Source organism: Pleurodeles waltl, chromosome 7 (assembly GCF_031143425.1).
Source record: "Pleurodeles waltl isolate 20211129_DDA chromosome 7, aPleWal1.hap1.20221129, whole genome shotgun sequence".
NCBI lineage: Eukaryota > Metazoa > Chordata > Amphibia > Caudata > Salamandridae > Pleurodeles > Pleurodeles waltl.
In genome coordinates this window covers 489229106-489301194 of record NC_090446.1, presented here as the reverse complement: position 1 = coordinate 489301194, position 72089 = coordinate 489229106, and the positions used below count along the sequence as shown (strand labels likewise).

The 72089-nt window shown below is 43.2% G+C and overlaps 1 protein-coding gene across 1 annotated transcript; it reads right to left on the bottom strand.

The window, feature by feature from the left end:
* Positions 1–20040: 20040 nt before the first annotated feature.
* On the bottom strand, positions 20041–51381 carry SPN (sialophorin). Its single transcript, XM_069244135.1, has 2 exons — positions 51218–51381; positions 20041–27439 (listed from the first exon to the last, which is right to left on the bottom strand). The coding sequence occupies exon 2, from the start codon at positions 26944–26946 to the stop codon at positions 25429–25431; it is 1518 nt and encodes a 505-aa protein (XP_069100236.1). The 5' UTR covers positions 26947–27439; positions 51218–51381; the 3' UTR covers positions 20041–25428.
* Between the last annotated feature and the right edge of the window lie 20708 nt (positions 51382–72089).

Genomic DNA, 72089 nt, shown 5'->3' with positions numbered 1-72089 from the left:
TACCGAAAACTATGTCCTAATGTGTAAGACAGATAGGGAACAATTTTCAACCCAAAATAGAAGTTTTGGAAATATCTAATTGTGATACCAATTAAAAATCTGATTGCTTAACAATACATTTTAATTCAAGTTTACTCATTTTTGTCACTAAATTTACATGAACGATCAAATACAAAATAACGTATTTACAAATTCTTTATTATTAATATTAAGTTGTTTTCACTATTTTGACACTTGTTGATAATTTACTTTACCACTAGAGACACTATTATTCATTATATCAATAATTGCTTTACAATCTACACATTCAAATTTCCTGCTTTAAAACAAACCCAAAATGGCCGTCATTTGCAGTAAAATGTAGTGACTCTACTGGAGCATTCTCGAACGCACGCTCTAGTGGCATAACATTGAACTAAGTAATGTGCACATCGGCCGCTAGATGGAGATGACCATCACTGCTGTACATTGCACTTACGTAGTTTGCATCTAATTTGTTTACAAGCAGACAGAAAATAAGCTTTTAAGAAACAAACTGTTATGTGAATCTGAGTCTATGGTTTATGTACTTTAAGTTGTTAATGAGTACATTACATGAATACACTATTTTCTCTCTAGAGTCTTTAATGTAAAGTTTTCTTTCCTTTGAGTTGATTATTTTTGTTCTGTCTTTTGAAAACAATTTAAGAAAGCTTGATTGTCATTTTCTTTCAAGATCAAATCAATATTATTTTAATCCATTGTTGTGTGGACCCTAAAAGCAGTGGGGTCCATAGGCCGAGTCCTACTTTGCCTATTTGGTAATCTGGCACTGTACCTAGCTTTTAGCACTGCTCTGCACCTGGGTCTTTCCTACCAGTGTGGTATCTCGAGATAACCAACAAGCACTATCTCTGCCTCAGTACACACTGGACACAGATGTAGCCTCCAGCCATGCCCTATGAGTAGTACACTTGACCACAATGCCGACTGGCCAAAGCCTTTGACTGTGCCCAGTAGGTATTTGACCCAAGACATGGTCTTTGGCTATGCATTGCACGTCATCTTCACTCGGCCTTCAATTTGAGCATACAAACATACCGACTGTGCATAGTAATCAGGCAGCAGTTTTACTGTTCTCATCTATTTATAAGTTCATAAGGGAATTTTATTGGGAAAGACAACTTCTGGGTGCATGGGTGCTGAGGAAAGGACATGGCCCTGTGTACAGTGCATATTGGTACCAGTACAGTGCCTATTGGTCCAGATTAGGGTCAAGGCTGGGCTGATGGCTGGACTCATAGATTAGAGGGGACTTTCATACCATTTCTATTTAAGTTCACTCAGAATGGGAAATGTATGCAAGTATGTGAAAAGTCCATTTACTGCGTCACAAAATCCTTAGTTGAATATAGCCATTTTCTCTTGCGGAAAAGGGATGCTCCACCACTGTGAATCAAATGAGCCCTCACCGGTGATTGTATGCAGAGCCAGATTTTGGGCGGTGCGAGCGGTGCGACTGCATCGGGCGCTGAACTCCGGGGAGCGCTGTGTTTAGCAATAACATCCAAAAATTGCGATTTAAAAGCACCTGCCACAACGTTCTTTGTGCATTTAGCCTTCAAGAAACAATTACAATGTCAAGATACCTCTTGTGATTACTGTTCCTGCTGGAGAGAGAGATGTGAGTTTTGCCTAGTGGCAGTTGTGACTCAACATAAAGTAGCATAGAGGGTTAATATGCCTGCTGCAAAAAACAGAACTGTAGGGCATATTGAAGGAAAGTGGCTCTGCACACAGTGCAGCGCCACTTTTATTGCACCCCTTAGCGCCCCTCTAACGCCACCATGTGTGCATCATATTTAAAATACAGTGCACCATGGCGGTAGTTAGGGCATTAGCGTCAGGATTTTTTACGCTAGTCTGGCGCTTTGCAGAATTAGCGTAAAAAATGTTGACGCTAATCTTGCAAAGCACCCAGAGGCCCATTGTAACCAATGGAAGCCTTCTTTTAATGCCTGCTCTAAGCAGGTGTTAAAAGTGCCGGAAAAAAATGACGCAAAGAAATCTGACAGAATTCTTTGTGTAATTTGTTTGGCCCCCTTTGCATACATTATGTCTGGTGCAGGCATAATGTAGTGCAAAGAGTTACTAAGTGGCGCAATGCATGCATTGTGCCTCTTTGTAAATATGGTGTAGTGTTTTTGGCCTTCCAAAGCCACAATAGTGTAAAAAAATGACACTAATGTGGCGTTAGAATGGCACTAGTGGCTCTTAAATATGCCCCTGTGGGAGTGCTTAAATTGTGCTTGATGTTTCTGGTACGGAGCCCCGGCACTTTTTTTTTTAGGGCCGGCGGTTATTTTTCTGCCTCAAGCATTTACTGCGAGAAAAAAACACATATGGGAAAGACGAAGGAAGAGAAAAACAAAAAAGCGTCACAATGGGAAAAAGCAGAAATCCGCATGAGTGAGCTGAAAGGGCTGGGAGTGCCTGTAAATGGATTGAAGAGGCCCAAGATGGCTTCAGGGTTACGCTGCCTCTGTATTCTGTGTTCACACATTTAGTTGCAGCAGCCGCATGTTTAAAAGGAGGGATTTGGGCACCGGCACCTTCTTATTTACAAAGTAAGCACTGCCCTATGGGGCATATTTGAAAAAAGTGGTGCTGCACACAGTGCTGCACCACTTTCTTGCACCACTTAGCACCCCCCTTAACGCCACAATGTGTGTGTCATATTTAACATACAGCGCACCATGGCGGTAGTTAGGGAATTAGCATCAGAATTTTTTATGCTAGTCTGGCGCGTTGCAGGATTAGCATAAAAAATGTTGGCGCTAATCCTGCAAAGCACCCAGAGGCTCACTGTAACCAATGGAAGCCTCCTTTTAAAGCCTGCTCTGAGCAGATATTAAAAATGCTGGAAAGAAATTACGCAAAGAAATCTGTCAGATTTCTTTGTGACATTTTTTTGGCCCCCTAACGGGTGGGATGCCCCCTTTGCACACATTATGCCTGGCGCAGGCATAATGTAGCGCAAAGGGTTACAAAGTGGCACAATGCATGCATTACGCCTCTTTGCAAATATGGTGCAGCGTTTTTGGCCTTCTAACACCACATTAGTGTAACAAAATGACACTAATATGGCATTAGAATGGCACTAGGGGCTCTTAAATATGCCCCTATGGCAGTGCTTAATTTGTGTTTGTTGTTTCCAGTGCGGAGCACCAGCACTTATGTTTGAGAGCCGGGGCTTATTTTTCTGCCTCAAGCATTTACTGCGAGAAAAAGACACATATGGGAAAGACGGAGGAAGAGAAAAACAAAAATGCGTCACAATGGGAAAAAGCAGAAATCCGCAAGAGTGAACTGAAGAGGCAGGGAGCGCCTGCAAAGGGATTGAAGAGGCCTGAGATGGCTTCAGGAGTACGCTGCCTTTGTATTCTGTATTCACACATTTAATTGCAGCAGCCGCATGTTTAAGAGGAGGGCTGTGGGCACTGGCACCTTTTTATTTACAAATTAAGCACTGCCATATGGGGCATATTCAAAAAAAGTGGCGCTGCACACAGTGCTGCACCACTTTTTTTGTGCCCATTAACACCCATCCTTATGCCACCATGTGTGAGTCATATTTAAAAAATGGCTCACCATGGCGATAGTTAGGGGACTAGCGTCAGAATCTTTTATGCTAGTCAGTCGCTTTGCAGGATTAGCATAAAAAATGTTGACGCCAATCCTGCAAAGCATCCAGAGGCCCATTGTTACCAATGGAAGCCTCCATTAATGCCTGCTCGGAGCAGGTGTTAAAAGTGCCAAAAAAAACGATGCAAAGAAATCTGACAGAATGTTTTTGGCCCCCTTTGCATACATTATGCCTTTTTAAATATGGCACGGCATGTTTGGCCTTCCAACACCACATTAGCTTTAATAAAGTGACGCTAATGTAGAGTTAGAATAGCGCTAGGGGCTCTTGAATATGCCCCTATATTTTATGTGGCCAACTGAGTGGATCAGTAGAGCCAGCCTTTACAAGTGCTTTAAAAAACACACACGTATGTGAAAGGGGAGCGATGGAGAGATGAGGGGCACATTTGCCAGGTGGTAGTGAGTGAAACCGAGGAGGAGGTCATGGGGTGGGGGGCGCCACAATAAACTGTCGCACAGGGCGCCACCAGACCTAAAGCCGGCCCTGATTGTTTGCACCTCCTTTGCCCTGTGCCACGGTAACATTTTTCTCATATAATGGGCTCACGCATCGCTGCAGTTCACTGACATTATGCTACAGCAGGTATTGGCGAATGTACAGTGTCGCTCTTACACCACACAGGTTCCGCATCCATTGAAGAGTTTGCGTCTGTCACACAATAGTCCAAAGAATCTTACTTGAGGAAAACAGGGGACTTCCACATTTTGTGCAGATTGATCAAAAATCTGAAAAAAAGAGAGAGAGAGAGAGAGATAGAGAGAGAGAGAGAGAGAGAGAGAGAGAGAGAGAGAGAGAGAGAGAGAGAGCGCTGCATAAGGTCTAAAAGAGAGAGAGAGCGAGAGCGAGCGCGCTATATCGCTCCTCGGTTTTTGGATTGCCCTTTTCTATGAATAATGTGGAATCGCTCCGGCTCTTAGGCGCATCAGTAATTACTAGTTTGATACCCGTCTTTCCAAGAATCTCGTATGATTTCTTCTGCGTGCATTTCAAAACCATCAGCCTCAGAGCAGGTTCTTACATTCTGAGCACATCCTAATAAAGAAGGCTCTGTTGCAATACCCAGGGTTATCCACTAGAGGCATGTAAGGTGATTGTTAGTGTACTTTAAATTGCAGTAATGGCGATATTATAAAATAAAGCTTGTTTACGTGAAGTGCAATATACTACACGTGTTTTATTAAGCATTATCCTGTTGGCCTTCCCTTATAACGAGGAAACATCTGGATACTTGCTCCGCGGAATCACCTTCCCCGTTTAATCTCCTGGCACCAGATACCATGGCATAAATAATGCAGGGGTAAAAACAATGCCCATTACAGTGTAACACCACTCACTTGTTTAAAAGTTGTTTTTTTGGTCGGAGATTAACATGTTGTAGCTGTGACAGCCCTCTGACATTTGCTTTAAAATGCCCATGTCTTGTAACAGATTTACGTCTCATGCACTAAGTACTTACAGGGAACAATACCTTGAATAATATTCTATAAAGGTATAAGGTGGCACAAGGTTGAGTGTCGCTATTTTTTTATCATTTCCCAAGGTATATTCTGAATTTTGGGTAGAAAATCCACAGTGTCTCAGAGGTAAAATGACAGACAATTAAAAAAAGGAATGAAGGGCAATCTTAATGCATCTTTCGTTTCTTACCAGTTGTTTACCTATTTTCTAGTAAACCTTAAGTGTGAAGTATATAGTGTGAGGCACAGGTCACTCGCAATCAAACAACATATGTCATCATCATTGAATAGTTCTTCTTAGACACGTTCTTGTTGTTTAATATCAAATTCACATTGATATGTCATTCGATTTTTTTGTGAGAACTTTCTAACAAACCATGACTGAAAGCTGCTCTTTAACCTATTTTTATATGCAAGAGTGTACTACATTACAACGTGTGCACCCTGTTTAGGAGGCTCTTTCTAAATGTTCATATTATTCATATGCATTTATCGTATTACTTCTTTTTAGTAGTTGTCAATATTCATTGTTACTCCTCCTTTGTAATCATCCTTGAATTGCTTGAAATGTCTGATCACAATATCATTTTATACATCAATCGCATTACCAGCAGAGAGACTATGGTAAATATGTGATTTCTTTTTTAGGTGGCTAACCTGGATCTTACCTGCAGCATCCCTAGTACCACTACTGTGTATATGCATATGTTTTAATTCTTAAAGAATGCAGTTAAATGTTTTCTATCCCGGTTATTTTTCATAATTCCGGGTTCTCACAAACGTCCTGAATTTTACGTTTCAATCTCATTGTAAGAACTCCCTGCAGGGAAAGGTAACAGCACTTGCTTCTCATATATAAGAATATGCACTTCTTCGTGGTTTGCTGTGACTGTTCAAAGCTTCTTGTTCCAGTTGATTCACAAGTGTTGGCCTGCTGCAGTCAATCGGATCACTTTCTGATGGCCCCTGGGTCTCCTTTACTTGGTGAGAAAAAGGCTGCATTCAAGATGTCTGTTTTATCGTCTAAAATCAAAATCTATATTCATATAACTCGATCTTATTTTACTGAGCTCCTCCAGTATTTATTGTCAAGGTACATAAAAGTAGAGTTAGGAATAATAAATCTTTTATGATATTGTGGTGGTCAATATTTAGGCTAAGACACTTTGGTAGGGTGATATTTAAAAACAATTTAATAGTAGGATACCTCCATAAGAAAGCCTTAAGACAGTATTAAACCAGTAAAAATGTGAGGGATTTACAAACGAATTTGTCGTGGCCTAGGACCATCAGAAAATTGTCCTTCCTATCTTAAAGTCGTCTGAAGATTGTTTTTTACGTTTTATGATTATCCTAAGTCACGGCAGAAGGTCAGGTCCGTGGACACTTAGAACAGAAAGCAGAAGTACAGAAAGTACTACAGCTTCATGGAATTACAGAGAAGGATAAGCTCAAATAAAATTATAAATAAAACAATATTTCACTCTGAAGACACAAATAATTATAGGTAGAGGTAATTGAGTGACAGGGTTGTAACAAGACTGTAAGAGGAAGTTGGAGAATGAGAAAGAAATAAAGTGGCAGAGAGAGAGCTAGTAAGAGGGAGAAAAGGAGAGAACGAGAACTATAGTGAGAAAGGGAGCACTAGTGAGAAATAGTGGGAAAGCGACATCTAGAGAGAGAAAAAGAGAGAGGAAAAAAGAAGTGTAGCCACAGAGAGGAGCATTGCAATTGCTATGGAGAGATGCGCTACACACCTGGAAACACATGCAAATTTAGGGACAGCTACAAGCAGCCTGAGCAATATCGACTGACAGAAGTGCAGACAGGAAGAAAGACAGGCATGGCAGAAGAGAAAGTAGCAACTGGTGTAACAAAGAAAATAGTGTGACAGGCACAATAAGGCAGAAGTATGTTCTGCGGAGGAGCGGAAGTTTCTAAACAAATTATTGATATACCACTAAGCTCATCAAGGACAAAAGTGTAAAACAGATCTTCAATAAGAATGAAGCACAGCTGTGAAAAAAGCAGTACAGCTAATTATAAACATACAAAACTAGGATGCTTATGAAAATGGTTGCAAAACGTAGGGGAATGCTGTACACAGTAAAAATAAAACAAGCATTGGCAAACCCAATAGGTCTCGCCTGTAGGACCTATTAGCTTTTCCAATGCCTTTTCGCGAAGCAGTACAATATCAGCAAAAAGCTGTTTTTCTGATGCTTTTTGGCATGGCCAAAAAGAAATAAAAACACAATGACACAGCCGCTACTGGCCGCCACGTCTTTTTGTAGATGCTTGCATGATGACAGTTGAGCACAAGTGCTTCAAAGTGCAAGCAAGTACATTCTTAGAGATGCAGGTGCCTTTTTTATTTATGAACTTGACATGGATCAGTATATGAAGAAAAAAATGGAACTGAAGAAGAACAAATGTTCTTATTTAAGGCAAAGGGACCAGCAGCAATTTGCTGCCTAACCCTCTAAAAAATATATTTAATAAAAAGGATTGCATGTGGTTGGCGTGCTAATAGAGCAAATAAGCAAGCGGGGGAATAAAACTAAAATAAAGCTTGGTGGAGAGAAAGAGGTCAAAAGCAACACATTAAGAAGAGTGAAAAATGGAGGGGCAAACAGAGGGCAGCGAGAAGCACAAACAGGAGAGAGCCACGCGGAGCACAGGGGGTGTGAGAAACACACAAGACAGAACGAGCAGCACACAAGGGAGAGAGCAACACATGGGCTAGCAGCCCAACATGTCTGTGAATACTTTATAATAAAGTACGCTTTTTATTTTTAATGTCGCCTGTTTTCCGTAAAGGAAACTGGTCCCTTTTAAAAAAAATAAGTTTTTCGTTTTTTTTGTTTTAGAGTTGGCCGCGGTCCCATGGACCACTGCCTACTCTTTAGTCAACTTTTTTTTTACATTCACAAATCAGAAGCGGTGTCATCTTCTCTTTTTGAAATGTATTACCACTCCTTTAAGGTGTCTGTAAAATATCAATGTTTTGCGACTGGATTTTGGTTGCAAGACATTGCTACTACTGATTTGTTATTTAGAAGGGACGCTTACAACAGGTCTCTGCGAGATACTGAATTGGTATCCATCCACAATCCCATTTTAGAAGTAGGAAAAGCTTTTCTGACTCCTAAAAAATCTTTAGTACATAAGGACAAGAATTCTACTGGTCGTAACACCAAATTGGAGCGTTTTCTGTCATAAAAATGCTTAATACTCCAAGCCCAAGATGTGCCAAGAAGGTATAGCAGATGATAATATTATTATTATTAATAATAATAATAATAATAATAATAATAAGTTTGGTGATCCCAAGTTCTTCAAGAAAGTGAAGTTGAAAATACTTTATGACGCTGCTAAGGTATGGTTTGAGGTTCGCAGAGCAGTCAAATTGCAATTTTATAGTCCTAGTGCTCCAGTTTGGGATTCCCCAGGTACCCCTGAATGTTTAACAGATGTATTGACTCGCCCTCTTAAGAGAGCAGGAATTAAAGTTTGGGGGGACCTGATTAGGGGAGGAGCTTTGTTATCTTGGAATGAGCTCTTGGAAATAACAGAGGGATCCCTTTCAAGATTAAAGTATCTCCAATTGAGAAATTGGTCAAGTGAAGTTACAAATATGTTCGGCTCTGCGAATACACTAGAGGACACTCTGATAAGGAATCATGTACCCCTACAGAAAGTTTCTAAATGGTACTGGGAGATCTTGGAGGCTTCAGATGGTGATTTTGGATTACCGAGGGCCCTTTGAGGGGGGGGAGTTTCCCTCAAGGCAGGATCAGGTGCAAGATTGGTCTGAGTTTTCTATGCAAGGGGTGTTTAAAGTAATAAAACCTGTGTCATTGAGAAGGAATCATCTCTATACATTGCATAGGGCCTTTTTTTCTCCGAAGAGACTTTCTAAGATTAGGAAAGGAGAAGAAGTAGCCTGTGTATAATGTGGTTTGCCAGGTGCTTCGGATGTACATATGTTTTTGGATTGTCCAGGCCTGTTAAATTTTTGGCGAAAGCTATGTACATCTCTTTCATGTATTACTGGACAAAATATTTATCTGACTTTACCTTTGCTTATTTTTTTTCAATTGGAAGAGGGCGTAGTGGTGAACAGAGAAATCAGACCAATGCTTATGTATGCAATATTGTTGGCTAGGAGGGAGATTTGCAGGAAATGGATGATTCCTATGCCCCCTTTCTATACAGATTGGCTTAACGCTCTGATGGGTATCTCAAAACTGAATGTAGAAGTGAGTAAATTGAACAAGAGGGGAAAAAAAATCAGAATGTGGTCACGTTTATGGGAATGGCAGGGCACTCTATTATAATACACTTTATGATAATATATCTTCAATGTATGCTGATATTGGTCCTATGATTATATATATGTTAACTTGCGTGTCCTTAACAATAATAGTGGTTTAAGGACTAATGAGAGAGTCTTATTCTCCCTGGCGTTGGATATCGCTACGATGGACGAACCATCTATGGGGGGATACGAGTAGTCTTTAAGGCCAGAGGTGTATGAGGACCAAAAAAATAAAATAAATAATAATAATAATATTAATAATAATAATTGCTTACAGTGCACACCGCAAACTAAACTGTCAGGGGATGTATATTTGAATTTTTACAATTACATTAGCCAGTTTCAGTCGACATTAATTGCAGCCTAATCAAAACAATATTGTTGCAAAAGAAATGTTGACACCATTGACTCCAATTCACCAACTGCCGGAGAATGAAAGGCTAAGTCAGTCCCACTGGGATCTGAGCTAATGGCATGCTTGTTGCTCACACATCTCTGCAACAGGTGCAATACCCTTCCATCTGTGCTGGTTGGGATTGTTGTAATCCCTGTTCAAGAGGAGAATGCATGGAATGTGGGTGGGTGGGTGGGTGGAGTAGAGTAGCTGGTGAGTAATACATACAAAATTGCTTTCCACAGTAGGACGTGGTATAAAAGAATAGCACAAAACCTCACAACGTACCACACCATGAAATAATACAACACAGTACGGCGTATGTCACATGGCAATGTACAACACAAGCATGCCATATAATATAGTGTAAGCAGAAGGGACACACCCAGAACTGCCCTCTCTCTCGCTCTCCTTCAGCCATCCCCCCCCCCTCATCCCTTCCCCTATACATTACAGATTTAACTGAAATACAAAAAATTACATCAACTTGGTTTTCTGAAGGTAAGAATGAAGTTCACTTTCCGAGTTGTATATTGTCTTGCATTGAAATTACATTAATGTAGCGCTTCGTGTCCTGCCAGGGCTGCCCGCTCACAGCACAGCAATACTGTGGCCCGGGGCTGAGGTACATTGGCTGAGCTGTGTGTGCGTTTAAAAGGGAATGGTATGCAGTGGCCAGGATTGAGGTACACTGCCAAAGGTATAAGTGGGCCCCAGTGATATTAAAAATAGTTACTCTGGAGCAGGACTCAGTTACACTGACAGCGTTGCTGTATAGTCTAGTGGTCTTTCACCTGGACCCTGCGATCTGGGCTGAGGTCCGCAGGGAGTCCCGCGGTGAGAGCCGTGGAGGTCTCATCATTAGAACAGCAGAGACCCTGCGATCTGGGCTGAGGTCCGCAGGGAGCCCCGCGGTGAGAACAGTGGAGGTCTCATCATTAGAACAGCAGAGACCCTGCGATCTGGGCTGAGGTCCGCAGGGAGTCCCGCGGTGAGAGCCGTGGAGGTCTCATCATTAGAACAGCAGAGACCCTGCGATCTGGGCTGAGGTCCGCAGGGAGTCCCGCGGTGAGAACAGTGGAGGTCTCATCATTAGAACAGCAGAGACCCTGCGATCTGGGCTGAGGTCCGCAGGGAGTCCCGCGGTGAGAGCCGTGGAGGTCTCATCATTAGAACAGCAGAGACCCTGCGATCAGGACTGATGTCAGCAGGGAGAGCTGGAATAGCACGGGGTGTTGCTGCTCAGAATGGAGGCCCTTTGGCACAGCCTCATTTGAGGTCCATTTCTGGACTAGCAGTCAGTGTTGGAGGTCAGGACTGAGGTGCATTAAGAGAGCCGTTGGTACGTCCTAGCACTGGGGTGTGTGGGGAGGGTTCAGGCCAGGACTGAGGTACTCTGGCTGAACTGTGTTGGCGCCAGGACCGGAACAGCAGGGGTGGTTCCTGGTCGGGATTGGGGTGCACCTGCCCCTGGTGCACTGTGTTTGTGTCCCCGTACTGGAACAGCAAGTGGTGCAATGTGTCAGGACCGGGGTGCATGAGCTATGCCTGGGGCCACCCCCGGTACGCCACACAGGTTTTTCTCTTACCTGGCCCAGCGCTGTGCCCGCCTCCCTCTTTCTAAACGGAGTCTTCTCAGCTGTACAGGTGGAGATGTGCCAGGCCAATGAGGCCTTTGTCTTTTATCCCCTCTGCCAGAGGTGGTCACGCTCCCTGCCACCAGTCCGGGCCCTTCCTCCTTGGCACACCGGCCTCCATGGTAACCACGCCTTAGAAACACCCCAGAGGGGACTGGCAAGATTTGCAACCTCTGATCTCAAAAGGTGACGGGACTTGGGCAGAGTGAGCCGCACGTCATACCAGTTTCTCTGAAAGGAAGATTAGGCTGGGGCAGAGTCAATAACAGCTCAGACTCTTGCCTCCGAAATGCTAGTGGGAATGGCATACTCAGTCATGGGTCAAACCGGATGCCTCGAAGGACCGATGGCTTTGGGGGATAGTCAGTCGTAGGTAACACTCCTGTGTGTGAAAGAACGTGGGCTGAGCCAGCCACTCAGTGGGTTATTACCCCTGGGTTGGCGTTTGAGATGATAGCAAATTCGCCCACTGTCCTGATTTGTGCCCCTGAAAGGCTAGTACAGCTGGTGAAGAGCCCGTCACAATCAGTGCTTTAAACGGGCCAGTACTGTCCGGTACTGAGTACCGGCATTTTTTTTTTTTTTGAGAGGGAGAGTACCTGCACTTCTCAAGATAGACGTAATACTTTTAATTGCAGAGTACCCGCATTCCCCAGAAGCAAGCAGGTACTCTGACACAGAGTACCTGCACTTCTATTTTTCCATTTCAAGCACTGGTCAGAATTCCGGCTGATGCTTGAGAAATGGCTGTGGGGCTGAGGAGAGATCATTCGCAGGCAAGTCCTCCGCTTTCTGGACTTCCTCTTTCACTGTGGGCTTAGGTGCAGGAGCTTTTTGAAATTGATTTCTAAATGGATTTTCCGTCTGCGACAACTTTTGATGTGGAAAAATCTAAAGTAAGACGATTTTTAACAAGCGGCCCACCCAAATCCGTAGTATTGTCTCGTATGCTTTTAGTGCTCGTACACTGCATTCTTCAGGTTGGCCACACCGAGGATGTTGCCTGCAGAAGCGAAGACAGTTTCCAAGCAGAAAACACCGTCTCATCAAATTAAGCAACACTGTGGTAGCTTTACTTACGTTTGCACGCGTGCTTGCATGGCGCAATGCAATTTTGCATAGCGGTTGCTGGTCGTTATAATCTACATTAAGTAGGTGCTACGTTTTGAGTTTCATTGTGCTACGCGAGCACGCACACAAAACTCTAGTAAAACTAGTCATAACCTCCCCCACCTCTCCCACTTCCCTTTGTTTTGCCAGAGCCTTACTTTTACCATTGGTTGTATTGCAGTCCACTGGCAACAGTGCATGCTTTTTAGATAGTGCGTTATATAGTAGCAACTGTAAATCAAAAGTGTCTTTGGGAATTAATTTTGAGGACTTCACTGTTTAAAAAAAACTACCACTTTGAAGCAGGTGTTAAAGGGAGAAATGCTTTTATTTCTCCTAACCCTTCTGATTATGCATGTGTGCTGCACTGTGCAGTGGGAAAAGTTTTCAAGTTTGTCTAGGCATAGTATTTAGTACTGGAAGTGTACCCTTCCGGTGTAAAACCTATGCTAGACTTCTCGCACACACCCTTACGCTATGGTGCAAAGGTTGTGCATGGTGCTGAGCATAATTGTGCCCCAGTGCTAGGGAGAGAGAAGAATTAGGCCATATTCTCTGTAGATACGCTGCATTTCTACCCTCTTCCTCTTTTGCAATGCAGAGCAGTAACTTTGGGTGATGCTCTGCGCTCCCTGACATGTTTCTAAATCTGGGCCCTCGTGAGTGAAATATCCGGTAAAATAACTTCAACTTATGCCCTCCAGCTGCATAAAACAGGTGGTGGACTCTGCACCATGCCAAAAAAAGATCATCAGGACATGGCCACCGAGGGAGAAGGATGAGGGAGGCCTTCTTACTCCAATGCGCCTTTCTAATGACTACGCAAGGATCACAGACACAGCAAGCAACCCAACAACAGGAAGTTTCAGTCAGGGCGTAGTTATCGGTAATTCAGCAAGTGCATTTGCACCAAGACTCGGGGATATGGCACTTAATCGATTTTTTAGTCAGACAACATCAATATATGATGTGTTATTACATTTGTATCCCTGTTCTATTTACATTGGCATTGGGAAGGGACCAAAACTGCTGTGGGATTTAACATTTGTTTTGTATATATTGATTTATTATTTATTGTGTATGTGTAAGCATGTGCGTTTATGGTTGTTAATTGGACCAAATGAAGATTTTATGATGATGACTCGGGGATATGAGGGTGGCCCTCGATCCCAGTTGTGATTGTGTTTTAGCACCTAAACTATGGTTAGAGGCCCATTTATTTCTTACTTGTATCAGGGCCTATGGCACTGTTAGAATACCATAGCAGGCATTACTTTTATCAAAAGATGACGTTTTAGTACAAAATGCACTGGTAAACCTGCTTGGACAGCACCTGCAACATGTCTTGAACTAGTATAGTGCACATAGCTACCAATTTTTCCAGGTCCATGTTTGGATAGTGAGGCCAATCTTGTTTTTTTCTTAGAATTCTGGGACTTGGAGCCATGGTTGTAAACTTGGTTTTATTATGACTAAAAGTCCAGACTGACCTAACTAGTCATGCATGGAAAGCTTGCCAGCTAGGAATGCAAGGTTCCTCACACTGCTACTATAGCTACTTGAGCACACGAGGAGTGGGGGTTACAGTCGGCAAAACACTGTAGTACCCAGATCCCAAAAGGGGTGCAATTGTTCTGCGTGACAGAGGCATTTTAGCATGTTCCTTTCTTTATAGTGGTGTGTGAATGCTAACTCATTTGGAGTAACAAAGGCCATCTCCACTTTCTCCACCACTGAACTGTTTAACTCTTATTTTTCAAAAAGTACAAAAACTAACAAGTAGCTCTATGACAAGTGATACAATGAGCCAATCTTTGTTTTTCACCCAATATCATGTTGCATTCTGGAGCTTGTAGTTCTTCTTTTGCTGATGTCATTGTGTGCGCCAGAACCCCAACATATAAAGTGATGTTTGCCAAAAAGCCGGAAGTTGCTGCAGCTTTCATACATAATAAAGGGTTACTTGGCATACATGTCCTGATTGATTACGAAATTGTTTAGCTCCCTCCAAAAATTTATTTATTTCACATGCAAGTTGAAAAGTAAGGTGGGATCTTTTATTTTATGAGGATTCACTCTTTTATTCATAAAATGCATTGACAGTGCCAGTGGTTTTGCAATTTGTGTACTTGAAAAGCTCTATAACAGGCTTCATTAACACACAACAACGGTGCCCTATCGGCGACATCAGTGCAAGCATCCTTGTCACGAAGAATAGGTAAAAGACAGACCAGAGCAGCAAGAAGAACAGACTCACTGAACAGGTACAACACAGGTAAAAGCAGTGCATGCTTCCCCTCCTCACAGACTGTGTAAAACGGGAGCATCCACAGTACAAGCTTCTCCCCCTCATAGAAAGGTATAGATGGGTCAATATCACCGAACAACCACTATCTTCAAAGAACAAGTACAGCAGAGCAGCGGCATTTAGTGTTCTCTCTCTCACAGAAAAGGCACAGTTTGGGCAACAGCAGTTCCCTCTCCCAAAAGTTAGCACGGTTCAGGCAGAGGAAAGCAAGTTTCACCCCTTAAATTACAGGCTCAAATTGTGAAGCAGCTGTGCAAGCTTTATTTCTTCCTGAACAGGTGAAGCATGGCAGGAGCAAAACAAGCGTCCATCACATACAGAAGGCAGCAGTCATGTAAGCATCTATTCCCTTCAGAACAGTAGTACTGCAAGCTCCATTCCTCACAGAACATATATTACTAAGGTAAGAGTGGCACGTAGCTACACCTAGGTACAGGAGCAGGGATCTAATACGCTCAGATGAGTGCATGGGTCGATGAGTGAATGAAATTGTTGGTCTTGTTTCACCTTAGTTTATATTTCCAATCTCTTCTCTTACCCTTATCTCCTTCACATTTGGTGTTCACTCCTGCCTCTCTTGCAATTATCTGTTCAATTACAATTACTCTGTCACTCTCTTCTGACTTTCCACACTCTGAGCCCCTCCATCACCCACGCAGCTCCTCCCTTTCTTCCTCTTCTCTCCTACTTCTATTTCCCTTTCTACCACCTAGGACCTGTGCCCCTGCCACCACCTAGGGCAAAGATGAACATCTTTCCAACACTTCTACCAATAGTGCCCCATGAGTCCATTGCATGCCACTTAAACCATTTGGTGACCCAGATATCTCACTAGTATTAACTTCTGCAAGATTTGCCCCATCTCTCCGGTGTTACACCCTGTCCACTCTTTCTAAAAAATTCTTTCTAGGTCTCTTTTCTAAGATTCATTCTCTTTCCTCTTCTTGAATGTGTGCTCCTCGTACATTCCCCTTTCTTCATTTGTTCACACCTCTCTTTCTACATCTTACATGTCCTCTCCCTTGACCTTCCTGCCTGGTGCCTTTTATTGGCATAACACATTTCTCTGTCTTCTGATACTCTCCTAAGTCTTCTTCATTCCCACTTTTCATTGGCTTATCCCCCACAAACATTTACACATCTCGATTTCTATCACCCCAATTTCCTCTTTCCTGTCTTGTTCTATACAACGTCCTCTTTCTTATCCCATCTCTACCTTATTCCACCCTTTCATACAACTTTCTTTCTCTTATCTCTGTGCTCTCAGGTTTCCTCGGCTCATGAATGAGAAGCTCATCTGGTGTAGGGTTTTGCTTTGCTTTCTGGGACTGGTAGTACTGATTTCATAATGGCATAAACAGGACTACAAGTCACAGATTACAAAGCACAACCCAACACTATTTTTGATTCCTCACGACTGGGCAGCAGATGGGCAGCAGAACTCTATCCTTGAGTTTGCATTCTCTAATTTATTTTCCTAACAGACCTTTTCCCACAAAAGAACAGGTGCTGCTTCTGTTTTTAAGTTTCCATTTCGGAAGACATCAGGGCAAGCTTGTATTGTCCCTATGAACCACTCTTTGCACCCCCAGAGACTCCTCAAAGCTTCAACTTTGCGAATCAGATACCACCCAAATTGGGTGTCAGTATCTGATCAATGGTTTGCAACCGTAACTACTTTCACAAACTGTTGATCCATGTCTTGGCCAGTCGCCATTACGAGGAGCTCCCCCCTCATACCCTCTCTTAAGTGCAATTCACAGGGAGTCACAGAATGTCTTTTGCGAATTGGAAAGACGTTTTTGAGTCTCAAAATGTTTTTTTTTACAACAACCTCTTTTCAGTGGAGAACCCTGTATGTTTGCAAGTCACCGAGTTTTCAACTGCACAAGTGGAAAAGCATACTTTTTTCTTTTATTTCATTTACTTACTTATTTACCTTTTATTCCAAAATGCATTCCATTGTGGGAGTCCATAATGACTGTCATCCAAGCTTATAATTTGTTACACTTCTAAAACATGTGTTGGTAATTTATTATCCAGGACAGCTTGAGAATGCAGATTGCAGACAGCTTTGTTGTAGGAGAGTAGCTATTCTGCTAGCTTATAGGACAGGACATCAATTGCATTCAAATGTATTTAGGACATATGGCAAGCCTTTCTGTGAGAGTTAAATTAAAAAAGAGGGAACCTTTTCTTTATTAGGCAAAATAGTTTTGCCCCTGTTTATTGCCTTCATCATAACGTCATTACATTCCTGCTTTGATTGCAGCTTTGTCCAAGGACCCTGTAATTCCAATAAGTAATGTAGAAGTAAAGTTAGGAATAGTAAAATATACCTACCTATATGTACTGACGTGCAACACAAGATTGGTTTGATTTACGAGACCAAAAGTGATCTGGTATCTTTTTCAAATGTGAACGGAGTCTTTATTTACAATAATGAGTAACACGGCGAAAAATGCAGTAGGATGAAAGTAGGTGAAATTGTCTTAATATTACTGTGTTAATAATATTGCGTCAGGAGATTTTGTGACCTCCTTGAAATGTATATTTTCATATTTCACTATTAGGGGCACCAGCCAGAGAGCAAAATGAAGCGTTTGCACGAATAAGTTGGCGTTAGATCTAGATTTACATATCAGGCTAATTTTCTCATTGTTCCATTTTTGGGAAATGTGGAGGTTTTTTCATCTCATGCTAAAATATTGTCAGAGAACTATTTTGAGCTGGGTTCTTACTCTTACCCTTCTCACTTTGCCTTGAATACCAGAGGTTGGTGATTTGAAGCCCCACCTGAATCTATAACCTCATTTATTTAGGTTTGTTGTAGTGTTATCTTGTTTGGGAACCTTTATTCAGTAGTTTCATGCTCCCTACTGACATGACTGCTGGGCCCTTGATTGTTTCATATTTGATCCCTCATTTATCCAGTAGCTTGATTTTGAGCTGATCTTGTTGCTTGAAGTTTGCAGGCACTGGCAATTCATGAAAGCCACGATTTTATATCTCAAGGTGCGCCCAGGTGCTTCGGTGCATCAACCGCCATATTGTTAAAGGGGTGCATGTGGTGTACCAAGTTTGAGGCCTAGATGAATGGTTTCTCTGGAATATTTTTCAAATTCTAGGTCTTAGTGTATGTGCGTGCATCTAATTGGCTGTGTCTCATGTAACTTCCTTGTGTATCATGTGACAGGGCTCACATGCATTGTACATGGGGCCCACACACGGCATTACTTATGCTCAATGTAAAGACATCTTGAATGCAGTACACAACAATGCATAAGACTGTAAATAAAACATCAGCTATTTGACAGCACCAGTATCCCCTGGTCTGGCACACGGTCCCAGAGACACAATGTCATCCAAATTGAAGCGAAAAGTGTAAGGTACTTGACTTATCTCGATTGGACTAATTTGTTACTAAATAACTCTGGACCAAAAAAATGTCATCCTTGAGCAAAAATACAGGGCGATTCCCAGGTAAGATACTTTTTGAAGGCAGTGAGAGGACAGGTGCTGGTGCAATTTCAGAGTGATAGGAACCGGTACTTTGTACTCTAGCAAACAGTGTGTGTGACCTGTCTTGAAAAAAAATCAAAAAGTGATAGGTGGAACAGCTGAATTCATCTTAGTCGGTGGTAACTACTCATGGCCATAATCCAGTCAATCTTTGTTCGCCCTGTATGTCACTCCAAACAGAGATCAGACTTTGTCCTTTTGCAATAGGAACAGTTCAGCCGAAACTGCAAGGACTGGTCCACTCTAGGCAATAATACAAGAAACCACAGACCGAGTTCTGCCTTTTTGGGCCTTATCAGTGAGGTGCAGCATGTGCCCAAGAGCACAGTAAGCACAGGATCCACGTTTGGACATACACCTCATATTTAGGAAGTCTGGCTTAAAAACTCAAAAAAGTCGGGCCAAAAAGCTTAAATTATTAAAAACTTGACTGGCATGTGACCTAAGTAAATAGTGGCTGAAATGAATTCAAAAATATTTGTGAATTGCCAGTCAGTGCCTTTATTTTCTCTATTTTAGCGAATTAGAGCCCATGTTCCTGTGGAACAGGGTCGTGCTGCTCAAATCCTTCGAAATATTGAGGTGAAAGATTGGATCTTGGTGAAAGGTATCAGTGCCCTTCAGGTTTTTGTGATGCACTGGCCAATTATGCTCAAACCCATCAAAACATCAGTGCTTTTCGTGAAACGTCACACTCAAGAATTGCTCATGCCCCATCTACAATGTGTATCAATTTCCAAGCAATGGGTGTGACAGGGAATTGCCACCCACATTTCTATGCCATAGTCTCCTTGAAACCATACTCCCCAATGGCCATTGGAGTTATGGAAAGAAGACCAAATTATGAGGTAGGTTGACTACATTATGTGCCAATAATAGGCAAATTATGAGGCGTAATACAACACTTTTTATCGGAGCATTACTTCATTATTTTTACATGTGTACACGTCAACACTGGCTGAGCAAAGGTTTCGCCTCACTACTACCACTTTAATACCCAAATGCAGGAATAACCAGGTTAAAGGTGACCAGTCAACCTAAGCGAAGGGTCTTCACCTGCGGAGCAGCAACACTTGTTTCAGCGTTCTTAGTACATTTTGATCCGTTTGAGTTGGAAATAGCATTTTTAATTAAAATCTGCATATTATGCAGCAGATAATGGATTTTGTGCTAAATGTGGCAAAACCATATTTCTGTAGAAAGTGTTGCAGAATTGCATTGTTTCAGTCGCACTGCACTTTGCATGTCGACGTGCGTAGTACACCTTGTGACCTGTCAATGAGCTGTGTAGCTTTCTGGTTTTGCAGTAAGGAAGCTGTGCTGCTGACATTCTTCATCAAAAATGGGCAACACTGTGGAAGTGAAATAGGGCTATTCTCCATCTGTTTGTAGATTTTGGTGAGCAATGTGTTAAATGCCCTTCAATATCCCTTTCAAGCATATGTTGAATAAAGTACCACCTACCATACATTATAAGGAGACTGCAAGCCACTGAGGAGTTGTGTGATCACATAGAGAAATGAGCTCAGAAATGAGGCCAAAGGCCAGGTTCCTTTAGAAGGGTGTGTGAATCTGAAGTGACTTGCAATTTATTTTTAAAGTACTCAAGAGTATATTTTATTAATTAAAATATATAGTGACATCATTTTCCTCCTCCCAAAAAGCTTACATTTTTGGTTCAATGTTTATTTGAATGAAAAAGTATGCAATCAAACTCAAATGGAAACAGAAAAATTGTTGCAACAGCAATTTAAAAACGGTTTATGTCAAGATACTATTTCAGGATTTGTGATAAAATGCAGCGAGAATACCAACAGGATTTTATACAAGGATCGCAGGCTTCCATGTATTATAAGTAAACAAAACCTACAAGGTGTTAAAAGTGACAATACAGAATATAAATGTGGAAGTTTGTGTTTTCAACCTATGGGTAGTGAAACATTTTACAGTTTCTGTCTAAATCCAGCAGATTCAGAGAACGATGAAAATTAAAATGAATTGAAATGTGAAATCTTACCAATAACAAAAACGGCTGATTATTATATGTGATATACGAAATGTTAAGAAGGTGATAGCTAGGGAGACTGATGGACAACAAGCAAAGTGACTGCTAAATAAAATGCACTGTTTATTATCAAAAAGTGTATATTAACAAACTGTAAAAAGTAACTGTAACTATATTCTTATCTGACCGAGCTGTAAACAACAAGCACAATAGTTATTCAATTTAAAAATAGATAAATGTTAAAGAAAAAACTTTCATGGCTAAGGCACGTTATGCTATTTTACCTATTATAGAATATTCACTAAAGTGTATTTAATAGCTTAAAACACACCAATTGCCAGAGTAGGCTCCACTGTCAGACCTGCCAACTCACACGGTGCCACATTATGTCACACGATATCAGAGCCCCTCGCATGGTCACCAATATCACATGGGGGAAGGGAAGGCAAGCTGGTCTTTGGAGGCTCTGAACAACCATTGTCCATTAAGGATTTTGAAAAGACCCCAGGACATGTATAACAGTCCTGGCAAGCTACTATGAATGGACAGAAAAAGAAAATGGTCATATGAGGAAACAAAATGAGTCTCTTAGAGGCAACAACACTGGTTCCTGATGTTGTAGAGTGATGCATTGTTTAACAAGCAGACCACTATCAAAGGAAAGGGATATGGTCTAGGAGCTATGCTGATGGAAGTGGAAGTGGCTTGGTGGGGGGAGTGCGACGGAGTCAGGAGATAAGCGTGGGGGGTGTATGCAGGAAGAAGGATGTAAAGAGCAAGAGAAGAAGAAGATAAGCATGAAGGGATGTGTTGCTGCAGGTAGGTGCAGAAGTAGAGAGTAAGAGGATGGATGCAGGTTTTGTGCAGATGATATACATTAAGTGGTGTAAGGACTGATATGGTGGAGAAAGAAATGAGGAGGCAGGGTAAAGGCAGATGGAGAGAGAGAGTGAAAGAGAAGCAGATGATTGTGAGTAGGTAGTGGTGAAGAATGGGCATATAAACGTTTAAAGATGAGGTAACTGTGTTGATTGAAAGGGTGCCAGGCAGTGGGGGGTGAAGAAGGGAAGAACACATAGTGGCAGAGGAGGGAGACAAGTGTAAAGACATGGGTGTGGGGGGGGCGGGTGTATAGCCCAACAAAGGGCAAAGTATTTCTGGATGAACAGGGTGCAGGAAGTCGGAGTAAATATAAGAGCAGGGAAGGGATGCAGCATCAGGGTGAAAGATGAGGAAAAGAGACACAGAGACTGGTAGAGACTGGTGGAGGATCCTCCCTGAACCTTACCTTCTTCAATGCTTACATGATCCCTCTGGCTAGCATCATCCGCTCTCATGACATCAATGTCCATTCATATACCACCAACCTGCAACTTATACTTTCCCTCTTGGTCAAAACGGCCAGCACCCAAGACAAGTTTACAGCATGCGTACCCAATATTGCAGAACTGGATGAAGCCCAACTGCCTGAAGCTGTACATCAACAAGACAGACGCTGTGATCTTTAGGACTCCACTCGGTGGCTGAGCATGTTAAGACCAACACCCAGCTCATCATCCACACGAAAAACCTCAGGATCATCAACTGCAAATTCAACATAAATGCTTAAGTCAACACCGTCTCTCTCTCTCATGCTTCCACACCCTGAAAATGCTAAGAAAGATATTCCAATGGCTCCAAACCAACACCTGGAAAACCATCACCCACATCCTAGTCACCAGCATGCTGGATTATGGGAACATTCTCTACTCTTAGATCAACAAAAAACTCGCCATGAGGCTGCAGACCATTCAGAATGGTTGTCCAGAATCACTCTCAACCTCCCATGCCATACACACATCTCGCCTCACCTCAAGGAGCTACAATGGCTAACCATATACAAAAGAGCCTCACCTCCACTTTCAAAGCACGATATACCTCTATCTCAAAATACATCAAATAGTGAACCTGTTTTCACAAACCTTCCAGACACCTCCGTTTGGCTGGACTTCTACTTGCACAAATCTCATGCATTCTGAAAACCAGATCTGTCAGTCGAGTCTTCTCCTACTTAGCCCTATAATGTATGCAACAACCTGCAGCTATACAGCTGAACCTCTCCCTCTCTTCTTGAATTCCACAAGAAGCTGAAGACCTGGGTTTTGGAGTAATCACAGTAGGTCCTAGGCTTGTCTAGATTCACACTGCTCAGCTCCAGGATACCCTCCCGGGTAAAAATGTGCATTACAAATCTGCATACCATATATGTAGAAGGAGAGCGACAGGCATGCAGGGAGGGAAGAGGTGACAGGCAAAAGACGGAACTGTGTGGATGTTGAGGAAAGGTGAGATTGAGATGCATGAGAGATGCATGAGGTGTGAAGGTAGGTGGAAAGGGGAATGGAGGAGTAGCAGCAGGTGCTCGCAGGTGCTTAAAAGGGTGAACATTCTACCCAATTGAAAACAAAATTAAATTGTATCTCAGGACACCATCCCCTCCTATCTAACCAAGGGTGTGCTTTACAAATACTGACATATACATACAGGAGTCTGAGGGCAGTAAGAAGAAGAGAAGGGAGTTGCAAGGGTAGATGGTACAGCATATGAACGAATGACAGGAGCTGTGAACTGGTCCATAACGCTGAAGTTGCAGGAAGGAGTGGACAGAGCAACAGACAGAGGAATGGAAGAAGTGAAAAAGGATCCTAAGGTGATTCATGATAAAGGACCTGAAGGACAATAAGGCGGACAAGATCATCTGTCACAAATGTGGCGGATATCCCATCCACCATATTGCAAGTGCATTATAGCATGCAACACTGTTTTTTGGCAGTATAGATATCCGTCATGTTTTGATGGACTAGCCCATCTGCTAAACACTAAAAAAGGACCAAAGTCATTATTCAACATGACAGTTAAGGCATAAAAGAACAAGAGAAACTTTAAGGGAGGCACACAGTGGAGAAAATTAGCTATTTAACCACGTAGGCACACGCCCAGGAAATCAGGTTTGATAGAAATCAAAACAGGAAGTGGCTGGTCTGCATCTTACTGGAGCCTGCTGAGGCGGTTGGGCAAAACTACAAAAAAAGGCAGCCACAGCCTATGGCCAGAATCAAGCACGTCTATAGGAAAACTGAGCTAGTTTTAGACAAACCTGGGCTTCTGACAGCCAGGTAGTCCTATTGACCTATTAAGGGCACCGGCATGTCACTTCCTGGGCGTCCTACACACCTATTAGAGATGGGGAAATGATTTTGGGGGATGATGGTGAGGAAGTGTGGGCTAGAAATATCTAACTCCCCATGTTTATCATAGCCCTACCCTTCCCCCTCAGAAAGTATCACTGTGTTTGAAAACAACTTTCAGAACAAAATGAGAACACACTTTGAATGACTAGATAGCTCCATGTCATGATGGCTTCGCTTTTTCAGTATTAGGATTTCCTTAAAAACACATTATCCGGTGACACTTGAAATATAGCCAGAAATATAAATATCAATACTTGAACAGGAATGTAACTCCCTGCATGCATTTCTCCGTATTTATAGTTCTTCCTCATTTTACTCGTTACATTACTATTTTATGAATGGTGTTATTTGACGAGATGATACAATGATGACATATTCACATTTTGCCTTTTCTAATTTTGCTGCCTCTTTTCTAACTCTACTTTTTTTCTTTACTTTCTGCTTTTCCCCTTTTAATCTATCCAAATAATATGTAATGATATTTTACATAATGTGTTGATGTTTTGTAACTATCTGCTAACATTATTTTAGATGGGTCAATTATATATGTGGTTTATGCATTTTTTATCGCAGTCTATATATTTTATTCTGATTATTTTTTGGGAATATTGAAAAAAAGATCAGAGGTTTAATATTAATCAGTTGCTCTTGAAATATCGCACGTTCATTAATTAATTTAATTTCCTATTCTGCATGCCCTAAACAAGTTATTAATCATCTACCATATTAAATTGGTACCTTGGTCAAATTGGCTTACTAATAGTGAAACAGACCACAAATCCCAGCATGCACTTCTGATTAAAGATTGAGTATTAGAAACGTGGGGGCCTGGTGACATTGAGTCACCTGCTCTGAAAACATACTTTGCCATCGCTCAGCACATTTTCACCAGCAACAGAGAGATTTAATAAATTCTACGCCCAAGTAAGGGGAGTTGGGGCTTGCCCAAGAGTGAGTTCATACAGCGTTCAAAAAGACTTGAGTTGACAATTGCATTTTGGCCTAAGATCTGTTTGGATTTCAGCCCAAGTATATTCCTGTTTTTTAATTATCTCATTATCACTTAAAATGAGGAATAGATTTATAGGTTTTTCACCCCGCAAACGGAATCGATGTTTTTCTAATTATTAAAAAAAATAATAGAAGTGCATGGTGGACTATATGCCCTAGCACTGAAATTTAAGGTGTACCTGGGGACTCTTTTGGCAGAGAGTTAGTTTTGACGGTTAGGGGTCATGTGCGAACAACTTGCCCTTTTCGTTCTGTATTGCTGTGCAAACTGTCAAGTTACTGACGACCACCCACGGTGGCATTTCTTGGAACATTGACATATTTAGGACGCCATTGCAACTGAAATCAATTACTGTTTTCTGGGGAGGACGTGTGAAATCTTGGCCAAAAGTAAACTGCTGGTGGAAGTCCGAGGACAACTTTTTTGAATAAAGGGGTGGTGGTGCAGCAACTGACAGGTATGCGATTCTCTGCAAAAGTCCTTTCTAGACGCAAAGTAGCCTGTGTCCATAACACTTGAAAATAAGGACTTTTCTGGACGTGTCCTCAATTGAAGAGCTCTCGGCCGCCCTGTGGTAAATGAGGCTGCGGGACTGGAATCTAGGGGGGAAGTTGTTCAAGAGCGACAGACATTCCGGGCGCCTTAAGAACCACAGGATGAGGTTGTAGAGCAAGGCTGTGATGTGTCCCTAACCCACCACCTCTGATATAGTCTCCCTGGGACAGAGAATCGAAATGCACAGCTCTAGACCATGCTGCCAGCTCCTTCTGCGTCCGATGCAGGTGGCGGAGGAGGGAAGTCTGTTTGTGGAGGTGGTGACGGAGGTGGTGGCAGGGCATCAGAATCCACAGGGGGAGCTAGTACTGTCTCCTGAACAGTAACTACTTGGCCGTTGGCCTGAAGCTGTACAGTAGCTGCCTGGACACACGTGGTGGGTGTGGGTTCCTGCACAGCTGTTGGAGTAGCAACGCTGCCTTGCGGTTCACTGGTGCCACCTTTGATTTGCCCATTGGTACTCTGGGACAGGAGTGGTGCTGCCTCCTCCTTGGCTGGCCTCTCTGACTGGACATTAACATCTTTCATGACAACTGAGCACTGTTGGGACTTTCTCTTGTTAAAGAAAGTAGTTAGCGTCAATCGTTTACCAGACGGGTCTGGCTCATCCACCACAACGTCCACCGGCATAGCATTATCCTCTGGCATATGGACTGGCCCAGCCCAGGCATCCTCTCCCCCTTTTCTTTTCTTCTTGTTTGTTGTCTCGAAACTGGTAGACCCAGTGCTTCTTCTTCTATGCACATTCCACATGAAGCAGAGAGCAAGCAACAGCAAGGATAGAGCCACAACTGCAATGACAATGTACCAGTGGTTTTTTATACCGGCTGAAGAAGGTGCACTCTTCGATGTGGAAGCTGAAGTAGTATTGCCCACTCCTGCTCTGCTGTCACTTGTGGTTAAATGAGGCTCTGCAGTGATTATGGAGGTGCTATGTGTTTCTGCCTCTGAAACCTGGCTCGAAACATGAGACCCCTGATTGGTTGAATATGCCATCGTCTTAATTGTCACTGCAGTCTTATGGGTACTAGGTGAGAGCGAGACAGTGGATGTGACATTCCTAGGAGCATCTTTAGCCTCAACAGGGAGATCACTGCCATTGGTCTTGGCCTGGACTGGTGAGCTCAGAAGTACTGAGGATGATCTTGAATTTGTAGAGGAATCTGAGGTTTCATCAACCACTCTGGTGAGGCCACCGTCATTGGTTGCCAATCTCAACATGAGATTTGTCACTGATGGGAGACTGGTTGCCAAGATGTCATGGTGTGCGGACGTTGAAGGTTCATGTTTTGGAAGCGGGGAGGTTAACAGTGGTGTAGACAGATCTTGTCCTGTGCTCAGAAAGCTCGGAGTTGGTGTACCCTCCTCAATTTTCTTGATGGTGGTTAAGGAATTAGCCACAACCTGAGGTTTTGCCGGTGGCTTGGATGCCCTATCCAGACTCACTGGCCCAGTGCTGGGAATTTTCTGATCTGTTACCATAGTGGAAAGGAATATCGTACTTCTCAAACTGATTTTTTCATCAGAAAACCCTACAATGGTGGGTGAAGTGTCTAGTTCCTCTGCTTCTGTAGTTTCTTCTGCAGGAGATAGTGACACCATTTCTTCACTACTCTCCCCAAGCACAGAAAAGTGGGCCAAGATGGCCAGCAAAAGCGGCAGCACCATCATTCTTTCAGCATTCTTCTTAGTGCTTATCAGAACCATCCTTTCAGCTGTTGAGGTCAACACGTGTGTCTGTCTCTGATCCACGCTCCTAAGAGTGCGGGGCTGGCAAATAATGACAGTTCAAGGCAAGTAAGTTAATGGTGTTTCCAGGGCATGGCCTTGAGATTTTCATTGGAAGCGAAGTCCCCGTACCTAGGAAACGTGTGCTCCACAATACAGAGCAAGAGACTAGTATGTGTTCGCAAGATGTGGACTGGTCATAACAACAGATAGTGATCTTCAGAATGGAAGGGCAGTGAACACCGAAGTATGAACAGGATCGGAGCCAACAATACCAAAAGGTAGATGTCTCCAGGTTACAATAAAAGTGAGCCAATAAGGCCTTCAGGAGGTGGTCTTGACACTGCACAGGAAGTGAAATGCTAAGTATCCAAGGGAAGTGATGGACAAGATTCACTAGGCTGTGAATGTCTTTCTGCTGCTTCACTCAAACTTTGTAACTCCTGCTGGCGCATCAAAGACTTGAAATGGCCTGAAACAGAAAAAAATAATAAGTATGGGTTAGCAGCCTCAGGTAGAAAATACCAACGCTTGAAGTGTCATGGAAGAGGGGAAACCAAACAGTGAAATGCATTTCTAATAATAGACATCATAAAAGAGACGTAATCTAAGATAGCGTAACAACAAAACTTCTGTAATGCATATTTTTTACCAATTAATCTATTTTGTCCACAGTGCTTAGCTTCCATTATTGTCTCTATTTTATAATCTCTGCGGCATGAGCCACCAAGCGACCAGTCTGAATAGGGCATTGGCTGAGGGGCTGGAGGCAGGTGACAGAGCCCTGTGCAGAAGTGATATATAGTGGCCACTCACATCATGACATTGACTGATGTATTGGAGAGAGCAGGTAGCACCAGGTGATGTTTCAGATCTTTACGTTGACTCAGATCCTGGTGGAAGAAGACACACCCTGGTTGGAGCAGCGGTCAGTCACAGGATGGCGCTGCTGGAGGGAGCTGAGAGTCACCACAGTAGCAGTACAGGAGATCAGGCTACAAGCGACAATTTCACCCATTGGACTTCAAGTACATGGCATTGTCTGGTGTCCTAGATAGAGCATATAGTAAACTCAACCTTGTATAAAAATCTGCAGCACGGTATTGCGGTTATGTTAAATACTTGTGCAGTGCCACATTTGGTAAAATACCAAAGAAAAGTGACACATTTTCTGCTGCTCAGTTGTAAACCTCTGCAAATGTTAACTAGTAACCTTTAAGTTGCTGACTAATGTGTTTCGATTTTAAACTAGTACTAATGAGGTGCAACCTTTGCGTAGACAGTATTAATTTCTTTTAAAATGACAAAATAGAGAATAAATACTGGCATAGAATGTGCTGATTTTTGCCACATAAATTGCCTTTCTTGCTGCATAATTTGTTTAACCCTGTCATATACTTTGCTCCTGAACTGATGCATACATCCGGCAGCCCTGCGTAATAGCCAGAAGTTTTAGTGTACGGAGTAGAAAGGTAAATCTGATGAGAGAAATGCATTTTGAGATTTAAAAAAAAAGCGTGGTATTGTGTTTGGTTACCACTGCTGAAATGAGGCCAGCAGGAGAGAAGAAGGTGCCATGGTGAAGGCAATCATCAAACACCTTCTGAGGATATGGACATCTCAGAGCTGGAGCGTGGTTACAGAGGAGTGCCTGTGGTCTTGCACAGCTACAATAGGTGTATGGACTCATGTTGCTTCCTCACCTCAGAAAAAAAACTTCTCATCACAAGTAAGGAAGCATTGTCCAAGTACAGGAAGTATGTATGTTGGGGCTGGCAAAGGCCTCAGTGGTGGTTAATTTTCCACCCAGAATACAAGATGTGTTGGTGCTATACCAAATAATCAAGTTTTTATATTGACTTGCACCTATATTAGCTCCACCATATCGACTACCAACAAATTGTCAAGGGCAGTTGATATGGAGCTAAGATTAGTAGAAAGGTACATCTAGATTTCCCTATATGTGCTTACCTTGGTGAAGCGTTTGTTATCAATATTGTGAAATAGATGTATTTGCAAATCAATGTTATTGAACCCAATATTGTGACATCTAACCCAGTGGCAATCTTGAGGTACTTCAAGTGGCACTCTCTACCCCTCACTGGTCTCTAATGCTCAGGATCGCTAGAATTACATGGCATGGGAGAACCAAATTATGCAGCAGGGTTCAATAAATTATGCAGCAACAAAACAAAAATTATGCAATGTAATGTGGCACGTTTTGTGACAGATTTACTTCATTATTTTGTCAATTTACACATGGGAACACTGTCTGGGCAAAGCATTTCCAGTGGTGGCTGGTAATTTTATGAGGGAATGGGTCAGAAGAGGGGAGGTTCACATTTGCACACAGAGTACGCCTCACTCAAGCCCATTTGTTCGCACACACACTCACCCATTCACAATACTCACTAATAAATACACATGAACTCATACATACGTGCATGCACCGAACATAAAAAACAAAAACTTACTACAAGAGCAGCAGATCTGACAGGAAAGACTCAAATGACCAAGGAGGGGTGGGACTGCTGCCTTCCCTCTCTGGCTCACCTAAGGTCAGCCCTAAGGTCACCCAATGAGGGAAGGAAACAGTCCTAATCTCGTCAGAGTGGAATAGGGTCAGTGAGACTGCTGAGCCCACCCCACTCTGTGACGAGGTGTGACTGATTGACACTCAGCACTGGGCATTTGAGGGCTCAAAACTGAAGCGCCCAGGTCAAAAGCAATCGGTGATGCTCCCCCTCATCATGAGCTGTGACTTCTTTAGCCCAGGAAGCCAGGAGTCTGCACATTTAGCACATGTCCAGCTCCTGGCTGCCTGACCTGAATCAGAAGAGTGACTGTCAAGCTGACTTTTGTTCAGCCTGGCAGACACTTTTCACATCAGGAAAAAGTGAGGCCACCCAAATATAGCACTAAGCAGATGAAAAGTGAACAGGCTGCTTTGGAAAAGGGCTTTACATTATGCTGCAACAAGTGTTGCTGAGGTTTTATTAACTTTTGATGCTTTAAGCTAAAAACTCTTTTTCTGCTCACTCGCAAACCCTGATGCACACACTCCATAGTTCAAGGTTATAATTGTATAATGTACAGGTTGACAAGAGTAGCATGTATATTTATGTAAGATTACAAAATAAAGTACTGTTGCAAATATCGCTATGCTGGGAATATATGACATATGTTCCATAGATGTGTTATGTGCTATTTCCCTACCGATAAACAATAACGAGATTGTAAACTTAATCTGAAATGTATGCATTACGTTGACTGCAACAGGTATTACCTACTGTATTGTGTACCCTTCACGTTTATTAACACAATAAAGATATATATATATATATTGTTTTTAAATTTAAAAACAATTTTTGTGGAAACCTGCATATTGTGTAGCAAATTATTGATTATGTGGTAAATGTAGCAAATCCATAAAAGGCAGAAAACTCTGCGGCAAGAGAATTGTATAATTCCAGTGGCCCTCCTAATACTGCATGAACAGCACTAGAATTAAAAAACCCTGCTCTAGAGACCCAACATCCTTATTGTTACTGTGTTCCAACAGAATGATGAACTACCTTTTCGGTTTCTTCATTTACTAGTTTATTTTTATTTTTATTTAAATTCATTAGTGATTGAATGCCATTCAGATCAAGACTATTGTATTGTGGGTATGTGGTTGCAATCTAGTCATCTGCATATCTGTTGTACACGTGCTGCTCTTCTACTCATATTTCTTCCTTTGACTTTAGAACTAATCACAAAAACCATCACACCACTATAGCAACACCCTAACTATATAGGAACACTATAGAAAGACAATAAATCCATAAATGCACAACTCTACAATGGAACACTCTTACAACTGCATAACGATAATACTACAACTACACACCTACACCGAAAAATTATAATCACACATTTACAACTGCACAACCCTACGAGCAAACCACTTGTCGATTTTTAATGTTGTACACCTTTTAGACTGTAGTCTGATTGTGTCCTGGTTGGGGGTTTGTGGAGATCCACCAGAGGTAGTCAACTTGTTTGCAAGATAAGCAGTGCCTGTTGTGATGGCTTTGTAAATGAGGCAGCTGTTTTTGAAGCTGGTGCAGGCCAGCAATGGTAGCCAGTGGATTTCCATAAGCATGGGGTCGATGTGATCGTATTTCTTTAGTCCCTGGACGAGACATGCTGCAGCACGTAAGGTGGCCCTAAGGGGTGCCATAGTGGAGTTTGGGAGGGCATGTAGTAGACCATTACCCACCTCCAGTTAAGACAGTACAATGCTACAACCCTACATTTCAGAATTGTACATCTAAAACATACATGCACAATTTGAGAGCTCGAAAACTGCACAAACCTTGTGCTTTACAAACAATACAACACACTTACCATTGTTCAATTACACTACTAAATCTCTACAGTTGCCTACCAGCAACAGGACGTGAGCTTCACTACTCAAGTTTAAGTTTATTTTAAAGTATTTTCACTGATGGGGTCTTAAATACAAATAGATAGAAATATGCTTACTTATTCAACAATGTGAACCTGAACAAACTTATTTCAAAGAAGAGAGATTGGGTTATAACCATGATAATGTAATGTGTGAAATAATGCACATGGGAAAGTGGCAGAAAAATGACTTTAAAACATAATGAGAGGTGGGCGTGACCAAGAAGGCGGCAGAGTAGGACACATCCTGCATTTCTCCATTGCCCAGACCCACTATCTCTTTATTATCAAGAGCATCGGAACACCCACCTGGCTGCTAGCAGAACGGAAAATGTCAGACAGGCAGGAATGGTATTGTGAGACCCATGTCGCTCACCTGTATCCGGAGCTGCCCCCTTGCTACTTTGGTGGCACCTGGACCTCCACGCCCGGAAGGAAGATCTAACCAGCAAGGACAAAAGTCCTCTAACCCGGTAATGGAGGTGCTTTTGCACTATTGAAAGCCAGAGGCACCCGGGGGCTGTGATCAAATCAGCCGCCATCCCATGGACAGCGAGTTGTGGTAGGCCCCTGCGCTGTGGCCTGTGCTGCAGTGCACGGCCTTGGCCCGTAGGCCATCCAACCCCGATCCGGCAGCTCACCCTATAGCCTGCTGTGCCTGTGAAACATGAGACAGGTGCATGGGCGCAGCCGGATCAGTTCCCTGGCCTTGACAACCTGCTGCTGTCCTGTGCGGTGCGTCGGGTCGCTGTTCATCCCTGCGGTGTCTCGCCTGGCACCATAAGAGCGGCATGGTCTCAGATAGGATAGGGTAGGGCCCTCTCTGGTGCTCAGCAAGACAGATGACTTCACCCACTTGCCCCGCTGGCTACACTTGCTCCAACATCTCACATCATTCTGAACTCGAGCAGACACCGCCCGCTGCAAAAGACTGTGCTGGGCTCCTGGCCCCCACTTTTCAATCTGGTGAATGCTACCCACTTGTGATGCATAGCTCTCCAATGCCGCCAGGGCTACGACAATCCTTCAGTAGGAGTACCTATATTAGTCCCAACCCTCTCTTCACTGATCAGCGGCAGTATACCAGGCCATCACAGAGTCTTGACCAGTCCTCCCAGTGCCACACAGATCTCTCCTATAGCATCTCACTAGGCAGAGAGCAAGAACTGGGGCCCCCATGTCTGATACTTATAGCACAGCACACTACTTAAAGGGAAGGGGGCCACCTTACGTACAACTCCCAGATGGACATGACTACCACCTACTGCTCATCCCTCTCTGACGGAGTGGCTGAGAGGCCTCACCTCCAACTTCCTTCACAAGCGGCGACTTGAAGGGTGCGAAGGGGCACAACAGCAGGGGACTTCTCTACCACGGCCCCATATGGGCTGAGGCCCTCCCCCAGCCTCCACTTTATTAGAACAAGAAACGTCTGCTCCCTCCTCCTCTCCTCTTAGGGCCCTGTAGTTTCTTCAGTGCCCGAAGGCTCCTCTCAGCATCGGCTGCACAGAGGTGGTCATCAGAGGCTACATAACAAGCACATTACCTCAGAAGGTAGGGTTGGTGTGCTGTGGTGTGTGCTCCCCCGCCCTCATAAACATGGCAGCAGCAAAAAACAAGAGAGACTAGTCTGTTTGAGAGACGCTGACCCGTTCTACCCCAGCCCACACTAAGGAGGCCGGATCTATGCAGCACCCACACACACAAGATGGCCCAGATGGGCCCACCGACTCCGGTCCAGCCCCGGTCATAAGGGGCTTCTTGACCTCCCTGTTTGATTTCTTAACAACCAACCTCCAAGACCTTCATAAAGATCTGTCTCAGGAACTACGGGACCTCTGCATGGATCTTACCTCGACTGGCAAGAGGGTCTCCAGCCTGGAAGAGAATGAGACAGCTCGAGATGACGCAGAGTTACTGCATCAAGAAATTCTGCGCCTTCATGAACAACAAGATGTTCTGCTGGCCTAAGCAGAGGATCTTGAGGGCAGGTACGGACTAAACAATATTCACATCAGGGGGGTTCCCTCAGGCACACAAGGAACAGACATCAAAGGCTATACTTTAGCACTCTTTTGTTCAATCCTGGACTGGTAAGAGGACAAAGACTTACAATTAGACTGCGTACACAGAGCCAACTGCTCCGGAACAGCCAGCTCCAGACCACGAGCTATCCTTGTGTGTGTACAGAACTTCCCGATCAAAGAAGACATTCTGAAAATGGCTAGGGCCAAACTCCCAATTTCTGCAGGGACCACACTGTGGGTCTCTTTCAGGACGTCCCCCTTCTCACTGTACAACACCGCTTAGAGTTCAAACCTCTCACTGAATTTCTGCACTCTAAAGAAGTATCCTATCGCTGGGGACATCCTTTCCAACCAATATTTCCCTGGAAAGGTCAACTCCACCAACTCAAGACCCTGCAGAATGCTCGCTGGGTACTGGGCCTGGCCGATGATCCACCTACTCAGGAAGCACAGTCCTCCCCTGGAGACTCACCCTGCAGGGCCCCTCGATGGCAAAAAGCAGGCCGCCACCAAAAGCACAACAGACTGAGCCCTGAGGAATGGGCCCAAGAAAGACAAGCAGTCTAGGCTAGCCTTGCCCCAGGAACACACAGACTGGTCCCAGTGTTAGCATACATCAATGATTTACAGGCTCAGGCCTGCTTCCAAGTAAATAAGCCTGTGGCAGTGCGGGACCCCTCTGAAACTTGTCTCCTATCGAACTGCTCCATGTTGCTCCACTCATGCAGTACTCTATGCCTCACTCAGGACATGCTCCTTCACAAGTTTATTTGGTTTTAGGTTAGACTTTGTTGATATTGTTTTTGCTCCTCCACACTATCTGGTCTCACTCTACTTTAACCAGGCCTACCATAGAATATGCCACAGCGAAGGTCTCACCTGGGCAATTCCTCGCCTCCAACATTGCCATTGCAACTATGTGTGCTCTAACACCTTACAACCCATCTGGATCTTAAACTATGGAGCCTCAATGCGCGAGGCCTAAATAATCCTATTAAACGCACTGTTGTGCTATCCCTAATAGAACGCTCACAGAGCCGTATTTGTCCCTTGCAAGAGACTCACATGCTTGCTAAAGACACTTCTTGGATGCGCTTCAAATGGTTCCCGCTATAGCGTTGGTCCTCCACCCAAGCAAAGAGAGGTGGGGTGGCTATTCTTTTCTCTTGGGGGCTTCTAGGGTGAAATCCTGTCTAAAGTGGTGGAAGTCAAAGGGTGACTAAAAGCCTTTCTTCTAAGGGTAGAAAACCTCTACTTTACATTAGCTACCATATACATCCCTAACAAATATCAAGAGAAGTTCATTACGGAAGCTCTTACCCCCATCCTATGCATCCTGGACACTGCGATTCTAATAGGGGGCAACTTGAAATTGGTTATGGACAACAAATGTGACAGATCCAGCCAACAGTCTGACCAAACTGGCGCCTTTTCACTCTCAGGGCTTCAATCGTTGAGGACTGTGGCCAAACTGACACATGGTGAACATCCTACCCCCACTCACAAGATTACGCATTCTACTCTGCAACTCGGAAAATATTTGCATGTGTGGACTATTTTCTGGCCACCCCTGCTTCCTTCAAACTGGAAATATACACTTCGATTGAGCCTAGGCTGCTATCTGACCATGCGCCCTTGATACTCACGGCACACATTGACTCCTCTCAATACAGGACACTGCGCTGGAGGCTGAAGGATAATCACTGCTCCACCTGCCCTCCAATGTAGATGCCATGCACCAAGTTATTACAGACTACCTTAGACACAACGGCAATAACACAACATCACTCTCCTCCATCTGGGAGGCACTTAAGCTTCTACAAAGGGGATAATTCATTGCAATCCCTGCAGCTGAGAACAGAACCTGCAAAGAAAAATGACAACATCTACAGCTCTCAGTATCAGAATGGAAAACTATACACAAATGCACCGGGGCTCCATGAGTATGAAAGAAACTGGACAGAAAGCGATTGCAACTCAAATAACTTGATCTCTTGGAGCTGAATATGCTATGGCCCAATTGAAACATAAGTTTTACCTGGGGAGGAATTACTGTGGATGGATGCTAGCACACAGGCTATGCGCCTGCACCCGTGCTACCTCCATCCGGTCATTCAGTCCTCCCCAACCAAAGAAGTGTGCACAGACCTACAAAAAGAGATGCTTTCCAACAATTTTATTATACCCTTTACACTACTTCTGATGGCTACCCTATAGATTTCACAGACTATCTAAGTGCAACCTCACCCTCCTATCACCCACTGAAGCCGAAGCTTTGGAGGATCCCATCTGTATCAAGGAGGTCATTTCGGCAATAGCTTGATTAAAAAGTGGAAAGGCTCCTGGCCCGATGGCTTCTCCTCCCATTTCTATAAAGCCTTCTGCCCAGAACTGGCGCCCCTCCTTATAAGCCTCTTCAACCTCTTTGACAACATTGGCTCCCTCACAGACTCCATGCTGGAGGCCAGCATCATTGTGATCCTAAAGCAGGGCGAGGATCCTACTACTGGTGGGTCCTATAGGCCCACCTCTTTACTTAACATTGATGCCAAACTCTTCACTAGCATAATTACTCACCACCTTAATCCACTTATGCCCTGCTTAGTTGACTCAGACCAGGCAGGCTTTATCCCTACCTGACAATGCAGAGGTAGCACCAAGCGCATTCTACCTTTACTAGATAAGATTCATGGATCCACGAAAGAGGCACTCCTCCTATCAATCAATGCTGAAAAGGCATTTGATAGGGTCCACTGGCCCTACCTCTATGCATCCCTTTCCCATCTAGACTTCGGGCATAAATTCAGGTGTTCGATCAGGAGTGTGTACAGCATGCCTCAGGCTTTAGTTCGGGTGGATGTGATGTCCTCGTAGCCCTTCCCTGTTCAGCGCAGGATGAGACAGGGTTGCTCCCTCCCCCCTTTCACCCTGTACATGGAGACCCTAGCGCAAAAGATCCAAGCCAACCCTAACATCACAGGGATAAATATTGGAGGGAATTAACACCTCATTAGCTTATATGTCTAATCATGTGATGCTGACTATTTCTGAACCAATGACTTCCCTCCCTGCCCTAGTCACCGAACTTCAAGGGTTTGGGCAGTTATCAGGCCTCAAAGTCAACATGTAAAAATCACAAATTCTAAATCTTTCAGTGACTCCATCCCACGAAGACAACCTTCACTCTAGAATTCCATTTGAGTGGGCAACTGACCATTTCCCCAAGCTGGGGATCAGACTGGCCTGCTCTATACCACAAACTCTCCTGTTGCACTACTCAGCACTTACATCTCAAATCGTGATTGATTTCGATTCATGGCATCAGGCTCACCTTTCCTAGAAAAGGTCAAATTGCAGCGATTAAAATTACAATATTACCCCGTATTCTCTATCTCTTTCAGATGCCCCCTCACGCTGCCAAAAAATAACCAGCAGAGCCTCCAAAATGCGATCTCCAAATTCTTCTGGGATAGGAAACCACCCCGTTTATACAAACATTTGATTAACTGAACCAAATCGGGAGGGGGGGGATTGCAGTACCTGATCATGGGAGATATTTTCAGGCCGCCCAGTTGCACTTCCTGGTAGAGTGGAGACGCCCACTCTAGGTGAAATACAGGTGCTTCATGGACCAGGCAGTGGCTGGGTCCCACATTTGGAAAGAACCTTGACTTCCTCCCAAGCACCAAGCTTGGGGACTTTACTCCTACCCTATCACCAGCTCGGTCTTTCAAGTCTGAGATGCTGTGGCCACCAAGGCAGGACTGACTTATTTTTCGTCCCTGATGACCCCCATCTGTGCCAATCCAGATTTCACTTCTGGCATATGTCCTGATTAATTCTGATGTTGACAGTAAGGATGGTGTAAAAGAGTGGGCTGACGGTTTGACCCACAAGGGATCCTCCAGTTCGAACGTCTAAAAATAGAATATGTGTTAACGGAAGCTGATAGATTACAATACCTGCAGATCCGCCACTAGGTGCCGCAACCTGCTTTTCAGCCCCATGCACAGAGGCCCCTCACGCAGTTCGAGAAATGGGTGCTTCTTGAGAAGATTTCAGAGATCTATGCCCTCTTGGGTAAACAGGCCCAACCACTTAAAGCGCCAGGCCAAGCTTGATTGGAGGAGAAACTAGGCAGAAAATTGACGCTCAGAGAGTTGGGACACATATTTCTTAGAGAACACCACTCACCTCACAGCATAGCCAGCACTGAGGCAGCCTTCAAAATACCATCCTACTAGTACCTTATCCCACAGAGCTCCAACCTGGCCAGATCCAAAGACTGCTGGAGGGGCTGCAGGAGTACTAGCAGTTTGCTACACCTCATGTGGCACTGCCCAAAACTAGAACAGTTCTGGGAACACATTTTGAATGACATAGACCACACGTTTGACACTAAACTTCCCCTTTTTCTGACATACACTATTTTGGGCCTTCCCAACCTCCTAACCTACCCGCTCCACTCCCAAAGAGAGAAAAACAGATGGCCCTCGCCCCTTGGAGCAGTGCACCAAGTAATTGCATCACTATGGGGCACAGAGAAGATCCCAGACCATACTGCCTGGCTCCACAAGTTGTGGTTCCTTCTGGGGATGGAGAAGTTGTCCATAGCAGCGGACCGCCAGGGCCACGATTACTCAACCACAAGAGCACCCCTTATACACATTCTCTCTTCTGAATTAATTGAGCTTATCTGCCCTGCCTACTTGAAGGTACTGCGTTTATTGCCCCACACTGACGTATCTCCAGCACAGCGCTACTCTGTAACCACAACTGACCCAGCGATCTATAGTTAGGATCATGCACTTATATGCGTAGCCACAGACCACCCAGTTGACACTGAGGAGGACGGGGGAGGGGTGATTGAATTATGTGTGTTAAAATTCTTTGTTTTTTTTTCTTTCCACCACACTTTTGCAACACTGCTCTGGGTTGTGGGCATAAAGCTGTGTTCTCTGATAGCAGATCTTTCTCAACCGTTGCCACCCTGAAGGGTTGTAGGTGAATAGCTATGTGTTTTTTATAAATGAACAGAATTAACCCATAAAACATAATGAGGGAATAGGTAAAAGGCAATGTATGGGAAAATGAGAAACTGACAAGTCAAATCAATTATTTAATTCTTATATAATGAGAGGTATACAAATGTTTCAGAGAGTAGATGATTAATACATAAAGATTCATAAGTTTAAAGAAAGTGAGTGGAAAAATACAATCCATGTAAACTCTTGCCACATGCAGTAAGTTTCCCACGAGAGAGCTACGACCCATAATACAGCTAGAGCCCGGCTGGTCCATAGGCTAATCAGGCAGTGCCAGAAGGGCTGGTCTGACGGGTCAGTGTGTGTGCAAGTTGGGTTTGTTTTTGCTGTCTGTGGGCCTGTTGTGTCGTCTGCTGTTCGCTATCTGCTTCGCTAATGGAGATCACCTTTCTGTTTTCTATCTCACGCCGACCCTGAACATGGCATAATAAAGGAAGATTGAAATTGTGATTTTTTGTCATAGGCAAACTAACCATGAAAATTCAATTAAGGACAATTTATTTGTTCCTACTAATACCTTGATTCTCCTTAACATCTCTGAAAGATATCCTGCCACATCCTATGGAAAATGCAATACTCCAGTCATCCAAACAAAGCCTTTTTTAGCTCCGCAGGTGAGAGGTAAATCACTCAAAGGCTACTTTTTCCTCTCAGCCAAGTCAGGGATCAATCCCTTCAGGCCTCCCAAGGTCCACATAGGGGATTCTTGATGTGACGCTGGTTCCATTTACTTATAGCCATTGTTACAGATTTAAAGTCGTGATATTTCTGCCTTATCAGATGTTATTTTTCAATATTGTTGTACTCTGTACTTGATGTTCTGATACAACTTAGGGTAAGCTGATTCTATAGCGAACTGCTGTTTAAGAAAAGCCAGGTGAGAAAGTAATAGCTGTTATATGATTTGCAACCGCAAACATGTACGAAGTGTACCATTAAGTAATTCATATAACCATCCTTATTGTTTAAATTGTGCAAACTGTAACTGTACTGGCGGTGTATTGAAGACAAAATGGTAAATATAGGTAAAAAACATTTACTTTTACAAGTGTGAGGTTTTCATTTCCTTGATCTATTATCACCCTACTATCACCCTCATGGGAGCCCTATTTTTAACTGGCGGCATACTGCTATACAATTGTACAATTTTCTGTCATTGACACCTTACTTTACATGGATGAGACTCAAGGGCCATTGTCTTCAAGCATTTAGGATTTACATTTTTGTCTGAATAAGTAACACACTATAGTTGCTGGCAGATGGGGAAATATGGTCATGTATATTGACTCTTTCCTCAAGGCCAATGCAGTCTGTGAGATTAGAAGTTCGAGAGATAGGTGTCTCATCCAAAGGTGTTGCGTTAGAGTAGTGCGTGTGGCATGGTTCACAGAGAAAATGCCTAAGCACTTGGCCAGCACAAAAGTTGTTTTACGCTAGCATCATTTCGGCAATTTCACGTCACTCGTTACACGAAATTCTCAAAATGATCGTATATTACACCACCCTGACGAAATACGCATTCTTCATGGTGGAAATATTCTGCAATGTGTTGTACGCTGTAAAAATCGACTGCAAATGTACCTTAACAGCGCAAACGACAGAGCATGGGTAGCTGTTGTTTGCTCTGATTTTTTGTAGTTATTTTGGAAGTAATGTACATAACTTTTCGGTAATTTTATGTAATTTTGCCAACATTTTACATAATTACATAAAAGCAAACTATGCAAATTTTGCACAGCCCTTCTGAGAAAATGGTATTGAGCCCTACTGACACACTTTGCTTTTCATGCAATATAGTCAGCTTATTCAGCTCCTCCTGACGTAGAGCTACTTCCTTTGCCAAAAGGTGAACCTTTAGAACCAAACCTTAATAGGACAGAGGGATGCCAGACAGGGCAGCCAGGTCTTCTTTTACAAAGTACTAATCACAAAGGCCAGCATTAGTCTGAACACCTTTCTGCATAGATGACTCTTTGGATGTATCCAGGTGATGTTCCTTTATAGGTACAGTGGCTAATATCAGAGCTTCTTCAGCTGGATTCCTACCCTCAGTGGTGTTACCTTCATACTGCAGCACATTGTCGCTTATGGCTCAGGGCAGGACTTGATATGTATTCCGCAACATATAGGGAGATTGACGATTTGCTAGGTTACCAAAACCAACATATTCCTTTTCTGTGGTCTGTTTTGTCTATTTCAGATTCTCACACATCGTCTAGCTTTTGAATCCTCGTGCTTCTTTCTAAACTTAACTGAATAGAATTTAGCAGTGGTGATGGGCAGTTGACTTATTCGCTCAGATCATGATTCATCAATAACAAATACCCTCTTCTTCTTTGTTACATCAGGCATTAGCTAAAACCCTTTTTGATTTAAGAAAAAATATATTTAACATATTCTTACTTATAGAGGGTTTCACCCATTCTCTTTATTAATTGGTTTAGCATTGTGTCATTCACACTTTTTCTCTGCCCACACTAGAATATAACATTGGGCAATTGATCAGCCGACTTCAGCCATTGGCTCACTTCCCTGTGATCAATGGCATTCTGCTGTTGCATCATGTGCACTTACATAGTGAAAGTTGACTACATTAGTGCCAGGGTCCAGTGGCCCAGTTTGTGATTTGTGATTAACAAAAATGCTTTTGTAATAGTTTTATAAAACAAAAAATCATTGTCAAAATCAAAAGGTTGGCATCTAACTTTTGGCTTTGCCAGTGATTGTCTTTCTTGATGCAGTAGCCTACTATTACAGCCTACAGTTTTGAGCTGAAAAAAAAAAAAAAAAAAAAAGAAATGGCGTGTGTTTCTTTTGTGATGCAAACACGGTGCAAAATGTCAGGCCCTAGGTTTGTATGGAACATCCAAGAGTGAAAGAGTAAGGCCCTTATTTATACCTTTTTAGCACCGCATCTGCGTAATTTTTTTACGCAAAAGCGGCGCAAACTTGCTAAATTCAATTGTATTTTGTAAGTTTGCGCCATTTTTGCTTCAAAAGGCGGTGCGAATGCAGCGCTAAAAAAGTATAAATATGGGCCTAAGTTTTTCTCAAAGTAGGTGCAATCACAGATAGGCACCTAAAGCAGACCCTTTTATACCAAATTTGACTTCCTTCTATGATTTGTAATTCTTGCAAAATTGAATTACCTTGATGAGCATGTTGGGAGCAGTAATAGCAGAAACAAGACACAGGGAACTGTCAAACCACCCATACTTACCACTCACCACTCAACTTTGGATAGGAGTCAAGCAATATTAGCCAGTCACCAACTATCACTATGTGCTTTCTAGGAAATATGGAAAAAGTGATGGGTGAAGTGCTTGAATTAATCTCAGCCATGGGTGAGTTCTCAGGTTGCATACCAGTCCACTGTCTTTTAGCCCACTATGCATCCTCAGAAAGGACGCAGCCATATCCAAATCAACCTTGGTCCTGTTCCAACAGGAACAGTGCAACTTGTTTTTCCAAGCCATGTCCCCGCTGACCTGGAATACCTACAAACCCAGGATTTCAACCTACTTTCATCAGCTGGGTCCATCGTTCTTCTATTGGTACCGACACCGGATTGGATTGTGACTTACAGTAATAACTAGTGATGGTTGAAGCAATTTACTCATCACTTTTTTGGTTTTTTTTTTTCGGTTCCAGGAAAAATGGGGCCAATATGGAGGGGGTGAATGAAGTCACAGCTGCTGAGAGGAACATGTTTGTGCAGGAGCCACTGGGGAAGCAAGTGTGGCCCTCTATGTCTCACAAGGAAGTACTCAGCAGTTTCTGGCTCTGCTTCTAGCGGTCAGCTCAAAAGCCTCCTCCATATGTCGGTGTCTCGATCACACGGTATCTCCTCTGGTGCCAGACCACTATACGACTCAACAAGTAAACAACTCTAAAACTTCAACACTACAGAACCACAAATACAGTACTTCAGCACTGTTGTGACCACACTACTTCATAAATACATTTAAAACTACAATACCCTTTTCGAACCCTCTAATGCTGTAGCACTGCATGTTCAACTGAAGTCCTTCAGGTGCTAACAGTACGTTGCCAGTGCAGCTTCTACCAAGGACAATTCAAACCTGTGGGACACAATTTTCAGAGGAACTCACCGATTTCTTATTTTCCTGTATATTTGGAACTATCCCAGTAACACTGCCTAACACAACAGACACGTACTGCAACTTGAGTAGGACTGCATAACACTGCCCCAACAAGGACCATTGGTTCCACTAAGATGCTTTACTCCTTAGGTGCCACTGTATCACACTTCCCAGAAGCAGAATACTACTACGTCACTGCCACTGCTTAACACTTCACAGATACTCATGTTACTTCAGTAACTGCGCCACACTTCACAGCAGCTTATATTAATATTAGCAATACTGCTTCTCACGCCACAGGCAAATAGTTCTACTACCTGAGTAATATCACGTCACTCTGAACATTTCCATACTGTCTCTACATAAGGAACTACAAGAACCCACACAGATGCTTACAACCTCTTCAGTAACTTGGGTAGATAATTGTACTATTTCAGAGACGCTGCATCACATCACACAAATAAGAACTACTTCTTCCACTGCACTGCATCATACTGCAAAGACAAACGTCACTTGTAATACCACTTGAGTAAAACTCACCACAACGCATACATATTTCTACTACGTCATTAACGGTAGCTCACTCTAGAAAGATAAACAATGTTACAACTAAAGTATCCCTGCATCACCTGGCACAAATGCAACGAACATTCGAGTGAAACTGCATCACGCTGCACAGATATTGTCAAAGCACGCACTGACAGGGAGACGTGAACGTCAGATTCCGGCATCTGTCGCTCCTTCTCGATTCAGTGCGCAGACCGCAAGCAGACCCAACCGAACCAGCTGTGAAATGACGGTGCAAAACACAAGATACTACACTGCAGTCCAAGTCGAAAGGAAGTGTAGGTTCCTTTCTGGAAAACAGGGGCCTGGTTTAGTAACTGAAAATTCTCCCGTTTCTGTAGAAAATCCTAAACAGGCAGCCGCAGTGCTCAGTTTGTAAAGGAATGAGTCAGTGCTTAATTTGTAAATAAAGAGCTGCGGGTGCTGAAAGCCCTTCTCTTAAACATGAGACTGCTGTAATTATATGTGCCAACACTGAATACTGAGGCAGAATCCTGAAGGCATCTTGGGCATCTTCAATCCATTTACGGCCACCCCTGCCCCTTCAGCTCATCCTGCAACTTTCTACTTTCTCCCTTTATGACGCTTTTTAGTTTTGTCTTCTTCCGTCTTTACCATATGTGTCTTTTGCTCGCAGCAAATGCTTGAGGCATAAGAATAAGCCCCAGCCCTCACAAATAAGTGCCGATGACCAGCACCGGAAACAACAAGCACAAATTAAGCACTGGAATGAGTGCCAGGACGAAATGATTGCTGAGCAGCCTTCAGCTGGTGCTATCCAATGTCAGCGGTACTACGTAGTTTTAACTCCACCACATGCCTTATTTATCCACCATAGACACTCCTCGCCCCTTTAGTTCACGACTCTTGCAGGATCTTTCTTATCCCTGCTTTTTTTCTTTGTCACTATTTTTTCATTTTTGTTTCAACTTGCGTGATTTTCTCTTTGTTGCTATCAGTCAAACTCTGATGAGGAAAAATAGGAAGGTGGCCGTCACAAAAAATTAGTGCCGGTAGCACCACCTGCAACCACAGGCTCAAATTATGCACTCCGAGAGCTTGGCTAACTCTCAAAATTGTCCCACTTGGACTGGTGAGGACTGCACTTTTAGGACTTTGGGACGCTGCCACGTAGAAAAATCCACAAGACCTAGACACATCTGAAAACGAAACATCTGGGTGATTCCAGGGTGGTGTGCTTCACATGCACCCCCCACCATTTTCTTACCCACAGTGCCCTGCAAAGCACCAACTTTGTTGGAAATCACACGTTTTCCATATTTTGGTGATGGAATCTTCCAGAATCTGCAGGAATGCACAAAATTCCTACCACCCTGCATTGTCTCATCCATACAGATACAAATTCTGCTGCACTTGTCAGCCTAAAAATTTTTTTTTTCAAACTGCTCTTTCGGACCCGCTTTGGTTCCCCCTCAAATTCGACATGTTTTTGACTCTTCCCTGTCATAGGCATTTGGCCCACCTACACAAGTGAGGTATCATTTTTACCAGGAGACTGAGGGGAAACGTTGGGTGGTAGGAAATGTGTCCCGGTGCGGTGATCCCACACAGAAATGTTTTTATCTAAATTTGAGTCTTGTTGAGGATTCTGGGTAAGAAAACATTTAGGATCCACACAAGTCAAACCTCCCTGGACTTCCTCGGGTGTCTAGTTTTCAGAAATGTCTGGGTTTGGTAGGTTTCCCTAGATGGCTGCTGAGCTCAGGACCAAAAACACAGGTGCCCCCCTCAAAAACAGGTAGTTTTGTATTTGATAATTTTGATATGTCCAGATAGTGTTTTGGGGCATTTACTTTTGTGAGCACTACGCCTACCCACACAAGTGAGGCACCATTTTTATCAGGAGACTTGGGAAACACTGGGTGGAAGGAAATATGTGGCTCCTCTCAGATTCCAGAAGTTTGTGTCGCCGAAATGTGAGGAGAAAGTGTTTTTTAGCTACATTTTGAGGTTTGCAAAGGATTCTGGGTAACAGAACCTGGCGAGAGCCCAACAAGTCACACCATGTTGGATTCCCCTAGGTGTCTAGTTTTCAAAAATGTGCACATTTGGTAGTTTTCCATAGGTGCCGGCTGAGCTGGAGGCCAAACTCCAAAGCTAGGCACTTTGCAAAAAACAGGTCTGTTTTCTTTGGGAGAATGTGATGTGTCCACGTTGTGTTTTGGGGCATTTCCTGTCACGGGCGCTAGGCCTACCCACACAAGTGAGGTACCATTTGTATCGGGAGACTTAGGGGAATGCTGGGTGGAAGGATATTTGTGGCTCCTCTCAGATTCCAGAACTTTCTGTCACCAAAATGTGAGGAAAAAGTGTTTTTTTGGGCACATTTTGAGGTTTGCAAACAATTCTGGGTAACAGAACCTGCTGCGAGCCCCACAAGTCACCCCATATTGGATTCCCTTAGGTGTCTTGTTTTAAAAAAATGCACAGGTTTGGTAGGTTTCCTTAGGTGCCGGCTGAGCTAGAGGCCAAAATCCATAGCTTGGCACTTTCCAAAAAACAGCTCTGTTTTCTGTGGAAAAATGTGATGTGTCCATGTTGTGTTTTGGAGCATTTCTGATTCAAGTCTGCCTGTTTCTAAAAACTGGGAAGCTGGTGATTTTAGCACTATAAACCCTTTGATGATGCCATTGTTTGGGAAAAAACACAAGCCTTTTTCTGCAGCCCTTTTATTCCCATTTGTTAAAAAAAAAAAATTACATTTTCCATGTATTTTGGCTAACTTCTTGGTCTGCTTCAGGGGAACCCACAAGTCTGGGTACCTCTAGAATCCCTAGGATGTTGGGCAAAAAGGACACACATTTGGAATGGTTAGCTTATGTGAACAAAAAGTCATGAGGGCCTAAGCGTGAACTGCCCCAAATAGCCAAACTAACACCTGGCACCTGAGGGGAAAAGACCTGGAAGCGAAGGGGTTAAGGTCAGGTTGATGTTTACTGTAAGCCTTGCGGTTAGGATCTGTCTAGGATTGGATCTAAACTAAGTATAACTTTTAAGGTTAGGGCATGGTATAGAGTTAGGGTTAAGTGTAGATTGAAACCTACAATTAGCTCATCTTTAGGGATCTATGTAGGGTTAGACAGTGCTTAATTTGAGTTAGTGGTTGCCCCCAGCACTTCTTTTTGGTGACCAGCACTAATTTTTCCTCATCAGATATTTACAAAGAACAACAAATGGAAAAAACAAAAAAGCAGAAAGACGGAGGAAGGGAAAGACGAATAAAACGTCATAAAGAGTAAAAGCAGACACATGCAAGAGTGAGATAAGGGGCCAGGGTGTGTCTGACAGTGGATGTAAGTGGCCTGAGGTGGATTTAAGACTGCATAGCCTTGGCCGCGGGCTTCTAACTGGAAGTTTGAGCACTTAATATTTTTTTGATTAGGCACTGGGTTTAGTGTGAGGGGGTAGGTTTAGAGTTAGAGTAAGGATAGGGTTTATCGTTGGATTTAGGATTAGATTAGGAGGTTAGGTTAGGTTTGAACATACATTTAGAGGTAGGATTAGGCATAGTCCTAGGGTGAGCGGACATGTTACAGTATGATTAATAGATATATTGCTAAGATTTGGACATGTGTTATGGTTAAGGTTAAACATAGGCTAAATAATAGTGTTAGTGTCAGGTTACAGTTATGGTTGGCATATATATACCAGTGAAATACACACGTAGTCAAAGTAGTTTTAGGTGATTACCCAGTTTCCAAATAGTGGTAATTCAATGTAATGGTGTTCTACATGGTGACATACAACCTCCCCCCACCCTTTGCTTCAAATCTAGGCCAACAGTTACCAGTTACTATCCAATCAATAAACTGAGTGGTACCTTAATTCTCAGCCTTCGCCTAGAGTTCTGTTCTCTCAGTGAGCCAATACGCTTTGTGGGTCAAAGGCATTTTCAGAATCACCAATCATGATGCTGTCACGTTTGTCATCAGAAAAAATACTTACCCACTGAAACATACCTACGAACACATGAGGAAACGCATTTGGACGGTACGGGGTTCTGGCCACAGCATTAGCTACACATCTATATAATGTGAGAGGTGCAAGAACAATTTAGACTGTTGGCAGTGGGATCTCAGTGTCAGGCCAAATGAGTGCAAATGATTACCTTTTATGGGCATTTACTGTTGTGATGCAATGTTTTCTAAATGTGTCAGCGTTCACAATTTCAACTGACATTTCGCCAGCATTGTTCACTTTCAGAAATAAAGGTCAATTTAGAGCAATACAAAAAATGATAGTGATAATGTTCTCCAGTGAAAACTTTTAGAAAGAAAAGTATCAGATTATCTTTTCACCAAATGCAGAATTCCCCGCACTTTAATTTGAGAATCAATGAGGCGTGTCATATTTTTTTAGTTGAAATATCTCCTCTGCTGAGTATCCCAAGCTCCTCACACTGAGTATCTGAGGTTCCTCACACTCTCTATGTGCCCTTGAGCTCCTCACAGTGAGTATCCCAAGCGCCTGGCACTGTGTGCCCGTGAGCTCCTCACAATGAGTATCTCAAGCTCCTCACGCTGTCTGTGTGCCCCTGAGATTCTCATACCGAGTATCCCATGTTCCTCACACGGTCTGTGTGCCTGTGAGCTCCTCACACTGAGAATCACAAGCGCCTCATACTGTGTACCAGTGAGCCGTTCACACTTAGTATCTCATGCTCCTCAAGATGACTGTGTGTCTGTGAACTCCACATACTGAGTATCCCAAGCTCCTCACACTGAGTGTCCCAAGCTCCTCTCACCATATGCCCGTGAGTCCCCACACTGAGAATCTCAAGCTCCTCACACTGCCTGTGTGCCTGTGAGCTCCTCACTCTGAGTATCCCAAGCTCTAACACCGTGTGCCAGTGAGATCCTCACACTGAATATCCCACAGTCCTCATAAAGTGTGCCTGTGATCTCACACTGAGAATCCCAAGCTCCTCAAACTGTCTGTTTTCCTGCGACCTCCTCCTAGCAAGCATCCCAAGCTCCACACACTGCATGCCTGTGAGCTCCTCAGACTATCCCATGCTTCTCACACTGTCTGTGCCCATGAGCTCCTGACACTGAGTATCCCAAGTTCCCCTCACTGCCTGCATTTCTGTGAGCTCCTCACAGTAAGTATCCCAAGCTCTACACCCTGTGTGCCTGTGAGTTCCTGACAGTGAGCATCCCAGGATCCTCACACTGTATGCCTGTGAGCTCCTGACACTGAGTAGCCCAAGTTCCTCACACTACCTGTGTGTCTGTGAGCTTCTCATGCTGATTATCCCAAGCTCCTCCCACTGTGCTCATGAGCTTCTCCCACTGGTTATTGCAAGCTCCTCACACTGAGTATCCCAAGCTCCTCACACTTTGTGCATGTGAGCTCCTCACAGTGAGTATCCCAAGCTCCTCAAGCTATCTGTGGGTCCATGAGCTCCTAACACTGAGTACCCGAAGGTCACCACACTGAGCATCACAGGGTCCTCATACTATGTACCCATAAGCTCCTCACATTGAGTAGTTCAAGCTCCTCACATTATCTGTGTGCCTGAGTATCCCAGGCTCCTCAGGCTGTCTGTGTTCCCGTGAGCTCCTCACACTGAGAATCCTAAACTATTCACGCTGTGTGCCTGTGAGCTCCTCACACGGTCAGTGCATTCAAATCTCCCCTCTCTTGATATGTGTCTCTGGCTCCGCACATTGTCTAAAATAAAATTAATTTAAATTAAAAACTGCTTTTATATAGCGCAACTACTGCCCGAAGCCACCTGGTGCTTGCCACCACAAAGACGACACACAATCACAGAACAAAATGGTGAAAGGAATACTGACAAGGACAAGAGGGAGCACCCTTATTTGTTTAAAAAACAGGTTTTCAAGGCTTTCCTTAAGGCAGGGACATCTACTAATTTCTTCAGATGAGGAGGGAGGGAATTCCACTTCTTGTCTGTACAATACATGAACCTCCTGTTTCCCCAGCCGGTTCTTTTAACTTTGGGAACATTCAAATTTAAGGCTGAGGAGGACCGTAGAGCCCTGGAGGGATGGTACAAAGTACATTTCGGTCTCAGATACTCGGGCCGCAGCCGTTCAAAGCTTTAAACACGATACAAAGAGCTTTGAAATCAATATCTTTGCGAATAGGTAGCCAATGAAGACGATCCAGGGCTTGAGAGCCCAAGTGGTGTTCTGGATCGCGAGTAGCAAACACACCACAGAATTCTTGCCCAACAGAAGCACCTCAGTTTTGCTGGAATTTAACTTTAGGCTGTTGAACATACAGCTATAGAGTCTACTTATGTGCCACAAGTTTGTGTTTTTTTCACCAGATTTTCAGACAGTCCTCGTGACAAAAGCTACCCATATTGTATGCCTATGTGCCTCAGGCATCGCTGTCAGGTTGTGCTGAACTCCTGGCATTGCATGTTCACGTGCCATATGTTCCTCATATTTAAATGTCCCTCAAGGCTTATCACACTGCCACTCTAGGTGTCATGGGTGACATACTTTTTCCCATGATCACTAAGCATGAAACTTTTGGTTCAAGTTCACCTTTGCTTCTTACACAGTCTATGTACCACCAACTACTCACAGTCCTTAAAATGAGCTCCGCACACTGTCTCCACGCTCCACACCATCTGTCCATGTGACAGCAGCTCCATAATCTGATTCCACTCTGCCCAAAGATCCTCACAAGGCAACCTGCCCCAATATCCTCACACTCTCTGCCAGTGTCCTGTGTGCTCCCCACACTCTCCCTGTGTGAGCTTCCCAGGACATTGTGCAAGCGTATTGACCACACTACCATTAGTCCACGTGCCACAAGCTTCTCACTAGTTGCCCAAATCATTGCTCGCTCTTTATGTTGGGGGCCTTATGTTCCTCACACTGCTTGCCCATGAGTGCAGAGCTCTGAATGTTATCAATGCTTCTCCTAAAACCTTTACACTGTCTGCCCATGCATGTGCCCCAGACTCTGCACTCTATGTATTCATGTTCGCGGTACCAGTGCTTAGTTTGTGTAAAACAAAATAAAGTCTGGTGCCCAAAGCTTTGCCCAAAAGCCTGTGACTGGTCACGAATGTCAGGATGCCGAGTACCAAGTCTGGGTAGTCTTGATTTTACCTCATGTCTGTTTCGTCCACCCCATACCTCTTCATCTCACTCTTTCAGGTCCTTTTTCACCACTGCGTCTTTCTTTGTCACTGGTTTTCCATCTCTCTTTTCCTCCTCATTTCCCCCTTTTGTGTTTTACTCTCTCTTTCTGTGGGTCAAATCCTGTTCAGCAAAAATAAGTGCCTTTCCCCTAACATGAGTGACTGTGGGCCCCACCGGCAACCATCAGCTCAAGTAAAGCAATGCCAAATACCCTCACACTGTCTGTCAATATGCCCCAGGCTCTGCACACTATCTACTTCTGTCCCTAATAACCTCATACTGTCTTTCCACGTGTCTGTCCAATGTCAGTGGCTCTGCCTTTATGAAACTATGCAGTTGACAATCTAACCTCATGTTTCAATTTATTTTTTATAAATATATTTTTTCCTTCAGATTTGGTTCCCTATTTAACCTGGCACCCCAAGTGACTCCCACCCTAGATTACCCCCTCTCTTTGCACCCATCTTCAGTTCTAATGGTACCAGACTACACAATTGATATTCGCATCCACCCAACTGCTTAGCATGTCTGGCATGTGTCTCGCCCTTCCGACTTCTGCCAATGTTTCTCTAACATTCACTTTCCATTACTCCCAGCTCACACCTCCTTCTCATATTACCACCTTTTCTCTTTGCCATATTTGTCTACATTTCTTTTATTCTGTTCCTCAACCTCTTCAACTCGCTTTCTCTGTCGGGCTTTCTATTCCTCCTCCTTGCAATTTCTAACGTCTCATGTCCACTTCCTCATCACTCCTTTTTCTAACTTCTTTTGCTTCTCTCAGTCTCTCCCTTTCTTCACCTCTTTTCTTTGTCTCTGTCTTTATTGCCTTCATCTCTATCACTCACAGGAATCTCCCTTTGTCCACCTCCACCTGACCAGATTCCAGACCTGCCCTTGGCACTCACCTCAGGTGTGAGTGTGCCCACAGTGGCCGTTGAGGGGCCGTTGGCGTCACCAGCACCCTTGTTCTGCCCGTGTTCGGTATAGAAGTCACCCTGGCCGCGATTGTGGTTTCCTCAAATGTGAAATTCCACTTTACAAGAAGCTACACTGAGAGCATGCGCAGCTGCCTTCCTGTCGGTTTCTGAAGGGTAAAGTAAGACGAAGCACTTATAGGAAGTGACTGGCCAAGCCCAGATGTCGAGAGATAAAAGCCAAGTCAGAAGCGTAGTTTGAACGATTTTTGTCCAATAGGGTATAAACTGTGCCTTTGAGGAAACGTCTCAGCAGAACATCTAATCTGTCACAGAATTTTCCATTCGCAAGCCAGACCTTGCAATCGATCTCAAAACCTTCACATCTGTAACACTTCCAAATGATCACAAAACCTTTCAATCAGTCGTGGAACCTTACTATCAGTACAGGCCTTTCTGATCTTTTATCAGCTCTTCCAAACTACCATTGAACTTTATAATTAACTTGCAACCTGTACTGTATTGCAAAGCATTTAAAACTATCTTAGAGCCTCCCAATATATTGCAGACCATTCCAATCTATCTACACATCTTTCCATAATGTGCACCACTTTCAATTGATTATGAAATTGAAATCTATCAATCTACCTTTTAATCTGTCTCAGAGTTTTTACATCAATTTTAGAATTGTCCATTCTATTGTCAAAAGATCTAGTGCCTGATTTCGAGCTTGGTGGTCGGACCGTCAGCTGTGTCGGTGACGGACTTGAGAGGACTGCCAAGTCGACGGTCCTCCGCCGCTGTATTTAGATTTATTGAGGCTGAGCCGAATATCGCCATGACAGAGTGCTCTCCTTAGCCCTCAGGCAGGTGGGTTCCCGCTAGCCATATTTAGATGTTACAGTTGGAGAGGCGGTGCACCGGAGGTGGTTTGTTGATTGAGGGAGGACATTGCTGGACTCAATGGACATCAGAAAATGCAAGTGGCTGTGGAAAGGAGGTAATCCACACACACATACTCTATCCTTCACATATGCATCCACCTACATCACACATGACACAACACACCACATACACACCATTATCTATTTCCATTGCACCACAACACCTACATGCCGCAAACACACATACACGTACAGCCATCACACAATATACACACACTAGTGACACTGCACCCACACACGACACAACCACAACAACCAACACACTCATTTACACAAACACACTCACATACGAGTACAACTACACATACCACGTCAGTGACCGCCACACAACAACATGCACCTCAGGTCTGCACGCAACAACACAACACAACATACACAACAATCCATGCCATATGCAAGTGGCACACATACTGAGACAACCACATCACCCACTACACCTCCCGCCACCTCACCCAGCCAATCACATCGCACACACTCCCCTCACAATATGCACACATCGGCACAGATGATGTATGAATGTACCATCATAGTGGTGTCAGCATTCATTTGGCAATGAATACTGACACTATAATGACAGTTTTGTATGTGTTCAATATGTGTTGTGTACCAGTGTGTCCCCACCAGTGTATGGCGCACTCACGTCCCCGACACATGCATGTCACAGTAATACAAAATAATTATTGTGATATACATGTCTGCAGTGGTCTCTTGCCCCTGTGCACTGACGCCCCAAAGTACGCAGCCAAAGCTGGTTGGCTGCCTTCGTGTCCAGCGACTGAGGAGTCATGTTTTCGCTGGGGTCCTGTGGCAGCAGCGATGGAGGGTCCTGTCCAGTCATGTCTAGCCAGAAACACAATCTGAATTGGGAGAAAGGTGAGTGTCCCTCCCTCCCTTCCCCCCACCAATCCACCAAAGTAAGAATTGGAGGTCGGACCTCCCCTTTTTGCTTGGCTGTATGGCACATCCAAATCTGTTTGGCGGTAAGTGTGGGTGAAGTCCAGCCGTCATCCACTCTTTCCTATGGCACTGTGGTAGCGGATGGGATTTTTTGGCGGATTCAGCAGGACTTGGGCAGGTTAAGGTCTATGGGACTGCCAAAATCGAAATACGGCAGGCAGACCATCATGGCAGCGAGCAGGTTTACAGTCAGCGAAACAACTGTGGGGCCGTTACCATCAACATCTAAATCAAGCTTCTAATGTAATACAGACTAATACAACACATAACCTTACAGTTTATTGCAGAAAGTTACAGTCAACTGAATAACTTTCCAGCTTTAGTACAATTTTTAATTCACTACAGAAACTTCTCATCTATGCCTGAATGGCATCCCAGTCTGATGCAGCAACCTATAATAGATTTTTGAAATCCAAAAGACCATGCAAATGAGTTTAAGCCTACTTGAGATGCCCCGTGCACTTTTTTGGAGTGGGGTACAGTAGGTCACATGAAATTAGTGGTTAGGGATTTTTGCTTCCCACAATCCCATTTCTCCTTGCAGATTGTTTTTTTTTCTTGAGCATGTATCTTCCAGACATCAAAGTTGTATTTGTAATTGCTACAATGCCATTTGTTTACGCAACACTTGGGGCATATTTATGGTTTTGTTGCGCAGTGCAACACAGCAAGTTACCTTACTGTGCTGCCCTGCGTCACAGGGAAAGGGCAGGAATGTGCTGTATCTATAGCCTGTGGCACAATCCTGTCCTCTCCCCCTGTGCTGGTGTCCTTTTGGTTGCCAAACATCAACCCAGGCACCCTTGCACTATGGGAGTTGTTTTCCTCTTTCTATGTGTGTTGTAGAATGCAGCACCCATAGAAAGAGAAAACATCAAGGAGAAATAAAGATATTTCTCCTTGTTACGCCTCCGCTGGGGAAGCATAAGGCTTTAGATTATCCGCAGGTTTTCAAGTTCTTGTAAATCTAAGGAAGCGTCAAACTTCATGGGTGTGCGTTGAAACACCCAACGCAACACCCATGGAATGTCTCCCTAATACAGAGTAAGGAAGTGCAGCAATTTGCACTGCCTTAACTCACTCCATCTTAATGAGGCCATTCAAACCCATGCATAGTGGCTTTGCATGGCCTTATATTTATGAGTTAGTGGTTTGTGCCGCCATTGCACCACAAAAATTGAAGCAAAGGTGGCTCAAGGGACTCCTAAATATGGCCCTTAGTGTTTTTAGTGCGGTGGGTCACATGGTCCTTCAGTCATGAAGACAGCAAACTTGTTCCGGGCATTAGATGTGTTATCCAAGAGGGAGAGCATGAGTTGGGTATAGTCTGGGTAGAAAAGGATGTTAATGTCATGGGTGCGGATTATGCTCACAAGAGGGATCATGTAGGTGTGGAAGATCAGGCTTAGAGATGATCTTTGCCGCACCCTGCAGATGAGGTAGTGGCCATTCAAAGAGTAGTGGGCCAGGCTCAATGACTATGTTCTTCTAGTCAGGAAGAAGACAATCTAGTGACGAGCAGGCCCATCAATTCCAATCTAGTGCAGAGAGGTCCAGGAGGATGAGGGCATACATTCCTCCTCTATCTAGGATCAAGCAGATGTCACCTGTGGTGGCCTTGAGGACTGTTTCCATGCTATTGTTAGGCCTGAAACTGGCCTATGTGATGTTGATAAGTTGGTAGTCACTCAAATGGATGGCAAGACATTTGTTGATCATTTTCTTTAGTACTCCAGCCATGTAAGGTAGTAGGGAGATGGGTCTGTAACTGGTGAGCTTAACAGGGTCAGCAAAGGGCTTCTTGAATGGTGGAGGGACTGTGTCTTATTTGTATGTGTCTGCTAGGTTACTGATGAGATGGATGCATTCGGGATTGCTGTGAGTGCTGTGCTGGTGGGTGGAAGTCCTTTGGTAAGTGTGTGATTAGTTATTTTCTAGGGTCTGCCAGGACAGCTACGTTTTGATGGTTGGAGAAACACAGCCAAATTAGATGCTGGGGTAAGAGCAAGTGAGACCCCAGGAGACTTGGTTAAATAGGGGAACTCATGCTCTACCACATAAGGGTCTATGGCTGAGCCCTCCAGGCTCCTACTAATTTATACATAAAATAGTCTGCTGGGATATTACTTCAAAGGCAAGTTCTCCAGACAGGCATCTGTGCACAGAAATGTCTTGAACAGTTCTTGCAAAATTCAGTATGTTTTTGAAATGGCAGTGCAAACTTGAATGGGGTTAGGTTGGAGCTGCACACTACTTAGATGCATTCTTATTTCAAAGTCAACACAGAATGAGCAAATGCAGCAAGACAACAAGGTTATTTGAAGATATGAAAAGGCGACCAGTGATATCACTGGCTCCAGAGAAGAGTAAAAGGTCACTGATTCAGTTTTTCTTTCTCTATATTAAACTCATTCCCAATGAATACTAAAGGCCTGATTTAGAATTTGGCGTATGGGTTACTCCATCACAAACATGAAGAATATCCTGGTCGCCTTATTACAAGTGCATTTATCCTATCACAGGAGGTACAAAAGAGGACCTAAATGTGGCAGGTAAGTGTTTTTTGTAGTTTAATGGTATGTCCTTGTGGAGAGGTGGGAAGGTGTCTAACCAGACCTTGGAATTGTACATTATGCAGCAGGTAGCAGTAGTTTTGACACAAGCTTAGGCAAGATGTAGTACATAAGGAAATGCCCTAAGCATAGAGGGAGTCAGGACTGCTTGTGAAAATGAGCTTACTGGAACAATTTGCCATTTGGTGTTCGGAACTATCTCAGGTAAATATTTGGTTAGCACCAGTATTGTTCTCTTGACTGGCAGCTGCTCATTGGTGCAAGTACTCAAAAGGGGCGTGCCCCTAATGCAATGAGACTGATTAGGGTCCTGAACTTACTCTCTCAGAAGTTGAACATTGCATTTTCTGAGCACTTCTAGCAAGGAAGTAAGAATCTAATATCTGATGCTCTATCTCATTTCAAGTTGTATATGTTCAGAAAACAGACACAAAGTATTCCTTTTCCGGAATCCAAAAGCCATCCCGACCAGATGAAAAATGTTATGCTTGTAGAAGCGGAGGCATTGCCAAATCTTTGAAAGCCTACCTTTCAAGCATTGCTATTTTTCATAGTGAGTAAACTCTAATCTTCTTTGTTTGTCTTGGGAATGACCAAGGTAGCAGTGCCCAGGAGGAATGCGGATAATCAAACTGTTATAGATAAGGGGCTACTGTTGGGATGAAGTGGGTAGGATGGATTTTAGAGCCATCCATACATGTCTTGTCAGTGGGAGATGGAGGGATCGGTGGTACTGGAAACCAGTTTAAGGGCAGGGATGTGGCCTGTCATATTGGCCCAGAACTGGAAAGACCATTTGGAGTGGCTGCTGATAATTATTTATTTAATAGTTTTGTAGAGCACTAGCTTGTGACAAAAGCCTCTTTGTAGCACTGGTGGTAGAATTAATGGTAAGTTCTGAAGGTGACCCAGTCCTACTGCCACCATGTGTGCATCGTATTTTATATATGACGCACCATGGTGCAGGGTGGGGGCAATAGCATCAACATTTTTTACGCTAGTGATGTACTGGGCCACAATGGTGGCACTAATCCTGCAAAGTACATGGGGCTCATTGAAAACAATGGGATGCCCCCTTTTAATGCCTTTTCTGTGCAGGCATTAAAAATAGCCGCTAAAAATGGCGCAGTGGAATCTCTCATTTTTTTGGTCCCCTTAGAGGGGGAGTGCCCCCATGCATACATTATGCCTGGCGCAGGCATAATGTGGCAAAATGTGGCGCAAGGGCTTACAAAGTGGCTCAATGCATGCATTGTGCCACTTTGTAAATATGGAGCAGCAAATTTGGCCTCGTTGGGACACATTAGCATTATAAAAAATTACTCTAATGTGGCGCAAGGAGGCGATTGGCCCTCTTAAATCTGGGCCTATGGCTCCCTCGTGAGGGTGTACCTGTTCCGATGAATTATGAAGGTGGCCCTGAGGGAGTGCAAGTTGAGCCAGTCTCAATACAGTATGGTGCACACTGTTTTCACCTGAGTACACCTTATTAGGCAGAGTAGGCTGGTGCTTTAAAATAGGAAACCATGAACGGGGGTCTCTTCCTTTTCCCAAAGTGTGTTTTTGTATTTGCGGTGGATTTGCTACTGGCAAAGCAGCATATCCTTTGGCAGGAGGCACAACATAGTAGTTTTTGCGGTGGGAAAACCAGGGCATAATATTAATACTATAACTTTGTTTGGAGTTGTTGCGGCTACAACATTGCCTTTATTTATTTATTTTACTTTTTTACAGATTAAGCACAGGCACAGCTTATTTTCTTTGAGTACTTTATTGCTGTCCTCTAATGCTCCCGCAGCTCTCAATGCGAGATTTGACCAAACAAAAACTTCAAGTTGCATTTTCTGTCTTCAAAACCTAGTAGATCCAAGAGGTGTCTTTTATTTGAATGATTAAAGATTGTTTTGATGAAAATGCTGATGAGTCCTCTTCCAATGCCAGTGTGTTATGAGCATATGAGTCGAGCATTGGTATGGATCTGGAAAACCTTTCTTCATGTTTATCATGGATATAGACACATTGTCTACCTTACTCCTATTGTGCAGAATGGAGACACATTGGTATTTTAGTCACAAATAGAAAATAAGGAAAATTGTGGGGATAGTCAATACTTGAAACTTTGGAAATTACCTGCAGATTTTCTGTGTTTGAAGTTCTATGCAGCACGAACACGTAGAAACACCAAAAAGGAAGCACTAGGCTGTCGTACCAAATATCATGTGCAAAATATTGTCCTATAAAAAGACAGTTTCCTAAATATCGACAAGATATTATCATGATGGCAAGTATAAGTTAACTATACTAAACTCCACATATAGGTACATTGGCAAAACATCTTCCAGGTACGTAGATGTAGTATTAAGAATAGTATAACTATGTCTTACCTATGTACAGTTACTTTCATGAAAACTAAGTTTGTCAATAGTTTGGCACAAAATGTTTATGAGACAATATTTTTGCCCTCAATATTCTGACATGCAACCCAACTAGGGCATTTACTTTGGCATCAGTTCAACGGAACTGCAGGCTCTAATGATCAATACGCACCTGCATAGTAGGCCTTTGCATTTAAGCCATCAGGTGTTAATCACTCGGTCACAAAGTGATTTCTGTCCCCCATAAGTTAATGCAGCAAATGTGTGCACTGAACGCTGCACACAGATGAGAACCACAGTGTTGTCTTAAGGATTTTGGGGCCGTGGGCAAGACATATGTTTGGACCCCCTGTTCACAAGTTTACTGTCCATTCTCTTTGAATGGAAGCCTGCATGATACCAAACAAACGTTTACAAATGGTGATCACACATGAAACATTGAAATGTGTCTTTCCACGGCCCCCTATAATCCTTTGAATAACACTTGGCAAAGGAGAGATATTCAGAATTAGAGGAAAGCAGAGAAGAGAGAGACTGAGATATAGAGAGAGAGACAGAGGTGATCTATATAAAAAGAACGTCTACTTTCTCAGGGGGCCTCTTGGAAGGCGGGGGATCTGGGCAGTTGCCAGTTTGCCAAGCCCTAAAATGTCTCTGGATAAGCAGGTCTGATGGGAGATGCGAGATGTGTGTGGGTGGGGGAGTAAAGCATGTGGCGACGGCAACCTTGCCTCACAAATTATAACAGACAGAAGAGAGGTGTGCATGAGTGGAATAGATGCCGCACATTTTTCAATTAGTGTGTTTTCTAAATATTCAGGAATTTTGAAAATACATATTGTGAATACAGCATGATGTTCTTTTCTCATTACTTATGGTATTAGTCTAAACAATTTATATATTTTTTCTTCTGGAGATTTTGCCTCCATTGTAAGAGAAGTCTAAAACTATTGCCATGTTTTCATATTTATTTCTGCACTTACAGGCAGTCTGTAGAAAAGAGTGTGTTTAAATTTGAAGTAGAGCAAACTAGTGTTGTAGCATTTTTCATCCTTCGCAGGAATCAAACACTCACCAAGGTCGAAGGACCTTTTGACCCAGTGAGTAGTGTAGTAGAACCATCAACAACATTTCAACAACACCCCAAACAATTTAGACACAATGACCAATGTGGCCATGGAAGGAAAACTCCAATCATGAATACAATTACAAGATTTATTACAAACACAAGTTCAAAGTCATGAAGATAATGCGCAAATCCAAGTTATAAAGATACATAATCACCAAGGGTTGCCCAAGGCATTAAAATAGAATGAAGCAAACTAACATTAATAAAACTAAGCATTGAAAAAAAATAAGGCATAGCATCAATAGGAATATCTGAGACACTAGTATAACTCATTCCTCAAAATTTACAATCATTACTGAATTTGAATTTAGCAATTTGGACACAAGTCAACCCTACAGCTAAACAAATCAGGGAAATGCATGTGTGGGTAGAAACACATGGGGGCAAAAGACAGAAAGTACAAAAAGGACAAAATAATTTGGAAAAAATAATCTCAAACTGGAGGTGACTAACTAAGCTGAATAAAACATGTAAAAAGAGAAAGCGTCAGCATATCAGAAGTTCAGCCATAAATCTTCTGAATGGGAAAATAAAAGGAATACTAAATCTAAAAAGTACATTTCAAGGGTAAGGGCAAATTGCAGAGACAAAAATACCCCTCCAAGGGTTCCGCATTCAAGGAATCTTCATCAGCAGTACATTTGGATCAACAAGGCATTTGCAAGAATCTGAGTCTGCGTAGCTTTGCTCAGGAAATTGCTGGAGAGGGCTCACGACTGCCCAAGGTTCAAATGTCCATCAATATTTTAAACTTCACAAAACATTGTGATTCGTCAAAGATACCATTTCGTGTCACGTTGAATAGGCATCCTCCAATGAGAAATAATCATGTGACTCCAACTTGAAACAATCCAATTTCCTACCAGGTCTGTCAGGAAAACATCTCCTTCCCTATGAATCCAAACAGGTTTGAAACAAATGTATACAAACTCAGTCCATGTTTCTGCAATGTACTTTTTTCAAGGGCAAAAGAATGCATCTTTCCATGTTTCAACAATGTGAAAAAAATCTGAAAGAAAATTTCACATTATGATAAACAAAAATCAATTCAACACTTTTACGTGACAGCAAAATGCGAGCTCTGCAGGCCTCACTTATGCTAACACAAAATCACAATAATACATTTAATTAATATGTTTTAGTAAAACACATGTTGTATGCAAACTTATAAATTCACCATCAATAATATTTCATTAATATGAATAATACATTTCATTTCGAATGAGAACGCTTTGTTACTGTATTTTATTAAATACAACAAAGAAGTGCAGTTCTCTCACTTGCACATATTTTTAAACTCATTAATCTTTTATTAATCACAAGAAATTCAGTCCCATTTCTATATGTACTGTTAGTTTAGAGTCTACATTACATTTTAACATTAGTTTTATCCTTTTAGCCTGTGATTCAATTCAAAAGGCACCTACGTAGAACTTTGAAATACAAGCAATTGCACATTTAAATTGTGTATCAGTGCAGCTTTCTACATTAATTTTTCACTCTTTTACTTTCATAAACTTAAACTGTCACATCCTCATGACTTTTGTGACACGAGGGACAGCACTAAATTTTAAGCTCCATCACTTGTAAACAAAAAACGCTCGCCAAGGGGCATATTTGAAGTCAAGCCTTGTTCAAGGTGGATTAAATATGTCAGCTCATTAAGGTTTTTACATTACGTCATAAATGTCTGTTCCCCAATTAAAGTGCCTTTTTAATATTTTGCAGCCAAACCATGCACATGCACAATGACACCTTTAATCAGTCTTTAGAAGGAACATTGACAGCCCACCGTATTCAGTTGCAAAATGATGCCCGCCCAGCCCCTCCACGATGTGAAGAGGGAGTCTTGAGTATCCCAAATGTCACAGATAGTAATTGATCTTGGGCTGAATTGGGATACGTTGAGGGTTGACCCCTACACTTTACGGGTTGCAGGGGCCTGTGTTACACCCCTGGTTGTAATGCTAATTGAATCAAGAAACCATATTCATAGCAGTTCTAGCGCCCCTAGATTTGGCCACACTTAAATTAGATGGTATATAACATGTTATCACTCAAAATAAGTCTGCCAATGCTCACTTTGAGCTGGTTGTTGCAGGCGGGCTCACCAGCACTTATTGTTCCCCATCAAACTTTGACCAAAAGATAGACAGGGAATACACAAAAGAGGAAAAAAAGAGAAAGAGATACAGAGACAAGCGAGAAAGCAAGGATTAAAAATAACCTGCAAGGGTGAGATAAAGAGGCAGGAAGTCTCAGGTGGTGGATTAAAAAGACATGAGGAGGAACCAAGACCATGCAGTCTTGGTAGTTGGCACCCTGATTTTCCATAGTACTGGCAGCAGGCTGCTAAGCAAAACATTGGGCCTCAATGCTTCTTCTTTTACAAATTAAGCACTGATTAGTCAGTGAGAAAGCGTAGCAAGTTAAATACTTACTGCTAACAACTCACAAGTTCAAAACCTGGAAACGTTAACTGAACCTTTCATCCTCTTTGATCAATACATTGGGTACTGATAAACTGGGTAATACTAGCACCTGTTATGGAAACAAAGGCAATGTACCGTGTTTTACCTCTCTGTCCTGATTGTGCATCTCTCCCGTGCATGCAAAGATGCAGGGAGCTTGGAGGGTGGCATTCTGATGGCTGTGATCCCCATCTCCTGTCTGTGGCAGCAGGGGACTCACAAGAACTTGTAGCAGTTCTTTCTGTTCCCGCTCTGTGCATTTATTAAACCATCTCTCCTCAGCAGCCTTCATCAGCAGCTCCTTGAGTGGCTTTCTTCCGACCAGACCCTTCATCTCCGCTTCCAGCCACGTCTAACTGGATGTTTAAGGCTCCATGGGGACGCAGTTAAACAAGCCTCATATATATATATGAGGATCATAGTGCGCACACATTGCAAAAACTAAAGTATTAATCAGAATACAAAAAATTATATTTATTTTATTATCATTACCATTAATAATAATTCTCTTAAGTATTATTTCTAAGAGCAATCATTGTAGTGTTATTATTTATAATACTAATAGCAAGAACATCTTGTACCTCCTAATTTCGATGCAGTTTGTTCCTTTAGTTTGTTTTTACTTTAGTTTTTAAATAATTCACTTTGATTTCGTTCTCTGTACAATACCAAACAAGCATTCACAAATGCAATTGGTTTTGCCTGAAACAACCTTATCGCAGAACGTCATCATTGACAAGGACATCTATGCACATTAGCAACACAGGTTGGCTAAACACGCACACATGTTCACTTGCACTAGTTCCTCTATCTCTGACCTGCTTGAACTTTATTACTTTCTAAAGTATTCACATGTGTGCCTTGGTACCATCATTCAATTGCTGCCAACAAAGTTTAAGGAATTGCCTCCATTAAGCCATGGCCAGATTTGCACTGAGATGGGCACTATTTTGCCATGCATTGCCCAAATATGTTATGATTCACCATCATAATACAATGGCCCGTAATATAGCAGTTGTGGGTGCCATGGATTCCACAATGTGTCAGGAATCACGACTACTGGCCAATGTATACCCATAATATGGTAAGAATTATGACCAAACTGGCAAAACCATCATTGTGTCCCTGATGTTGAAAATATTTCTGGAATTGCGCCATAGTGCTTAGGCAAACAGTATGGCACTGTTGGGCACTGTTGTGCCATGTATGCCCGCAGTACACAAGAATTACCACCATACTGCTACGGACACCACCATGCTATGAGTGGGCACCACTGTGCTATGTATATTTCAATATGACAATAATGAATCAGCATTGTGACAGAAATCGGCACCGTGATACCATGAATGCTTGCAATACGCAAGGGAATACTATCATTGTGCCACAGTCAGCATTTTACCAGGGGTGGACAAAATGTCTTGGATGCCCACAAGTTGGCAAAGAGTACCAACATTGTTCAGGACTCAGCATTTTACCAGTGTTGGGCATCATGCCGTGGATGCCCACAAGACGTCAATTATAGCCAACATTGTGCGAATGCCAGCAATGTACCAGGTGCGGGCAAAAGGTATCCTGCCATACATGCTTACAGATCTCCAGGTACTAGTGCCATTGTTCCAGGACCAGCATTTTACCCAGATAAGAATGACAACAACACGTTTACACTAATCACTTACGCACACTCATCGCAATTCACAAATGCACACACATACATAGTTATACTCCCGGACATCCACTCTAACAGTCACACAAAAGCACAAACACAAACATGCACTCTTGCACACACAGTGACAAAACATCAGCATTTTTCTTTTCAAAAAGTTTTGCTCTGCTCCTATTCAAAATATTGCTATTGATCTGAACAACCTCTTTTCTCCTCTCCTGTGTCTGGCTGCAACTCCCAATCTGTGCTCCCAAGAGGGGGATGAGGTGGACAGAAGCTGCTCATGTTGTCACTGAGGCAGTCTTCAAATAGGAGCTCCTGGGAGAGCATTAGAATGGAATACTACATGCATATGTAACTGGCTGGGTGGTATTAGGACCATGTTGGAGAGCCTGTGAGCAGGGTATGGAAAATGGAGCAAACATGAGGGCCTCAAAGCAGGGGAAATAAGGCAATAGGAAAATAGTTCTGCAATAGTACAGGGACAATCGATGGTGAGATGGGAGGGGGAAATTGGTAGTGCTTGGGTGGACTTGTGGGGGGGGTCTGTTGCTTCCCTCCAGCAGGAAATGCTGCAACAGAGGTTTTTTTCTGTAGTGGTGGTAGGATTTCTTCTTTGGATTTTTTTCCTCTTGCTATAAAAAGGTAGCAGGACAAATTATTTTTTGCATAATTTACTATGCAGGAATCTGTCCATTACCCAATCTTGGTGCTAAATCTCTTACGCGATTCTGGATTTCCCAGAAATAACAGATACTCATGAAAGATTGTAAGAAATTGGGTTATTGGTAGAGATGTGCCTCAAGCAACAGCCACAATTCTTGTCAGGGTGAACCACGGAACCCTCTGATAGCTTGGCGCAAATGTACTCAGGCTTAACTTAGAACAAAGTGTAAAGTATTTATGTAGCACTTCAAATAGTAGCACAAGAACAATCCCAAATCAATTTAGAAAATAGAGTAGAGTTCACTAAATAAAATGATACTAGAACAACAAAATTCCAATCAGTGTAACTGGAGATATGCAATTGTAATTTCTAAGAACATATAGTGGGTCATTATGATCCCGGCGGTTGGTGATAATGTGGCGGTAGTACCACCAACAGGTTGGCGGTATATACCGCCCCAAAATGACATTGGCGGATTGGCTACAGCCAACCTGCCAATATATCATTCCGACCGCCATGTCGGTAGCAGCTGGCGGGCCGGAGATAACAATCTCCAGCCCGGTGGATGCTATTGTACCACCAACAGCATTTTGACCCTGCCTACCGCCATAGTTTTCATGGCGTTCGCAACGCCACAAAAACCATAGCGGTGGGCCCTACCAGTGACAGGGAATTCCTTCAATGTCACTGATAGGAGGCTCACCCAGCCCTCAAACACTCGCCAGACACCCCCACACCCCATCCATCCACGCTCCTCCTTTCCAATCCCCCACACCCCCATTCATGCACAATCGCAGACACACACCACGCATACACACACTCACTCACACAGGCATACACGCATTCATTCACGCATGCATCCATTCATTCTTGCACACATCTGTACACACATTCACACTGACACGCCAGTATGGCCATAGACAGGAAATTGACGCATCCCTTACCGGCAAGGTACTTCTTGATTTGATAAGCGGTGATGGATTTGATAGACTGCTGCTAGTCTTTGCACAATCGATACCTACATAATTCCCCCAGCTTGATTGAATCATGGGTATTACAGTTGGATGACTGGATGTGTAAGGGTCATGGCTATTAAAGTGATATGACTGGATGTTTAAAACTTTAATACTTAACATGTTTTTTCTATTTTTATAATATTTTTTTCAGTACTGCGTACCTGTTTGTGGGCACGTGCACTCCTAGGGAGACGTTATCATAATTTGGGATGGTAAGCCTATACTGATTTAGTTTCTCTGCCTCTGCACAGATTATCTACGAGAACATCAATCCTATAGTGCTTTTCACACACTATTAAACAACTTTGTATGCACCACATTTTATAGTATGTTTATCATTGCTTTTGTCTATATTTCACAGGGTGACCTTTCAACTAGACTGACCAGACGTGCAGTTGGTGTGAGTAAGTGACCGGAGCATATTTGTTAACTTGAATCCCACTAGGGTCCATGCAATATCCTAAGGAAAAGTTGGGTTTATGTTTTTGGTCCTGATGAAGCGTCATTGGATCCTTTGTAACCCATAAGACGCGAAACATGATGACCTAGTATTAAAGGAGATAGGATAGTGTCCATCTCACTTCGATCACATAAAGTGAGAGTGCATATGAGCATTATCTCTACCAGCACTCTCTGTACTATTTTTTAATCTTGGCCTAAGTCTATTTCTGATTTATTAAATATGATGATTTTGGTTTAGAGCCAATTTTACTCTCTATTTTTCTTCTCTCCTGACTATGCCTATAGTTTGTATTTATCCTTGGCATAACTATACTTGGTAAAAGATCTCCAGTTAATAGCCCCCCTTTTTTAAGGGGGGCCTGTCAGACATTGCAGTGTGGGTCTGACGAGGAGCTTGCCCAGTGATGAAGTTTGACATCCTATTGGGTGTGTGAGGGCTTTTCTGCTCCTGACAATAGTGTTCCCCTGTGCTTTATTTGTGTCTCCATTCTTTACATTGTTGGAACAGTGTACTTTATGACTTTTATAGGTTATATTTGGGAGGATGTACATTGGACCATCAATCTCCCTGTTCCCCACTTTTTCGAGTTATTCTAATCCTAACCAAGGGTTCAGGACCAGGGAAAGCACCTCTTTGGGATTAGGGACTCACTCCAGCAGAGACCAGCAGGGCTCAGGGGGTCCAGTTTCAGTTCCAGGCAGGTTTAGTGCAGTAGGGCAGCTGGGGAGTTGCAGGACAGACTCTGTCCCTGAAGCAGAGCCATTCACAGTCATATGACCCAAGATAGTGGCACAAGGCACAAATGGTTAGGATTAAGAAAATGTCAACTTTCTAAAAGTGGCATTCTCAGAGCTGTGACTTAAGCTCTAACTTTACAGTGATAGGGAATTTTAAATTACAAACAATGTGAGTCTAAGCAGCACATATCTATCTTCCCCCAATCAAATGTTACCACTTATTAAATGTAATAAGGTAACCCCATCTTAGTTAATGGGAGAGATTGGCCTTCCAGTAGTGAAACACGGCTTTAGGAGTTTTTCACTACCAGGACATGTAAAACTTAAACCCATATGTCCCACTTCTTAAGTACAAGGCGCCCTGCCTATGAGCCTTTCAGGTCTAACCTAGGTGTGACTCATATATATTAAAAGGAAGATATAGGCCTGACAGATTTTACTAGGTTGAAATGGCAATTTATAACTGCACTATAGGCTGCAGTGGCAGGCCTGAGACATGTTTTAAAAGGGTGCTTCATTAGAGAGCACAATGAGTGCTGCAGGCCCAGTACTATATGTATTTGAACACTGGTCAGCAGTAGGAAGGTGCACAGAGTCCTAAAGTCAACAAAAGCTAATTCAGCAAAGCAGGGGGATTGAAGACAAAAGGTTTGGGGGGTGACCCTGCAAAGGGCCAGACTCAAAAGTGATGGAGACCCTTGATCTCATAGATGTCAGATTTTGTGAATGTTTACACTTTGGACAACCATTCACAAGGAGCAAAAAGGTGCTGTGACACTTGAGAATCCTAGGGAGGAGTATATATGGTAAAATACTCTATCACAGGAATCAGTGCACACCAAAAATGATAAGGCCTATTCTGAAATTGATGCAGCAAACACATCCTCTAAACCCTGCCAAAAATGGCATAGGCAACATTTTTTTCTGTCCAGCCTTCCAGAACATCGATATCTGGTAGCTGAAAATGTATTATTTAATGACCAAATTTACAAAAGCTACAGTTACAAGAAAATACTTGTGTAGTGTGCACTTCCCAGCCACTCCTCACAGCCTACTAAAATCCATTGTGGAAGGTTCAGGGTATTTGATCTCACTGAAAAGGATGGAGAGAGGAACAAAATTTCTATTGGCTCCAAGCCTCGAAGAAATAATGGGTTCTGCTATGCCTTCCTGTGTGTAACAGCTGTGTGTCACTTACAGCTGTGTGTGAGTTACAGCTGTAAGTCAAATGCATCTAAAGGATGGGCACATGGATCTTGGCAAAAGACACCAAAAGTAAAGACCCCTTTTAGAAATGGGGTCTCTAGTTGGCAGTCAGTTTACACCCTGTCCAAGTAGGGACCCTCACTCTAGTCAGGGTAAGGGAGATACACAGCTCAGATAACCCCTGCTCACCCCCTTGGTAGCTTGGCACAAGCAGTCAGTCTTATCCCACAGGCAATGTGTAAAGTATTTGCACAAACACACATAGTAACATAGTGAAAACACTTCAAAAAGAACTCTACACTAGTTTAGAAAAATTGCAAATATTTATCAAATCATACACGACCAAAATGACACAAATCCAACATACACAAGTAAAGATATCAATTTTTAAAGTAAAAAGAGTCTTAATCCACAGAAATCAATGGATTCGTTGTTTTAGCACAAAGTACCTGGCATGCATCAAAAATAAAGCCACGGAGGTGAGCGTGCATCAGAAAAGCAAGCGATGTGTCGATCCCTTACTTGCAAGTGAGGCCATGTGTCGATTCTTTCCCTGCTGGGTAAGCAATGCGTCGATTCTTTCCTTGCAGGTAAGGGGTGCGTCGATTTCCTGACAAGCAGCCTCGGGTTCGTGCAATGATGTTGAAGATTTGACGCCCAGGGACGATGCATGGGAAATCCAGATGCACAGCAACAATGAATCTGCGCTGAGCTGGCACTGCGTCAATTTCACCTGCGCTGCATCAATTTTTCAGCCGTGGTACAAGTGCTGCGTTGATTTTTCTGCTGCTGAGCTCCGGTGCGTGGATTTTCACTCAGGTTCTGCCAGCTTCTCCTTCCACTGGCCCAGTGACTGGACTGGATGTGGCACCACTTGGCAAGTTAGGGGTTCTCAGCAAGAGAGCCCCGGTGTTGGCAGATGAAGTCTTTGATGTCCCTGAGGCTTCCTAACAGGAGACAAGCTCAGCCCAAGCCCTTGGAGAATCTTCACAAGCAGGACACAAAGCAAAGTCTAGTCTTTGTCCTCTCTAAGGCAGAAGCAGCACCTGCAGGTGAACTCAGCAAAGCACACACAGCAAAGGGGCAGTACTCCTCCTAACAGCTCTTCAGCTCTTCTCCTTGGCAGAGGTTCCTCTTGATCCAGAAATGTTCTAAATGTTTGTAGTTCTGGGTCCCCTACTTATACTCATTTCTGCCTTTGAAGTAGGCACATTTAAAGGAAATTATTTGTAGTGCACAGGACCCTGCCTCTTCCTTGCCCTGTCTTAGCCACACTTTAGGGGGCTGGAGACTGAATTGTGAGGTGCAGGTGACAGCTCCTCCCTCCCACTCTCCGTAGCCCAGGGAGACTCATCAGGACATGCAGGACAAACCTCAGCTTCCTTTGTGTTACTGTCTAGAGTGAATTCACGAACAGCCCAACAGTGAATCTGACCCAGATATGGATTCAGCAGCCAAGCAGAGGTATGGAATAGTTAAGCAACAAAATGGCACCTTTCTCAAAGTGGCATTTTCAAACAGACAATCTAAAAAACAACATTACCAAAAGATGTATTTTTAAAATTTTGGTTCAGAGACCACAAACTCCAAATCTCTATCTGTTCCTAATGAAAAACTGCAATTAAAAAATATTTAAAGGCAATCATCAGGTTAATGTATGGGAGAGATAGGCCATGGCCTTTCAATAGTGAAAAACGAATTTGGCAGTATTTTGCTATCAGGATATGTAAATCACACCAGTACATGTGCTACCTTTTAAATATACTGCACCCTGCCTATGGGGCTCCCTAGGGCCTACCATAGGGGTGACTTACATGTAGGAAAATGGAAGGTTTGGGCACAGTAAGTGGATACACTGGCCAGTTGCAGGTCTGGGACACGTTTCCAAGGCTACTCATGTAGGTGGCACAATCAGTGATGCAGGCCCACTATTAGCATTTGATTTACCGGCCCTGAACACCTCTAGTGTACTTTAATAGGGACCTACTAGTAAATCAAATATGCCGATCAGGGATAACCAATCATAATCACAATTTACAAAGGGAAGGCTTGCACTTTAGCACTGGTCAGCAGTGGTAAAGTGTGCAGACTACCAAAACCAGCATAAACGAAATCCAGCACACAGTCAAAAATACAGGAAGCAGAGGCAGAAAAGACAGGGGGACCACGGCAAGCATGCTAGGTCTAACAATCACATTCTAGGGTACTTTGCTATTCAGGGAGAAACTGGTGGAAAAAATGTGCTACATGTTCAAGAAGAGAACTCAAGCCAACACAATAAAGGAAAAAACAAAATGAACTTCCTCCTTCTTCAAACTTGTTTCCATAAACAACCCCAACAGAAAAATACATCAAAGTTTCTCCCTACTTTTGAGTAGACTTGAAGTAGCCTACAGTAAATATCCTAACATCCTATCTCTTGTATCCAAAGTTGGTATTCTAAATTTTTCAAAGACCTATAGTAGTTGCCTACATCTGGCAAGTCTTCTGTGGAGGTGGTTATAAATTACTATAGCATCAAGTTTCTTTCCATGCCACCAGTCTCAGGTACTTTCCACGCCCTATTGCCAAACATCTTGCCAAACATCCTGCATAAGAGTGATGCATTATTGAAAGGGATACAGGTCCTGCAGGACAAGCACTCAGTAATTCCTGTGCTCCTGGAGGAGGGGAGGAAAGGAATATACTCAAAAGAAAGTATCAGGCTGTTTCTGTCTAGTGCTGGAGAGCAAGTGATTAAACAGATAAAGAGTTTGATTCAAGATGAAGACTCGCCAACACATATAATTAGTCTGAGCTCCATCGGACATAACAAAGAATGATTTTTAAGTATGTAGTTCATCTTCAGCTATTTATATTTTCTGGACTGCTGTTAAACTTCAAGATCGTGCGAGTGATATTGCCAAAGATTCTGAGTCCCTGCAGAGCCATGGTTTTCTAATAAAAAGAGCCCGGTCCCTTGTGGCGCATTCCTAGGATCTGATATTTAAAGGGTGTGGGTCTGTGAATCACTGGGATATATGTTCTTTCTAGGAAGTGGGATTAAGGAAAATAAACCGTCTCTTATTTAAATTTCTCAATTTTATGAAATAATCTGTAAGGAGGACTGCATCTTGGGAGGCACACGGATGCTGAAGGCTCTTTATCAGTACTTGCATATGCAAAAAACAGCATCATTTGGTGTCTGTCCTTCATACACTCTGGTCCTCCAGTTCTTGGGAGACTGAGGGGATACTCCACATATCTCACGAGCACAGCACTATTGGCAACTCTGGACAATGTACTGAAAGAGATACCCAGCCTCAAACGTCCACATAATCATGAATGGCAGAGGTCTGAAATTGTGAAACACTGTTGAAGAACCATAAAATGTGTGCGTGTTGTTCATCTAGTTAGAAGGAACTGAGAGGGGATTTTTCATACCCTGTATAAATGTTCCAAGGTAATCATATAGAGGACAATCCTCATTAAACCTGATAACATGGATACAACATGGGCAGAGACCAAGTGGCATGGAGTTACTGATTCAAAACAACTAGTAGAACATGCCCTCTAAATGCACTTTTTGGAGGAGGATGGATGATGATCTCTCCACGTCACCATCTTACATCAAAGGATTTGACTGGGTGGATAGGCATAGATTGAATAGCAAATGTATGTCCTCCGTAGATCTCTCTCTGTTGCAAGAGGAATCTGAGATATCCTGCCAGAAGTTCAAAAGCCCTTTTCTACTTCATTTTGCAGCCCAGTGAGCTGTAACCTAGGCCATGGGAAGAAAATAGCCTATGGTATCTTCCGTTCCCACATAATATACTAGTTCGAGTGTTTTATAATGTTTTCTAGGTTTTGTTTGTTACTCCAACGCTACTTTAGTACTGTTTTGTGTTGGTGTCTTTCCTGAATGAAATTTCAACAAATGAATCTTTCCTTTTCCTACACTGTAGTAGTGAGATTTATCACACAAGTGGTGAGGAGGATCAAATACGATTTATGCATGCAGAAATGGAAATCAGAGCCCCTATTTCAGATAGAGTGCACTTTTCCTGTTTGCTCCATGGCAACCCTTAAAGCAGGTGCGCCGGGTGTAAACAGGGAAAGTGCACCCTATCAGGAAGAATGCGCTGCCCTCAGGGCAGCCGTAACTCATGCTGCTATCGCTATCAGGCAGGGCATTCAAGAGAAATACAGAGCAGCTGTTTAAAAGTTGCTCCATGTTTCTCTATGTAGATTGCGATCCGCCTGCACTTTCAAGAGGGGAGAGAGATCCCCTTGAAGGTGGGTGCAGTGAGTGACTGCACCCACCTGCAGCCCACATGGTAGTACTGCACGGGTGCAGAGGCAAAGTGATTCCCTCATTTGCATGGGGCACGACCCTAGGGAAATGAGGGAACGTCTTCTCTTCATAGCACTGGCGCTACGTATGCACTAGCGCCGTTTGTATTAAAGATGGGATGCCCAAGATTCTGCGGCCCCTTCTGTAATACCAAAGTGCCAGGGGCGCACAAAGCAGGCACAAACACCCGTTGTGCCCACAAGGCATTTCTGTAATATGGGCACAGGTGCTCTGATTTTTATCATCCCACCACCAAAGAGGTTTTCGAGAGCCTAAACATTATGTTAGAACACTGAATAGAAATTGGGTTGCAGGAAGATGGTGATGGT

Bases quoted from the DNA above. Each gene is read 5' to 3' on its own strand.
- SPN (XM_069244135.1), bottom strand. From the start codon at position 26,946: ATGGTTCTGATAAGCACTAAGAAGAATGCTGAAAGAATGATGGTGCTG.